The sequence below is a fragment of the Ciona robusta genome, unplaced genomic scaffold, assembly GCF_009617815.1.
Source record: "Ciona robusta unplaced genomic scaffold, ASM961781v2 AP042741.1".
In the NCBI taxonomy this organism is placed as follows: domain Eukaryota; kingdom Metazoa; phylum Chordata; class Ascidiacea; order Phlebobranchia; family Cionidae; genus Ciona; species Ciona robusta.
This window is the reverse complement of record NW_028323120.1, coordinates 114792-168048: the sequence shown is the minus strand read 5'-3', so window position 1 is coordinate 168048 and position 53257 is coordinate 114792. Positions and strand designations below refer to the sequence as shown.

The window sequence follows — 53257 nt, the reverse complement described above, 5'->3', positions numbered from 1 at the left end:
AGAATAAATTTCATTTTATGGTATTTTTGCAGATTCTTTACCTAAATGAGATGTAACTGATTTACACCATCTATTTAAAGAATGTTGCTGAGTATGTGAAAGTGAGGATTATTCATTTAAAAACTACACGTTAAAAAATATTAAAACTCTTCCGCTAACTCACACAATGGAATTATCTTGATCAAAATCGATAGCCCTCAAAATGTGTTTCAACATTATGGGTAAAAACAATTGGGGGTGTGGTAAAAGAAGCAGCAAGAAATAGTCATAACAATGGTTTCATCCGTTCTTGCATTGGCGTACAGATTGCATAAATCTCGCACCTCGCTTAACATAAACCGACTTCAGCAGAAAAGTAATGACACTATAACAAGTCTAGGTTACAGCTCAGTTTATTGGAAATGACATCAACATCACGATACAGATAACAGTAAGGACAGCAAGCATTACCTGGACCGGCTGCCTGCCCATACAGCACACATTACCACCACTGGACATATTAACGTAAAACGTAACTTTTAAAACGAAAATTGTAAATATTAGACATTGGTTTAGTTAGCGTGTCCGGCTTTTTCGTATTCGGACACGTTGTCCTGGCTTTCGTGCAAAACGGGCTTTTAGTGGAATAACAAGCCTTCCGTCGCGCGATCTCACCGTTGTTTCGGATTTGGCAGAGCGACAATTAAAGAACTTGTTAATAATGTGTCTTTTTTCATCATCGTTTTTAATTTGCCATGCATATTTCGTAACTGCGATCCCTTTGACGTGCGGAGCAAGAATAAAGTTTCCATCGCCGTAAATTGCCCGCTTTATGTCTATACTTTGAAGACAGACAATATCTTCTAATTTTTTAACAATTTCTGTTATCTTTAAACATTTCCAGTTTGTTGTCAGCTTTATGGTGTGGTTCATAGATTCTGTGAAATTGTTGGTTCAATCGGGTGTTTTAAATGTCTTGTGTGGCCTCCAAATATAGATTACAAATCTCGCGAGAAGGAGTAAACAGTTTAAAAGTAGGTCATTGCGCACACCAAATAAACAATTGTCTACCTTTAAAGTCGAGGGCTGGCGTTGTTACAAAATGTGCATAAATCTGAATCTGTTATTTTAAATCGGTACAAATCAACATTAGTTACGATCGCGCGAAGATTAAATTTAATCTGAAATGACCGCAGGCGCGTTTCGATCGTTGAAATTAGTGTGTCTTGGTAGATTGCGCGCAATGTTGTTTCGTCTATATGGAGGTTCGCGTAACGTTGCCAAAGCTCTTGAGAATTGATTGGTTTTGAAAATGTGGGTTTTAAAAAGTCAATGTAAAACATTCCTTTGTAGTATTTTTGTTGTCGAACCATTTACTCGTCGCTGTCTCTTGGATCTGCGGTGCATTCAATACTTGCTGAGACCTTTGATTTGGGATTGAAGTGACCAGTTTCACATAACGGTTGTATTCCGAGGGGGTTTTGCGAAGGCCGTACCTTGCTGTTAAAGTGGAAAACGTGTCTAGGCTACCTGTTTCGGATAAAATGTCCCCATATGTCATGATACTTTTTTCTGCCCATTCACCGTACAATATTGCCGTTCTTCTTATTAAAACCTGCTTGTTCAACTACAGGGGTTGTTGTCGTACTGGGCAGCTATTGGTTGTATTCCGAGGGGGTTTTGCGAAGGCCGTACCTTGCTGTTAAAGTGGAAAACGTGTCTAGGCTACCTGTTTCGGATAAAATGTCCCCATATGTCATGATACTTTTTTCTGCCCATTCACCGTACAATATTGCCGTTCTTCTTATTAAAACCTGCTTGTTCAACTACAGGGGTTGTTGTCGTACTGGGCAGCTATTCTTTTTAATCATTTTGAACCATGATAACAGGTTGGTTCGTAGTGATTGCAACGGAAGCAGTGAATTGTACAGTTCGTTTCTTTGTGATAGGCGAGACCCAAGAAGAGCGCATAGGATGTGTTTCCGAACAACAAATAAATCAATGGTTTTCCAGGGCGCTGAATAATTTGGATCGAGTAGATGCTTAATGGTACGACTTCTTATAGCAGTTATGTACGATCGCCCATCAATCATGTTAATGCCACCATTTTCAAAACCGTTGATTAGCACTGTACGTTTTACTCTTTCCCAGCCCGAGCCCCAAAGGAAACAGAAAATCGTTCTGTTTAGTTTACGAATAAATGACTCTGGGACCAGGGCTGGCACCATGCTTAGTTTGTACAGTAATGTTGGAATGAGTAGACTTTTGATGATGGTAATAACTCTACCCAGGAGTGTCAGTCCACGTTGCGATCATATGTTAATAATTCGTTGAATATTTTCCAGTTTGCCGTCGAAGTTTATCTTGAATAGTGATGAGTTGTTGTTGCTTACTGGTATGGTTACTCCCAAGTAAGTGAAGGTGTTTGTGGGCCACGTCAGTTTTGTTCCATTTAGTGGTTTGTCAGTACATTCTCTTTTAGATCCTATGTATAGAGCGATTGATTTGTTATTGTTAAGTTTGCATCCGGATAGATCGCCAAACAATCCCAGAACTTTTATTGTTGCTGTGATGGATTCTGTTGTTTTATCAGTTACAATTAGGGTGTCATCCGCATACATCGAAACTTTGTAGCTAACTTCGTTTATGGTGATGCCTTTAATTTGTTTACTGATTTGAATCGCCTGCCCCAGTGTTTCGATTGCAAACAGGAATAGCGTTGGTGAAAGCGGGTCTCCTTGTCTGACACCTCTTCTAACCTGAAATGATTTTGATATTCTATTGTTGTTGATCACAACACCGGTGGCATTATTATATAGAGTGGAAATCATGTGCTGTGTAAATTTGTTCCGAATCCAAAGCTTGTCAACGTAAGGGAAAGCGGGTCTTTTTGTCTGACACCTCTTCTAACCTGAAATGATTTTGATATTCTATTGTTGTTGATCACAACACCGGTGGCATTATTATATAGAGTGGAGATCATGTGCTGTGTAGATGTGTTCCGAATCCAAAGCTTGTCAACGTAAGGTGTAAGAACTCCCAGGTTATCAAGTCGAATGCTTTCTTTAAATCCAGTGCGAGTAAAGCGCCTGGTACCTTTCTGGAATCGGCATAATCGGTAATATTAAATAATAGCCGGATACTGTCTCCGATGTGTCTTTGTTTTACGAATCCGTTTTGCCAATGTGAAATTACTGAAGGAATACTGGCTTTGAGTCTATTATTTAGAACACTTGAAATTATTTTATAGTCAACATTTAAGAGTGTGATGGGTCGATAGCTATCAGCAAAACACGCATCCTTACCGGGTTTTAAGATCAGTGTGATGAGCCCACTTCGAGAGCTTTCCGGGAGAGTTTTGTGTTGAATTGACCATTTTAAAGATTCCATGAAAAGATCCTTTAAATCCTCCCAAAATGTTTTATAAAATTCTGCCGTGAAGCCGTCGAGTCCAGGAGATTTATTATTTTTCATATATTATTTTTCATATTCTTGAGAGCAGCGTAACATTTATTTTCCGTTATGTTCTTCACATCGGAGCCTTTCCTCTTCACAGATTTTAGGAATAGGAAGGGCGTCGATAGTATCCCAAATTATTGCAGGTGACACTTCGCCGTTTAAATTAAAACGTTTAAAATCCTCTATGATCGTATTAACAAAGTCGTCGTGTTTAAGTAATAAGTTGTTGAACTTCCAAAACCCAGATCCGCGGTTTTTATTTTCCAGCTGAATCTGGGTGAAACAAATTTGGTGGTCGGAATGGACACTTCGTACAATTTTCGCAAGGACTGTCGTTTCGGCCAAACTTGTTGATACCAAGGTGAAGTCTAATCTGCTACCAGTAAGGGGGGATTTTGAAATGCAGGAAATTTGTCTGGGTGCATTAGTCTATATATTTCGTGAAGATCAAATTTTGACATTAAATCGAATACCCGTTCTCTTGCCCTTCGGTTGTGGAGAACTGAGGCTCCACCGAGTTTATCCATGATGTCTGAAAAGATAGTATTGAAATCTCCTGCGACGACAAAATCTGTTGATGAAAATTTCGACATCTGTTCTACCAGGTTATTAGAAGCATTCGTCGTACTGATTAGGGCCGTACACACATACTGCAGTGATTTCTTTATCATTGATCATGAAGTTCGTTAGCAGGTAACGTCCACCAGGTTGGATGACAGTATTGGATACAACGAAGTTGCATTTTCGTTTAATCAGTATTGCAACACCGGCTGACTTATTTCTTCCATTTGCAAATAAAATCTTTCCACCCCACTCTAGCTCCCACTGTTTAGCCAATTCTGGTGTACAGTGTGTTTTTGCAGCATTATAATATCAAAATTTTTGGTCTTCAAAAAATTAAAGATACTTCTCCTTTTCTTTCTGTTTCTAATTCCCCCTACATTGAATGAAGCTATTTGTAGTATTGACATGTTGTGTGTATATGGAGATATATTAGTCATGATGTTCTTCATCGGATTTCGAATCAGTTTTAAAAATCTCTTCATTACAATATAGACAGTGGCCATTGTGGCTGTAGACAGCTCCAGCCATCGATCATCAAACTCGCCGCAACATGGTCTCATAACAAGTTGCGACTGTTTGCAACTTAAACAAAAATAGTTCGTCGTGTCATCTAAAACCAGTGTCCTTCTTTGTTGCACGCTTTACATGAAACGGTGTACTGTTTTTTGCTAAAACTTACTGTTTTAGGTCTCGGTTGGTTGGCAGAGGGACTCGTTCTTCCGCGTTTGGTTTGTTTATTCTTCAGTCTTAGTGGGCCTATGACGAGGGTGGGTGTTTCAGGCACAGTGCGACTGTTTGCAACTTAAACAAAAATAGTTCGTCGTGTCATCTAAAACCAGTGTCCTTCTTTGTTGCACGCTTTACATGAAACGGTGTACTGTTTTTTGCTAAAACTTACTGTTTTAGGTCTCGGTTGGTTGGCAGAGGGACTCGTTCTTCCGCGTTTGGTTTGTTTATTCTTCAGTCTTAGTGGGCCTATGGCGGGGGTGGGTGTTTCAGGCACAGTAGCCATAGGCAATACGGTATCGGTTGCAATAGGGTCTTCTAGTGAGTCCACAAGTTCTTCACTCAAAACCGCTCCAGCGTTATCCTTAAGGGAAGGCACTTGTTTTCTTCTTGAGGCAGGTGTTCGTCACCGACTTCAGATTGGTTTAAAGGCGCTAGAAAGTCTGCGCATCTCTTCGGGCATAAAGCGATTTTGTGCCCTGTTTCATTGCAGTATTTGCAGGTTTCTCTTTGTCCATTATATTTTTACATACAGTTGATAACCATCAACCGTTAATAGCTCGGGATCGGGTTCGCTTTCAGACTGTCCTTTGTCGTAACTGCAACACGCAGTCCAGTGTCCATTCCACGTTTGTCGTTTCTAATTTTAATTGCGTGAATCGTGCCATGGTTTTCTTCTAGATAATGCACTAAACTCTCATTCTGCATTGGTATTGGGGTCCATCCTATTGCCACCTTTATTTTATCGGTAACAAATAAATGTACTGCGTATACATTTTCAAAATTTAGCAATTTTTCTTGCAGCTCTAGTACATCCTCTCTCGTCTTACATGTTGCTTCAAGTAAGTTTCCCTTTCTTTCTGCAATTCCTTGTATCTTTGAGGTTGAAAATTTAATGGCATCTAAAAGTTCCCATATTCCTTCTCGTTTTAACTGAGTAGCAGTTCTAAAAGAAATCCAGTTTGGTCTTTGCAGATAGTTGCCTATCGACTTAGTCGTTGTAGCTTGCTTTGCCGCTGCAGCATAAGAGCGTCCGCCCTCCATGCTGTCAACTCTTGAATGCCACCCTACTAACTTATTATTCAGGCCTCCTGCATCGGCTGTACCGGAGGGGCCTCTAATGGCGGGTCATCCATTGGTGGCTCTTCTGCCAAGGGTACTTCTACCAGCAAGGGCAAGGCCTCATCCGGGACCGCCACAACCTCCTTTAAATTTTCACGTCGTGTTTTTTCCTCAATTGTTGTTGTTGCTTTTTTGTGGAACCATATTCTTTGTAATTGATGGAAAATTTGCTCAGTTTATAATTAACGCTGTAATTGATGGAAAATTTGCTCAGTTTATAATTAACGCTTCTAATTCTTTTTTTAGTTAGACGGTGCAGGCAACGTGTAGAACTCACTGGTTGGGAGGTTGTGGCGGGTGGCTGGGACCTTGCCATTGCTGGCGGCGTGACTTTTTGAGGTAGGGTCCCGCCCTTCTTGTGGCCTTTGTGGTGTGGCGGCTGGGGCCTTGGCCCTTTGCTGCCTCCTGAACTATCAGCTTGGCCACATGTCGGATCTTATATCTGCATTTAAATAACATGAACATTAAAAAAAAAACAGTTACAAATAAAGGAATATTTGTGACTTACATATTGGTCGTGGACATTTTTTTGTTTAATTTAATTTTACTTAAAAACTTATATTCTGAAAAGCAAAAACAGCAATTTAGTTAAAATTGCACAGTCACATTTTTGCGATATTTCAGCGAACAATGATGTTCGAGGTTGATCATCATCCAGTTACGGATACGCATACTGGAGATATTGGTTCACAACCATCCCTGTTACGGATACGATGACAGGGTCCCTGTTACGGATACGCAGACAGGTTATGCCGAAACGAAACATGTGCATTTCATTTCGTGAAAACTTATATCCTGAAAAGCAAACACAGCAATTTAGTTACATTTGCACAGTCTTATTTTTGCGATATTTCAGCGAACAGTGATGTTCGTGGTTGATCATCATCCAGTTACGGATACGCTGACAGGGTCCCTGTTACGGATACGCAGACAGGTTATGCCGAAACGAAACATGTGCATTTCATTTCGTGGGGTTGAGCTGCGAAGCAGAAAGGCGCAATGCGCGCTTTTGTTTTGCTGCATGCAACCACGATTCTCTCGTCATGAAAGACGATTTCTGACAGTACCAACTCCCAAAGTATTGGGTGTGACTGTCTTTATCTCGAACTTCTTTACACTGACCGCAGATGGTTGGCATCGTTCGAGGTTTATTTCTGCGGACTGGTATTCCGCCTATGGTCTGCATCTGCCGTTTCAACCGGTAGCTTAGGGTAGTCCGAGGCGTCGGTGGCATAGATGAAGGAGCTTGCACCTCTTCTTCCACGACTGTCGATTTTAAAGATCAAAACGGCATCGTGTTCATCTTGATTGCGTGCTTACGATGACATAAAGATCATGTGTACACGATCAGTCCTTTTCGGTTCACAGCCGTCCAACAGCAATTTAGTTAAAATTGCACAGTCACATTTTTGCGATATTTCAGCGAACAATGATGTTCGAGGTTGATCATCATCCAGTTACGGATACGCATACTGGAGATATTGGTTCACAACCATCCCTGTTACGGATACGCAGACAGGTTATGCCGAAACGAAACATGTGCATTTCATTTCGTGAAAACTTATATCCTGAAAAGCAAACACAGCAATTTAGTTACATTTGCACAGTCTTATTTTTGCGATATTTCAGCGAACAGTGATGTTCGAGGTTGATCATCATCCAGTTACGGATACGCTGACAGGGTCCCTGTTACGGATACGCAGACAGGTCATGCCGAAACGAAACATGTGCATTTCATTTCGTGGGGTTGAGCTGCGAAGCAGAACGGCGCAATGCGCGCTTTTGTTTTGCTGCATGCAACCACGATTCTCTCGTCATGAAAGACGATTTCTGACAGTACCAACTCCCAAAGTATTGGGTGTGACTGTCTTTATCTCGAACTTCTTTACACTGACCGCAGATGGTTGGCATCGTTCGAGGTTTATTTCTGCGGACTGGTATTCCGCCTATGGTCTGCATCTGCCGTTTCAACCGGTAGCTTAGGGTAGTCCGAGGCGTCGGTGGCATAGATGAAGGAGCTTGCACCTCTTCTTCCACGACTGTCGATTTTAAAGATCAAAACGGCATCGTGTTCATCTTGATTGCCTGCTTACGATGACATAAAGATCATGTGTACACGATCAGTCCTTTTCGGTTCACAGCCGTCCAAAATCAGGCACCTAGACTTTGCTTTTTATTTCGTCAATTTTAAACAGTGTTTAGAAGATTTGATTTTGCCGTTATTTGCATGGCATCGTACGCGTCTTGCAAATACCTTTCCAACGATATATAACTTTACCTGTTAAAGTGCCGTAGTGAGGCTGCAGCACCGAATTTACGGCCATAACGCAGAACGTTTGCTCTCCACATAGGAAAAACCTGATATAATCGTACTGCAAACTTTATGACGTCATCCGTGAAAATGAAAACACCGGCCTATTGGCCGTAAAATCGCTGCTGCAGCCTAACAACGGCTGCTTTATATATAAAATTAAATATCGTTGGAAAGGTATTTTCAAGACGCACACGATGCAGCATAGAGCGTAAAACTCGGATAACCAACGGCTGAGATATTTTAAAAAAAGACTTTCTTGATTGAGTTTTTAAAAAATTACAGCAGTTTATGAAAACTGTGAGGTCATGTTTTGATAATTGGTTGAAATTTCACGTTTACTTTTTTTTCAATTGTTTGACTTTTATAGTTCATTATTTTTCAGTGTTGGTACCTATTTTATACTTCTACCTAAGTTTTTTTTGTATGGTTACTTTTATTTTATACATACACATGTTTTAGTTGCAGTACTTTTATTTTATACGTACACATGTTTTCAGTTTCAGTACTATTATTTTCCGCACACGATGCAGCATAGAGCGTAAAACTCGGATAACCAATGGCTGAGATATTTTAAAAAAAGACTTTCTTGATTGAGTTTTTAAAAAATTACAGCAGTTTATGAAAACTGTGAGGTCATGTTTTGATAATTGGTTGAAATTTCACGTTTACTTTTTTTTCAATTGTTTGACTTTTATAGTTCATTATTTTTCAGTGTTGGTACCTATTTTATACTTCTACCTAAGTTTTTTTTGTATGGTTACTCTTATTTTATACATACACATGTTTTAGTTGCAGTACTTTTATTTTATACGTACACATGTTTTCAGTTTCAGTACTATTATTTTATACCTTCACATCTTCTTCAATTCTGTGTTTTTACACAAAAATAAAACGTAAAACTAAATGTTATGTTGTGACTATTTGCAAGTAGTAGTGTCTGCTTTGACTTAGGGTTGAACATGTATGAAATAGTTAGTTCAAAACAGTTGTTAGATCATTAGATGTCATTGGTCTTGACATGGCCTACTCAATACACTGCCTAGGAATACACCGAAACTGCTCAGAAAATAGGAGGCCTATTGACGCGAATAATGCCCATTATAATACATTGTTACGTCACGGTTTTATGAATAGATTTTGCTGTCTGGCTGTAGTTTTTGCATCAAATACCAGTTTATTTACCAATCCCGGTTAAATTACCTTATTTTTCGGGTTATTTTGTCAACATCTTATATTTTTTATAAATGTTGAAGCATGACTGAACAGATAGGAGTTACTTTTAACCACGTGCGGCATACGCCCATTATAATACATTGTTACGTCACGGTTTTATGAATGGATTTTGCTGTCTGGCTGTAGTTTTTGCATCAAATAACAGTTTATTTACCATTCCCGGTTAAATTACCTTATTTTTCGGGTTATTTTGTCAACATCTTATATTTTTTATAAATGTTTAAGCATGACTGAACAGATAGGAGTTACTTTTAACCACGTGCGGCATACAAGTAAGTTTTACCGACAGTTTAGTTTGGCTCAGTCGCTGAGTGAAAAAAGTATTTAGTTTTTTAAGACAGCCTATGCCTATCTAGCAAAACAACACCGGTAAACTGTACCTTGCAAAAGTGCCGAACTAACACGTAAGAAAAAAAATAAAATAAGTTTTATAAACATAATTGCACTAACAAACACCAAATTAACTGCCTATTGACTATAAATAGTTGCTAATCTAGGTTTAAACGCGTGTTAACGTTATTTGCAGACGCTTTTTACTTGACTGACGACTCGCAGACGACAAGAACTGATTTCTGAATTTCTAAATACTGACGTCATCGATAAAAATCGTGGTCACTTTCTAAAATCTGATTGGTCAAAGGAAATCGACCAAAAACTAATCGTGGTCACTTTAAGCCTTTTGGTTGGCCAAAGTGTGCACGATTCGACCTCGAAAAATCTTAGCCGACCAGCGCAAGAGGGGTGCACCGCGATCTTCACTACGGCTTTCGCTTAGAACGTAAAAATCGGTTAACCAACGGCTGAGATGTTTAAAAAAGATTTCTTGATTAAGTAACGTTTTGTTTTTATAACTCGTTGAAATTTCCATGTTTACTTTTAAATTGAAGGAGAAACGTAATGAAAAACGAACCGACTTGACCCGACCTACTAGCAGCAACTCGATATGCCATTGCCTGTTGTTTACGAGGTACGTCATAATGCCACAGTCAACGAAGCGTAAAAATCAAGTTATGAATGTACGCAGGCAACACAGTTAGTGTACGGGCCATAAATGTGGTGCTGCAGTTTTACTACGGCACTTGAACACGTAAAGTTAAATATCGTTGGAAAGGTATTTTCAAGACGCACACGATGCAGATTAGAGCGAAAAAATCAAATAACCAACGCCCGAGATATTTTGAAATATGTAAACACTGTTCGAAATATTAAGAATTTAAACGAAATCTAGGTGCCTCGCTTTGGACGAGCGTGTACCGAGAATGGCAAAGCGTACATGCACTTTCTTTATCATCAGAAGCGAGCAATCAAGACGAACACGATGCAGTTTTGATCTTTAAAATCGTGACAATATTGGTGGAGTAAAAAAATAAAGTTCAAACACCACGCCGAGTGCCGCTCTATATGCTAATGTATTTTGCATGCATCCACGTCACAAGGTCTGGAGTTACGCAAAAAAATAGAGTTTGAACACCGTCGCATAATGCTTCAAAACTGTACCAATTGTCCAGACGGCGAGAAAAAGGCGGCTACAATAAACAAACGGGTAATGCACCAAAACGGCCATCCTTTTACAAAATAAACGACGAAAATCTTAAAGAGTCCGGCCCACGGTTCTCATGGTTGCGCAGTTTTCTGCATAAGAATAAAGTTTTATGTCTACTGATGCTAAAGCAACAGCTAATTTGTAAAAATTCGTTTTAATTTGAAAGTTATAAACGTTTAAAAAATCAAATTTGAAAGTTGTAAAAAACGTCACTCGCAGGCACTGTGGCGTCACAATGCAATATTTCGTTTAAGGGGAAAACCCGGCCTATCAGCGGTTTATCGTTTATTGGTGCAGTTTTAATAGATAAGCAAATCAAAAGGTTTTTTAAGGTATATTAACAATACTTTAAATGGCTTCAGCAACTTATTGGAAGGTATTTCCTAGGGACCAGTGTATATCCACAAAAAATAGCCTACCAAGCTTAGTGGAGAATTGGTTTTCGTGGCTTTCTAGGGTTCAGATTTTAAACTCTTTTTGTTTTTTTCCCTATATGGCATAGACTATATTTATATCTGTCTTTAAAGTTATCATATAGGAGTTTAACATAAGCCGAGTAATCATGCATGATAGGTGCTGTTAAGATCTTTCGTTCGAGTTGAAGATCTGACATATTTGCACAGCTCCGCTGTATTTTGGGCGCCGCGCGGCTGTTTTTTCAAGCGCCGCGCCGCCGTTTTTTAGTCGCCGCGCCGATTTTTCGCACTCAATTACAAGGCGCTTAACGGGCTATAGCGTTATTTGAATAAGTTAAAAATATGAAGAATATCAGAAGTATATTTAAGCCACATCCAATCTAAAACAAATCGTTCTTTTCAGATTCACATGCTAATATTTAGTAAAAAATGTTGTGTTACCCATAAAGACGATTTGTTATATTTTCCATAAATGTTGCACACCTCTTCCAAGTTGTCTAAAATACAATGGAATACAATAAAATATGAATATTTTTAGCCTATACAAAAAGCATAGTGATCCATACCTGACACATTTAAAATTTGTTGTGCTATCTCAATTAAGGTTTGCAAAATGTTTGATGCAACAAACCACACATTTTTTTCATCTTTGTTCTGGAACTCAATAAAGCTTCAGCGATCTAAAAAAAATAAATAACTGAGCAAATGACGTCAATCCTTGTTTAAGCAGTCACTACTGTTTTGTTGCTACTATATATTTAATCGTACTACAAAGAAATACAATTCCATATAAAACAGCAGTCAATTTTTAAATTGTACATAAGTCGATAAAATGTACATCTAATATAAACAAAATGCTTACCTTAATAACAAAAATGCCACGACTGTGAGAATCAGTTTGTGTGGGATGAACTACAGTAACATTTCTCCTCTGTGTTTCAGTTAGGTTTTTGTCACTCTCACAATTACGCATTTTAAGATAATTCCTATAAAGGAGACAGTTTTTACAGTACATCAATTTGTTGCCAAATTCCACCTACCTGAACTTTGGTGTGACGTCACAACATGAATGTCCAAATGGATCAATGACAGCAATTGTCATTGATTCCAAGTGGATGTACTAAAAAATAAAACGCTGTGAAACTTAAACCATATGTGTTCCTGGAGTATAATTCAGTACATACATTACCAATCAGATTCAACACAATCATTATCAATAAATTTAAGTAATCGATTTGGGATTCACAGATAATAAAATTTAACAAAGTAAATCACCAGTAAATTCCAATGAGATTGGTTCACATTAACCGCTCCCATAAATACGTTAAAGTTCAAAAAAGTCACTTGTTAAAAAAGAACTTTACAAACATACAATTTAGCAAAACTAAAGTGAAATAAATTTACCTACACTTTTTTTCAAATGACGTTTTAACACTCTTACCTTTTCAGTCAAAATACACCTAACCAAAAAAAGAGTCCAGCACAAGTATATTTTTGTTTCGAATCATCAGTATTAAAGAACAATTCATAACCTTTAGGACAAATAGTACAACAGAAAAATAAATTATTAAACAAATATCACTTTATATTCTTATGTAGCTGTAAAAGTTCCCTAAAAGTTATCCTATACCTAATTGAAAAACAGCAATATAAATGAACCTATTTACACTTTAATATATATGATATAAATTTTAGAAACTTACTGAATCATCAAGCCATTTGGTGGACTGCAAAGTGCAAAATGATCAATGTAACAGCCTGACATTCCCATTCAATATCGTGGAAACCAATAAATCATGTGGTGCCATCTTCCACAATTCTTAAACCTGTATTTGTTGTGGTTTTAATTTTTAAAAAATAGTTAAACGCCTTACATACATCAGCTCTGGTCGGAATCTGCTCGTCATCAGACGCACTGGTGAGTTTAGAAGGAAGCAGCTCATATCAGACGCACTGGTGGGTTTAGGAGGCAACTTATCATCAGACGCACTGTTGAATTTAGGAGGCAGCCCACTCACCAGACGCACTGGTGAGTTTAGAAGGAGGCAGCTTATCATCAGACGTACTTGTGAGTTTAGAAGGATGCAGATCGTCATCAGACACACTGGTGAGTTTAGAAGAAGGCAGCTTATCATCAGACGCACGGTTGAGTTTAGAAGGAGACAGCTCATCATCAGACACACTGGTAAGTTTAGAAGAACGCAGCTCATCATCAGAAGTACTGGTGAGTTTAGGAAGCAGCTTTTCCATTCAATATCGACATTTTCCAGTGAGTTTAGGATGCAGCTCATCATCAGACGCACTTGTGAGTTTAGAAGGATGCAGATCGTCATCAGACACACTGGTGAGTTTAGAAGGAGGCAGCTCATCTTCAGATACACTGGTGAGTTTAGAAGGATATCTCTTTAAACGGATATCTCTTTGAACTGGGTTTTGTCTACCGCGTTCAGAACCTCCTGCAGTACCAAATTATGCCTCCCGAGCACCATGCTCATATTGGGAGGACAATGGTTTAGCACATGCGGGAGGGTCTCAACTGCTACCCTACAACGACGGCATGAAACATCCCCGGGTGTTGGTCCCTGCTATAGATAGCTCGTGAAACCCTGGTGGGTAACAGGTTCAAGCGCGCCCTCAATGCAAAGAAGTATGTATGGGGTTCCATAACCGACGGCTGCTTCACCCAGCGGTTCGCATCGGCATAAGCCATATGCGCTGCAGCGGTCTTCCCCTGGTTGGGGTGCTGCATCCACTGCTGATTAGAGCAATCGTGGAAGGATCTGATGAGCTTCCGTCGGTCTCGGGAGGTAATCACAGAATTACGCACCCGGACAGTGATGCCGTTTCCGGGCAAACGCGCCACACAGCACCTAACTGCCTGCTGGCACAGCGGACGCGAGTCCACAGGCCAGAAGGCAGGTTGGCGCCGGGTTTGCGAGTGCTATTCCCGTTGACGTCATCACCAGATAGATAACGCGCCCAGTCCGATGGACCTGCTTCACCGAGGCCGCCAAATTTAGCGGCGTAGAGCTTTCACGCGCGCCGAAGCTGTCGCGGACACTGTGCCGTCGGGTGACGTTAACATCTTGAACCCCTGGGCGACCGTCAGTATGCTGCTCTCACTGCATACCGACGGGACACCCAGACCACCCATGTCAGTCGGTGTGTGAAACACAGCCTGACATGAGGGCTTGGTCAAGCGAAACGCCACCCTAAGGCACTCGCGCACGCGACGGTCGAGCGCGATCAGCTCAGACCGCGCAATCGGACGAACTTTAAATGAAAGCTGAGACTCGGCAGCAGAAACCGTTTCAGAGCGATCAGCTTTTGGTATATAGTATAAATCGCCCAGTCTCGCGACGTTCGAGCCAGGACTCATGGCCGAACCGGACATTATGAGAACTAAGGCTGCAGCGCAGTCTGTAGCCCGGGCTACAGAAACGGCTGCAGTAAAACCAAAGGCAGCCCTGTCGTCCGCGGGGGCTGCCGCAAAAGGGAGTCTACCAAGTAGACCAAAGGTAGACTCCAACAAGGGACTGGTAAGACCTTGCTGCATCAAGGCAACCCTTGTAGGAAAGGCTCCCTATTATTAGACCTGCTCCAGAGGAAAAAACGGGGTACATGCCATGCTGTACCACACGGCACAAACCTGGGTGAAGGTCGGTAGAATACCTTCATCGCTGGAGAACCAGGATATCATGGAGGTTGGAGAACCAGGATATCATGGAGGTTCTCCAGCAATTCGCCAAACCTCATTCTACGAAGGTCGAATACCAACGGTATAAAAATGGAGTAAAAACCGGTGTCCGAGCCTACCAGCTCAACACCACCGACCTACAGAGCCACCAGATCCCGAGCTACATCCGGGTGAAGGGCTGCCTGCTCTGGGTGAGCTGCCCAGGGCAGCCGAAGACCTGCAGAGGATGCGGGGAAGTGGGGCACCTCTTTGGCGAGTGCCCCAAAAGGTCGAGAGCCCCGGAAGGAGCTCTGCCGACGGTTGTCTCGGCAACAAAGAAGACCGTAGGGGAGGCGCAGGACAACGGTCACGCCACCCCCACCGGGAAAATGGCGCCGGCACGAGTCGCGCGGACGACCACCAAGCCATCGACCCCAAAACAACACCGGTCGATGAAGAGATGGAGGCTGCGACAACCAGCGACCAGCAGTCTCTAACTGAAGTGGCAGAGGACCACCACATCCAGGCAGACGCCACTAGGTCCACGACCGGAGAGTCCGAATCCGACGATCCAGCGTCGGAGGCGTTCTCCGGAAACCGACACAGCATGTACAGAGTGTGGTAGGGAATACTTCCTCGCCCGCATGTGCTGCAAGAAAGGACTCCACCTCTACCAAGGATGCTCAGCCAACGTCGGAATGGCAGGAGCCTGGATACGTTGCGGGGCATGCAACAGAAGGAAGCACTTGATGCCGTGCTGCAAGACGATCGTGGAGCAGCTGAAATTCGACTCGTCGGATTTCTGCATCTGCTCTGCCTGCGGCGCGTCTTCCAAGAGGTGCAAGGACTGGTGCGCGGCGGTCAATGTGATTCCTAGCGAACCCAACCGACCTAAGAGATGCGTGGGCACACACTGTAACCGCGTCATCGTGAGATGTGCGTGCGGCGGATTCCATCGTCCAATAGCCATTTTTCGACGTATTGTTTACGTGGAGGTTTGCAGCCTGAGGGCACAAATGCGGCTGCGTTCTGACTTAAACGAGGACGTGCATGTAACCTAGGCGCTGTACTGAGTGACTTTACAATTGTGGGATTATTAACTGTTGAGTAATTAGGCTCGTTTCACTCCCCATTAATCATCCAAATATTTACAGAAGAAATGTGAGGGATTACAGTCTGGTAAGCGTTCCAATCCTTTGCGGGCGTAATTGGGACGTATTCTTTTTGTTTTTTTCCCTATATGGCATAGACTATATTTATATCTGTCTTTAAAGTTATCATATAGGAGTTTAACATAAGCCGAGTAATCATGCTTGATAGGTGCTGTTAAGATCTTTCGTTCGAGTTGAAGATCTGACATATTTGCACAGCTCCGCTGTATTTTGGGCGCCGCGCGGCTGTTTTTTCAAGCGCCGCGCCGCCGTTTTTTAGTCGCCGCGCCGATTTTTCGCACTCAATTACAAGGCGCTTAACGGGCTATAGCGTTATTTGAATAAGTTAAAAATATGAAGAATATCAGAAGTATATTTAAGCCACATCCAATCTAAAACAAATCGTTCTTTTCAGATTCACATGCTAATATTTAGTAAAAAATGTTGTGTTACCCATAAAGACGATTTGTTATATTTTCCATAAATGTTGCACACCTCTTCCAAGTTGTCTAAAATACAATGGAATACAATAAAATATGAATATTTTTAGCCTATACAAAAAGCATAGTGATCCATACCTGACACATTTAAAATTTGTTGTGCTATCTCAATTAAGGTTTGCAAAATGTTTGATGCAACAAACCACACATTTTTTTCATCTTTGTTCTGGAACTCAATAAAGCTTCAGCGATCTAAAAAAAATAAATAACTGAGCAAATGACGTCAATCCTTGTTTAAGCAGTCACTACTGTTTTGTTGCTACTATATATTTAATCGTACTACAAAGAAATACAATTCCATATAAAACAGCAGTCAATTTTTAAATTGTACATAAGTCGATAAAATGTACATCTAATATAAACAAAATGCTTACCTTAATAACAAAAATGCCACGACTGTGAGAATCAGTTTGTGTGGGATGAACTACAGTAACATTTCTCCTCTGTGTTTCAGTTAGGTTTTTGTCACTCTCACAATTACGCATTTTAAGATAATTCCTATAAAGGAGACAGTTTTTACAGTACATCAATTTGTTGCCAAATTCCACCTACCTGAACTTTGGTGTGACGTCACAACATGAATGTCCAAATGGATCAATGACAGCAATTGTCATTGATTCCAAGTGGATGTACTAAAAAATAAAACGCTGTGAAACTTAAACCATATGTGTTCCTGGAGTATAATTCAGTACATACATTACCAATCAGATTCAACACAATCATTATCAATAAATTTAAGTAATCGATTTGGGATTCACAGATAATAAAATTTAACAAAGTAAATCACCAGTAAATTCCAATGAGATTGGTTCACATTAACCGCTCCCATAAATACGTTAAAGTTCAAAAAAGTCACTTGTTAAAAAAGAACTTTACAAACATACAATTTAGCAAAACTAAAGTGAAATAAATTTACCTACACTTTTTTTCAAATGACGTTTTAACACTCTTACCTTTTCAGTCAAAATACACCTAACCAAAAAAAGAGTCCAGCACAAGTATATTTTTGTTTCGAATCATCAGTATTAAAGAACAATTCATAACCTTTAGGACAAATAGTACAACAGAAAAATAAATTATTAAACAAATATCACTTTATATTCTTATGTAGCTGTAAAAGTTCCCTAAAAGTTATCCTATACCTAATTGAAAAACAGCAATATAAATGAACCTATTTACACTTTAATATATATGATATAAATTTTAGAAACTTACTGAATCATCAAGCCATTTGGTGGACTGCAAAGTGCAAAATGATCAATGTAACAGCCTGACATTCCCATTCAATATCGTGGAAACCAATAAATCATGTGGTGCCATCTTCCACAATTCTTAAACCTGTATTTGTTGTGGTTTTAATTTTTAAAAAATAGTTAAACGCCTTACATACATCAGCTCTGGTCGGAATCTGCTCGTCATCAGACGCACTGGTGAGTTTAGAAGGAAGCAGCTCATATCAGACGCACTGGTGGGTTTAGGAGGCAACTTATCATCAGACGCACTGTTGAATTTAGGAGGCAGCCCACTCACCAGACGCACTGGTGAGTTTAGAAGGAGGCAGCTTATCATCAGACGTACTTGTGAGTTTAGAAGGATGCAGATCGTCATCAGACACACTGGTGAGTTTAGAAGAAGGCAGCTTATCATCAGACGCACGGTTGAGTTTAGAAGGAGACAGCTCATCATCAGACACACTGGTAAGTTTAGAAGAACGCAGCTCATCATCAGAAGTACTGGTGAGTTTAGGAAGCAGCTTTTCCATTCAATATCGACATTTTCCAGTACTGGTGAGTTTAGGATGCAGCTCATCATCAGACGCACTTGTGAGTTTAGAAGGATGCAGATCGTCATCAGACACACTGGTGAGTTTAGAAGGAGGCAGCTCATCTTCAGATACACTGGTGAGTTTAGAAGGATATCTCTTTAAACGGATATCTCTTTGAACTGGGTTTTGTCTACCGCGTTCAGAACCTCCTGCAGTACCAAATTATGCCTCCCGAGCACCATGCTCATATTGGGAGGACAATGGTTTAGCACATGCGGGAGGGTCTCAACTGCTACCCTACAACGACGGCATGAAACATCCCCGGGTGTTGGTCCCTGCTATAGATAGCTCGTGAAACCCTGGTGGGTAACAGGTTCAAGCGCGCCCTCAATGCAAAGAAGTATGTATGGGGTTCCATAACCGACGGCTGCTTCACCCAGCGGTTCGCATCGGCATAAGCCATATGCGCTGCAGCGGTCTTCCCCTGGTTGGGGTGCTGCATCCACTGCTGATTAGAGCAATCGTGGAAGGATCTGATGAGCTTCCGTCGGTCTCGGGAGGTAATCACAGAATTACGCACCCGGACATTGATGCCGTTTCCGGGCAAACGCGCCACACAGCACCTAACTGCCTGCTGGCACAGCGGACGCGAGTCCACAGGCCAGAAGGCAGGTTGGCGCCGGGTTTGCGAGTGCTATTCCCGTTGACGTCATCACCAGATAGATAACGCGCCCAGTCCGATGGACCTGCTTCACCGAGGCCGCCAAATTTAGCGGCGTAGAGCTTTCACGCGCGCCGAAGCTGTCGCGGACACTGTGCCGTCGGGTGACGTTAACATCTTGAACCCCTGGGCGACCGTCAGTATGCTGCTCTCACTGCATACCGACGGGACACCCAGACCACCCATGTCAGTCGGTGTGTGAAACACAGCCTGACATGAGGGCTTGGTCAAGCGAAACGCCACCCTAAGGCACTCGCGCACGCGACGGTCGAGCGCGATCAGCTCAGACCGCGCAATCGGACGAACTTTAAATGAAAGCTGAGACTCGGCAGCAGAAACCGTTTCAGAGCGATCAGCTTTTGGTATATAGTATAAATCGCCCAGTCTCGCGACGTTCGAGCCAGGACTCATGGCCGAACCGGACATTATGAGAACTAAGGCTGCAGCGCAGTCTGTAGCCCGGGCTACAGAAACGGCTGCAGTAAAACCAAAGGCAGCCCTGTCGTCCGCGGGGGCTGCCGCAAAAGGGAGTCTACCAAGTAGACCAAAGGTAGACTCCAACAAGGGACTGGTAAGACCTTGCTGCATCAAGGCAACCCTTGTAGGAAAGGCTCCCTATTATTAGACCTGCTCCAGAGGAAAAAACGGGGTACATGCCATGCTGTACCACACGGCACAAACCTGGGTGAAGGTCGGTAGAATACCTTCACCGCTGGAGAACCAGGATATCATGGAGGTTGGAGAACCAGGATATCATGGAGGTTCTCCAGCAATTCGCCAAACCTCATTCTACGAAGGTCGAATACCAACGGTATAAAAATGGAGTAAAAACCGGTGTCCGAGCCTACCAGCTCAACACCACCGACCTACAGAGCCACCAGATCCCGAGCTACATCCGGGTGAAGGGCTGCCTGCTCTGGGTGAGCTGCCCAGGGCAGCCGAAGACCTGCAGAGGATGCGGGGAAGTGGGGCACCTCTTTGGCGAGTGCCCCAAAAGGTCGAGAGCCCCGGAAGGAGCTCTGCCGACGGTTGTCTCGGCAACAAAGAAGACCGTAGGGGAGGCGCAGGACAACGGTCACGCCACCCCCACCGGGAAAATGGCGCCGGCACGAGTCGCGCGGACGACCACCAAGCCATCGACCCCAAAACAACACCGGTCGATGAAGAGATGGAGGCTGCGACAACCAGCGACCAGCAGTCTCTAACTGAAGTGGCAGAGGACCACCACATCCAGGCAGACGCCACTAGGTCCACGACCGGAGAGTCCGAATCCGACGATACAGCGTCGGAGGCGTCCGAGGACGAAAACCGATCGTGTGACCTGACGAGCAGCGAGGAGACAGGAGAGGAACCCGAGGAAGAGATCGCCGGGGTTCCTTCTCCTGTTAACGAGACTGCCGCTCAGGGCCAAGAAGACCCCAACGAAGAGGCCCAAACCGCAAGCTAGAAGATGGAACGCGCCCCTTGCAATGAACCGGGGCAGACGCCGGCCCGAAAGGACTGTTTGGAGAAGTCCGACTCGTGCAAGAAGAGATCGAGAAGCACGACCCCAACAGCGCTCCAGCAACCTCTTAAAGCCACCAGAGAGGACGGCTACGAGTGCCCCTTTTGTAAGACCAAGTCGGTCTTCCCGGACTCTCAAACTCCGGAAACCGACACAGCATGTACAGAGTGTGGTAGGGAATACTTCCTCGCCCGCATGTGCTGCAAGAAAGGACTCCACCTCTACCAAGGATGCTCAGCCAACGTCGGAATGGCAGGAGCCTGGATACGTTGCGGGGCATGCAACAGAAGGAAGCACTTGATGCCGTGCTGCAAGACGATCGTGGAGCAGCTGAAATTCGACTCGTCGGATTTCTGCATCTGCTCTGCCTGCGGCGCGTCTTCCAAGAGGTGCAAGGACTGGTGCGCGGCGGTCAATGTGATTCCTAGCGAACCCAACCGACCTAAGAGATGCGTGGGCACACACTGTAACCGCGTCATCGTGAGATGTGCGTGCGGCGGATTCCATCGTCCAATAGCCATTTTTCGACGTATTGTTTACGTGGAGGTTTGCAGCCTGAGGGCACAAATGCGGCTGCGTTCTGACTTAAACGAGGACGTGCATGTAACCTAGGCGCTGTACTGAGTGACTTTACAATTGTGGGATTATTAACTGTTGAGTAATTAGGCTCGTTTCACTCCCCATTAATCATCCAAATATTTACAGAAGAAATGTGAGGGATTACAGTCTGGTAAGCGTTCCAATCCTTTGCGGGCGTAATTGGGACGTATTCTGGCTCCTTAAGACTAACCTTTTTTCCTGTATCAGATTCCCTTTTTTGTTTGCGTTCGCCACCAAGAATTTAAGTGCCATTGTTGTTGCCACGATGTCCGTGTCCGGATTGTTTCCTCCGCTTGTTTCTTTTATGTTCCGTTTCTTTTATGTTCCACCACTCCTTGGAATCTAAATTTTTCGAAGGAGATGGATTTCAAAATTGGCTTAGCTTTTGTTGCGGTAAGGAAATCTAATCCTAAAATTGGTGGACAATCATCAGATAAATAAAAATCCCACTTAGTCAAGACATAATCAATACATATCTCAAGTGTTATTTTCTCTTTAACAGGAACTGTGGTGCCGCCAAATAATGTTACGTCAAATGACTTAATTTTACTTCGGATCGGTTTGGTGTTATTGGATATTGTATGTAACAAGTTAGTGGAAGCTTCCACTATCAACAAGGAACAAATTTTTGGAAATCTTGTCAGTTACATAAATGCCCCTTTTTCTTATTGTGTGTCCTGTCACGTCAGTTAATTGGGCAGGCCACGCCTCAAGTTTTTTGAAGCGTTGCTACTCTCGAAATCGCAAGGTTGTACACATCTCAGAGCCTTATTTCCAAATGACCGGTAATAAAAACACATATTGCGACTGTTATTTGGGCTTGGGGCAGAGGAACGGTTAAATCCTCTGTCGTTATTTACTGTATGACGTTAATTGCCATAACCAGTACCTTTTCGAGTATCATACCTCTGTGATTCCATTCCACGCCTGTCCGACACACCTACTTGATTGTTTGAGAAGTTTGAAGCCTCCTTGGTAGTTTCCACGGTTGTTGCTTTGTTGTCCAACATTGAATTGCATCCGTTTCATGAAACTGTACGTGTTCGTTAACATATGGCTGTGCTAGGTCTAGTTTGTTACGATTAGCAGATAAATTAACGTCCCTACGGTCAGAATCCAAATTTAAACGTTCACGAGATAAAATACTATCAGCCTTTCTCGCAAGAGAATCTAGGATCAAAGGAACATCTGATGCGACGATAATCCGACGCACCTGGGCTGGAATACGTTTGAGGAACGTTTCCTTTATAAAGGAGTTCTAGGCTAGGGTCAATAATATCACTATTAATACCCAAAAGTGACCTCATTTCACTTAGCATGTCAGAAGGTCTACGATCACCTAAAGGAGAGCCTTCAAAGTAAAGTGCCATGCCTGAGCTTTCGTCCTCATGAAAAACGTTAATCATATTCCGCTTCAAAAGGTCATATAAGCATTAGGATGGTTAATAAACGATCGGAAATTTTTCAGTCTTAAACTCTCATCCTTGGACAAAACTCTCATCCTTGGACAAAGTCTCTATGACATTACGAAATTTACCCCTTTGTGACTTAATTCCCTTATCATGAAAAATGCTCTCGATGTACAAAAACCATTCTACCGGGGAGTTAAGTCCAAAACTTAGATAAATTGGCGGATGTGCTATCATCCTCCTCCCCTTCATTATCAAAATCATCATACCCCTGTGGAAACCTTTCTTCCAGTTTATACTTATATTCAGACTTTACGCTTTGTTCAGGCTCGTTTTCAATCCCATTATCGGCCACAGGGGCGCGGAAGCACCGCTCGTCTCGTACTTGGTTCGTTAGCATACGCCATGGGTGTGTTCTTGTGTGTGAAATGTTGTGTTTTTTACGTATAAATGGTAGAACGTGTTTCATAAACTGTTGTGAGTGTTGCGTCGTTTATAGTGTAAAATTAAGAATTACTTAATAGTACTACTGTCACATAAATTTTTACTTTGAAAAAAATTATTTACAAAATGGATTGTTTGTGTAACCTTTTAAGTTTTCTTCTTGTCGTTGATCTTTAGTGTTTCGTTCTTGTTACTTTGAAAAAAATTATTTACAAAATGGATTGTTTGTGTAACCTTTTAAGTTTTCTTCTTGTCGTTGATCTTCAGTGTTTCGTTCTTCTACCTGAAAAGAAAGATGCTGCTTGTCGTTGAGTCTTTAGGAATTTTTTTCGTAGTTGATTTTGACGAATGTAGGTTATCCGTTCAGAAATGTACGTTCGGAAATGTTCGATAATTCCGCAGGGAATTGTCGAGTAGTTGAACTTGACAGATGAAGATAGCTCGTTGGCTGACCTAGGAATTGTTCTGAAGTAGATCGCTGCGTATTTCGTTCGTACACCGCAAAGCGTTTCTTCTTGTATATTGCAAAAAAATTTTCGTGCGTCGCTCGTTGGCTGACCTAGGAATTGTTCTGAAGTAGATCGCTGCGTATTTCGTTCGTACACCGCAAAGCGTTTCTTCTTGTATATTGCAAAAAAATTTTCGTGCGTCGCAAGGCGTTCTTCTTCAATAATTTTGCAATACACGTTTGAAATACACGTCGATCGGGGTCACCAATATGCGGCGGAGGCGCGGTCCTTTGTTGTGACTGTGACGTCAGAAAGGTCCTTTAAGCCACAGCTGTTAATTGCTGGCGTTTAGCGACTAGCGATGTGAGATCGGCTAGCGTGGCTGCGTGTTCTGAGACTTGCCGCTAAGTCTACTTTTGCTCCTTGATTAAGGTTAACTAACCAAGCAATAACTGGTTTGTTGATTATTTATTACCACGGTTATTAACACAAGGGCGATACTGATGCAATACAATCACGCTAAGAAACTCGAACGCCTGACCACTTGTATAGACAGTGATTAGGATCTAAGTTCTCCTTTTGGCTGATGAACTCTGGTTGGTCTTAATTGAGTCTGCAAGAAAATCAAGGTTCGGACGTCGAACCTGTTATAGTTTTTTGTAGCTGACGTCACATGCTTTCGTCATCTGCGCTCGCGAGTCTTTTGGGCGTTGCCTGATCATTAAATGTCCAATGAACGCGTAGCTGACCGTATCCTGGCTCGGAGCGCTCGACCGTTCCGGGAACCTCATTACCGTTCGTTGCCGTTAAGATGCAGTTGAAGTATTTTCTTGAATTCTTTTTGAGATTGCGTTCGTTTCTCTTTGGCATAATAGCTCTGGTTGTTCATGTTCGTCCAAGGGAGTGTCCGATAAGTGTCCCCTGGCCGTGGGCGTTTTATCGTTCCAAGAACTTCGCCGGTGATCGTTATCATTTTAGAAGGTGATTTGCTGGGCTATTCTTTGCTCCTGTGTCACCATCGCGTGCACATAAGCTCGTTCATCAATTTCTGATAAAATAGTTTCGGCGCAGCTAATCGCTTTAAACGCTGGCCTTGTTAAAATGCGAAATAATGGTGCAGCATTAAGAAATAACATGCAATGTTCCTACATCAGTTGTTTTTTATGTAAATGTTATTGTAGATTTCTGCCAGGTCATATACAAATAATTTGTCCATTGTTTATACGTTTTCAGTGTTAGACCATCACTGCCGGGAGAGCTATCTTTATTTAACGATTCTATGGAATATTTTATTTCGTCTACTGTTATTGTTACTGTTACAGCGTTTTAGTTTCTTCCGAGTCGAAAGAGATGAGTTTTATATCTTTTATATATTGGCCTTGGTTTGTGTGATAAGCGATTTTTTTCCCCAACGGTCATGATAAACTGATATATGTTTGACATTGTTTGTTCTTTGGTTTCGGAAGTTTTGCCGTCGTTATTTTTAATTTTATTGATTCTATCATTTTTCCTTTGAGTAATTTCATCTTGAAAACATTCCCATCCCGGATTCTCTTCATTTTCTATCTGGTGTATTCTCGATCTAATAAGTGCATCTTGATTTATTTTAATGTTATTTTTCAGTCGTTCAATTTCTTTGAATATTTCACGGCCATTTCCTTGGTGTTGAAGGGTCTGCAGTTCTCCGACGGACCTTCTGTAGCGTATTTTTCTTGGTGGTTAATACATAAGGAGTATTGTTTCGTTTTTAATTAATGTTTTCCCGAGTTCCCACCATTTGATGCTATCCCCAACGTAAGTTTTTTGTTGTCTCCAATGTTCCCAGACAATTAAGATATTTTCAATGTAATCAACCGAATCTAGAATTGAATCGTTAATTTTATAGAACGATTCGCCCCATTTTTTGTTTGAATTTATTTTAACTGTTATGTTTGGGCAGTTGTTGTGGTCCGGGAAAAATTCCTAATATGCTCGCATGCCGATATTATTTAAGGTATTTTTGTTTCCGTATATTCTATCGATTGTGTTTCCAGAGTATGCCAGTTCGTTTTTTTTTAGTATTCGAAATATGTATTTTAATTCATGCGTTTATTCAATGTTGAGCCATTTTTTTCTACCTATATTTGCCAAGTTTTTACCCGTTGTGTCCAACCTGTTCATAACCATATTAAAATATCCCATTACGATTATGTTGGTGTCCGTGTTGCTGCTTGGTTTGGATTCCAATGTTTCCCCGTATTAGTGTTTGGAGCCAGATTGCAAATAAAGATTGTATATCTATGTCAATGCTATTTTTATGTACTTTGATTTTTTGGATCCAATTCGTCAGTATTATTTCATGTGTTATTTCATATATGCTATGGATATTCCTCTATTATCTTTATGTTTTCTTCAGCTGTGAAGGGCACATCACCAAAAACACCCAGGTCGGTTGTGACTGTCGCCCATTTCGGTTAATGCTTTAACGCTCAGGCTGGAAGCTTTCCGAAAATCCCCTTAGTATGACGTAGTTAGATATTTCTATGAGGTCGACGAGCGTGTCAATGTTATTGCGCAATTTTAAAGCAGCATGTGGTTTAGCAATATTTAGTTTTTTGAGCATATTTGTTGTTTAGTGTTGTTTTAAGTGAAATTCAACATAGCCCTGGAGCATATATTTTTAAAATTTGACACAGCCCTGGAGCATATTTGTTGTTTAGTGTTATTTTAAGTAAAATTCGACATAGCCCTGGAGCATATATTTTTAAAATTTGACACAGCCCTGGAGCATATTTGTTGTTTGGTGTTATTTTGAGTAAAACTTGACTTAGCCCTGGAGCATATTTGTTGTTTAGTGTTATTTTGAGTAAAATTTGACTTAGCCCTGGAGCATATATTTTTAAAATTTGACATAGCCCTGGAGCATATTTGTTGTTTAGTGTTATGTTAAGTAAAATTCGACATAGCCCTGGAGCATATATTTTTAAAATTTGACTCAGCCCTGGAGCATATTTGTTGTTTAGTGTTATTTTAAGTAAGATTCGACATAGCCCTGGAGCATATTTGTTGTTTAGTGTTATTTTAAGTAAAATTCGACATAGCCCTGGAGCATATATTTTTAAAATTTGACACAGCCCTGGAGCATATTTGTTGTTTAGTATTATTTTAAGTAAAATTCGACATAGCCCTGGAGCATATATTTTTAAAATTTGACTTAGCCCTGGAGCATATTTGTTGTTTAGTGTTATTTTGAGTAAAATTTGACTTAGCCCTGGAGCATATTTGTTGTTTAGTATTATTTTAAGTAAGATTCGACATAGCCCTGGAGCATATATTTTTAAAATTCGAAATAGCCCTGGAGCATATTTGTTGTTTAGTATTATTTTAAGTAAAATTTGACTTAGCCCTGGAGCATATTTGTTGTTTAGTGTTATTTTAAGTAAGATTCGACATAGCGATGGAGCATATATTTTTAAAATTTGACTTAGCCCTGAAGAATATTTGTTGTTTAGTGTTATTTTAAGTAAGATTCTACATAGCCCTGGAGCATATTTGTTGTTTAGTGTTATTTTGAGTAAAATTTGACTTAGCCCTGGAGCATATATTTTTAAAATTTGACACAGCCCTGGAGCATATTTGTTCTTTAGTATTATTTTAAGTAAGATTCGACATAGCCCTGGAGCATATATTTTTAAAATTTGACACAGCCCTGGAGCATATTTGTTGTTTAGTGTTTTTTTGAGTAAAATTTGACTTAGCCCTGGAGCATATTTGTTGTTTAGTGTTATTTTGAGTAAAATTTGACATAGCCCTGGAGCATATTTGTTGTTTAGTGTTATTTTAAGTAAAATTTGACATAGCCCTGGAGCATATTTGTTGTTTAGTATTATTTTAAGTAAGATTCGCCATAGCCCTGGAGCATATATTTTTAACATTTGACATAGCCCTGGAGCATATTTGTTGTTTAGTATTATTTTAAGTAAAATTCGACATAACCCTGTAGCATATTTGTTGTTTAATGTTATTTTAATAGAACTAAAGTTTTGGTTGTCTGCTTTTATATTGTTTTGTGTAATAGGCTAACTGATTAAGATGAATAAAGATACATGAAATTTTTAAAAACAATTAATATTTTAAAAGCTGGTAATGTTACTGCTAATTTCAAATATTTATATATATATATTACTTAATTATTTCACAATCAAAATTGTTGTCCTTTGTTGACACAGCAAGTACGGTTAACTGGTATAAGTTTACAATTCATCACTCATTGCTGGAGTTATATACAAAGCGTGTTATTCTTTAACAATCATTCAACCCTCACATTTTAAATCCTTTACCTCTAACATTAAATCCTAATTTTTATTTATGGTATATAGGGAAAAAACTAACAATAAATGGGTAAAATTAACATAAGCCTGCACAACGGTGCAACTATGTATGTTGTCAGGCAAGTACCAAGTTTATTATTAGATTGGAATAATTTTTATTCACATATTTCTTTATAATCACAGTGAAGAGATGACCCAGCGGGGCGTTGGCAGAGGGGGTAGAGGAAGAGGGGGTAGAGGAAGAGGGGGTAGAGGAAGAGGGGGTAGAGGAAGAGGGGGTAGAGGAAGAGGGGGTAGAGGAAGAGGGGGTAGAGGAAGAGGGGGTGGCAGATGGAGGGGCGGTGAAGGAGCAAGTGGCGGAAGAGGGGGTGATGGGGAAAGTATGTTTTCACTAGATTATAGTTTTAAAGCTATGAAAGATTTAGAAAAGATATTTATTATGTATTTGTCCCATAAACATGAAGCTAGGGATAAAAGATTAGTGACTAATTTTGCAAATGGAATGTTTTATCCAAGGCACATTTTTTGTGTATAAGCAGATGCATGTATATACATAAAAAGGTACTAATAATGATCATTTTGTTTTTAGATGAAGAAACAGGCGGTGAAAGGGGGTAAGCTTGACTCTTGACTTTTATTGTTAGTTCAATAAATAAAAACCATAAAAAAAATATTTTTTTTACAGATTTATCCCCTTTCACCGGTTTAAATTTTTGCAAAGGTGAGAGATAATTTATTATAACCAGTTCAATTTAAAAACTAAAGCAAGAATGTAAAAGTAAATTCTAATCGAAGTAAGTGTTTTAGGTTTGTTACAATACCTTTATGTTTTACAGAAAAAAGAGGATAGGTGTGTTGTGATAGGCTATATTTTATTTACCATGACTTATTATCACTTTACTTTGCAGATGGCTGCCATTTGAAGATGTAGGTTCCATACATTCATTATCCAGATTCATTTTTTATTTGTACATTTTTTTCAGTTTATAAAGCGCAGGAGGGCAGCAGAGGTATGTATTTATTGGTATTTATATATTGTTCCAGTTTTACTCCTTTTTCACACATTTAGGGAAGAGGAGAGGAGGCGATCGTACCGGCGGCCGAGGTCGTCGCGGTGGCCGAGGTTGTTCCGGCGGCCGAGGTTGTTCCGGCGGCCGAGGTCGTCGCGGTGGCCGAGGTTGTTCCGGCGGCCGCGGTTGTCGCGGCGGCCGAGGTTGTTCCGGCGGCCGAGGTTGTCGCGGCGGCCGAGGTTGTCGCGGCGGCCGAAGTTGTTCCGGTGGCCGAATAATAAATTTTATATAACATTTTTGCATTCATTTTTATGTTGTAGAAAACTAGAACAGTATATTTAAATGTTAGTTTAAAAATCAAATTGTCAGCTGTTCCACCACGCACCCATGAGGTCGCTTTGTATGCGTGATCGTTAGGTTTTCACCGGAGAACCTTCGCAATGCCATGGTGTGAAAACAATGGAGATGTTAACCAACCTCGGCAATGCCATATTGTACCGATATGTAATATATTGAGAATTGGCACGGTCTTACAAGACACACAGTGTATGTTGCTGTTATAGCATATGCTTGAATAATAAGCATTGGCCGGGTCATACACGAAACAGTGTATGTTGCTGTTATAGCATATGCTTGAATAATAAGCATTGGCCGGGTCATACACGAAACAGTGTATGTTGCTGTTATAGCATATGCTTGAATAATAGGCATTGGCCGGGTCATACACGAAACAGTGTATGTTGCTGTTATAGCATATGCTTGAATAATAAGCATTGGCCGGGTCATACACGAAACAGTGTATGTTGCTGTTATAGCATATGCTTGAATAATAAGCATTGGCCGGGTCATACACGAAACAGTGTATGTTGCTGTTATAGCATATGCTTGAATAATAAGCATTGGCCGGGTCATACACGAAACATAGTGTATGTTGCTGTTATAGCATATGCTTGAATAATAAGCATTGGCCGGGTCATACACGAAACATAGTGTAAGTTGCTGTAAGCATTGTATCAAATAAGGTTTCTCTAACAGAAGTAATGTTAAGGTGATTTTGATACCACATTTTCAGGTATAGATACTTTATTTATGGGCAACAGAATGTTGTATCCATTTTTGCTTGCATCATGTTCATTCCAACACATTTGGTATGAAACCACTGTGGGCATTTCGTACATTGAACCCAACTATTGGTTCTGTCATTGTCTCTTCTGCATGAACCACATATATTAATACAAAGTGGTGTGTTTTTGGTAATTATACGAAGAATGAGTTCTCTGGATCCCTTTGATCCAGTAATTGGCTTCAGCAATGATTTTCCTTCGCAAAGCCACTTTGCATACATGCAGATCAGTGGTCCACAGCTCATGTAGTCACTCTGATACTTCCGCTTTGTTGTCATTGTGTCGACTGATGTGATTTGGATACCAAATTTATCATTCAGTACGTTATTTAGAAACAGCTTTGCTTTGTCGATATTTACTGTCAGTTGTGATGAATCTTTTTCCAGTGGATCTAAGTACAACAATTGTCTGTTTTTGATGTCTACTGCCAGCAACACCCAATGACACCCACTTGGGTTCCACGGAATAAAGATAAATTTCTTCTTGCTTAGATTTACATTTGTCCACAAACGTCTTAATGACGAGTTCCCACGTTCCATCATTTGTGCCACCGCAGAGTCAGCATACATGACATGCTCATTATCTCTGCACAAGCAACTGAGAAAACTGTTGATTATTTCATCATACAGCCAACCAACCCGAAATTGTTTGTCATAGACATGTATTTTTTGTATTTGTTCAGGCATTAATTCCAATTCTAGGGATAACAGTTGAAGATATGTTACAGAATACGGGCCATGTTGTAATGCTTTGTCTGTGATGGATTTTTGAACAACTTTGCATGGCAGAATTTTTTCGTTTGTGATGGATTTTTTAATAACTTTGCATGGAAGACTTTTTTCGTTTGTGATGGATTTTTTAATAACTTTGCATGGCAGACTTTTTTCAGCATGACTATTTCCTGCTGCAACCCGCTTTGTTTTTTTACGAAATACACCAACGTCACTTGGAGGTTCCAACTGGGTAACTGCATGCAAAGCTGACATGACCTCAGCCACAGTACCATGCCTGGATTTAAACTTGTTCGTTTTTGGAAATTTTCTTGGCAGTTCATCATACACAAATGTTGAAGGCATATTTCTCTTTTTTTTTAACTTAATAGGAATTTGAGGTTTTAGTACTCTTACACCTTCTTCATGTTTACAAAACTTGTCCAAATTTTGATGAACAGCATTAAGGGCTTCTTTTGCATGAACCAATGCTTCATGGGAGTGCACGTCGTACAGTTTATCTTTTAGAGTATTTATGCTGTCCAATATTTCAATAATAATTTTTTTGGAAGGTTCGTCACATTTGGATTGTTCTTTTTCCGCATTACTTTTAACTTCAGTAACCGCTGTGATAGGTTCATTTGGTATCCTCTCTTGGTTATCTTGATAATCAATATCCGATTGTTTCAGTGAGTTATAATCACTCGTTTTTATAACATAATTGTCAAGAGTGATATAAACAGAGTCTGAATACCATTTTGGAAGTGAATTCCAAGAAACATCGTCATATTTATTGAATACAGCAAACATATGTTTGCATGGTAAAAACCACTTCTTAAAGTCAGGGCAAGAACATTTTGGAAATTCAGTTTCAGATCCAAAATAAACCTCATATTCTAGCGAACTCTCACTGCTGCGCACTTTGAACACAGTACAACCAACTCGAGTGACATCATCAGTGGGAATTGAGGAAGCATTATTTAATCTTTTCATACAATGCTTTACAACTTTAGGTGGGCGATTGTGTAGATATGGTGGAACATAATTGAGATAAGATCTGTAAGAGTCCGATGCGAGTGCGTTTTCATCAATGTATCTGTAAAGATATGGGAATAGCGTAAATAATACATACGTTTTTCAACGACGACAAGGTGTAAGTTCACAAGTCAACACATGGTGCAGGAGTTGTACAAAGTCCATTTACACATATTCTCGCTGTACTACAAACCATATTCTTTAAAAATGATTCTAATTTTCAAAACAAGTTTAATTTAAAAAAAATAATCACATGGTATTTACTTTTTATAACCCGCAGGTAAAAAGTCTTTGTATAAAACTTTGATGAGCCCGGACAAGGATTTGTCGACCTGAAACTTTATGTGACATTCTTTCAACATGCGGTTCTGTCGCTCAACCCCATTATTTGTCCCAACCGGCACACGCATTTTTCCCACTCGATACATCGAAACCCATCTCTGTAAAATAAATATTTAGTTATTAAGACATTTATGTGAGCATAATGTCCAGGACCAAGGCTTAGGCGCCTGCATCGTAACCAAAATGTCCCCGGTACGATGCTCAACGGCGATGCTTGGGCAAGACACCTAACGAACATTGTTCCAACCCAGTGGTCACTAATGGGTTGTCCAAATCATAAGCCGTATTAAAGCAAAAATCACACATAAAGTTAAAAAGTGTGGTAACTCGTAAGCAAACAAGGATAAGAAATGGTGCCAAAAATACGTGTCTGACTGAGATGTCGCGGCACCGGTCGCATGAAAGACTTAATGGGCTTTCCGGGTGTTTGGGTAACGGGCCAAATCTGGCCTTGACCAGGACCTCACCCACAAAGAATAAAAACAAATATGTGTGCATAATCATTGACCTCTTTTTCTTTCAACCAGACATTTTTAAAGTACTTCTGAAGCTTTGGATTTTCCATGTATGCTTCACTCTGCTCAAGTGTGTCTACTGCACTTGACATTTCTTCATTGGTTTCAGCTTTTGCCACTGACCGTAAATTATACAAAACTGCATCTTTTTTCTGTCCAACACCATTGTCTGACTTTCTGAGCCAACGTAGCCATGCCTGCTCCCGGTGAAAATCACAAAGGAGCACTTTACATCCTGTGAAAAAGTTAAAACTAAGCAAACATTATGCCTAAATAAAAATAAAGAATAAATCAAATTGAAACTAAAGATAAAACTCATTATAAAACAAGTTTGTTTTTTTCCCCAAATCAGCATACACGATTAATTTCCTTTTTACTTTTAATTCAATAATTTATATCTCATGGGTTATTTAAATATAAGATACTGATATAATACCAAGATAATATATGAAAAATATATTCGAAATTTAGTCATTTGTGCTTGGAGATAATTTATGAGAAGGGGCTTGTTTTTCTGGCTGCGCCACTGTCCCCGACACTACTATACCTTTAAAGGTGGCTTCAATGCTGAGAATTTCGGCTTCACAGTTGTCAGTCATAAAAAATGTGGGATTCCATCCGGGTGTCCAAGTCTTTATCATTTCAAGAGCTTCTGTGATGTCAGATTGACGCTCATTTTGTGTCACAAAACATGCAACAACTTGATAATTGACATTGGTCTTTATGCACAGGAAGAACAATGGCAATGCGTACTTTGATGTCTTATAAGTTGCATCCAGAAGACAGATATCTTGGCCATACCGTACTAAGAGTCTTCGTTGCCAAGCTGTTTGATATACAAATAGCATTGTTTGTTTTGAATAAATGACAGGAATGCTATCATCATTATCATCACAGATAATTTTTTTCTCAACGTTTGCAACATATGAACGAAAGAACATATTGTCTTCCAGAGAATTGTTACTCCATTCATTAATCAGTAAATGTACGTTTTCTTGATCAATATGTGATAACTTTCGTTTTGCAAATGCCGCATTGTAGTGATTTCTTAGGTCCTTTTTAGTAGGAAAGAATCTTCTGTTTGTCAGTGATGGAGGTGTTTCATTCTTAAATAGCTCGAGCATGACATACAATTTTAAATGGCGTTTTATTTCCATGATAGAGCTTACACCTTCATCCAGTAGCTGTCCGGTTTTAGTTATCAGACGTTTGTCAACTCGCTGCAGTATACCTGCAGCCTAAGCATAGAAATATTTTTATGTATGATGGAACATAAGTAAGGGTCAGGTACAACTTAGGCATACTGCTTTTGATTAATCAGTAAAGTAATCAGAAATTACCTGTTAATTAGGCTGTTTTAAATGTGACCATTTATTTTTAAAATAATGGATATAATGATTTGGTTTTAGTCTAGATATACAACTTACTTCACCAATAGGATGTCCAGAGTGATCAGTGTCCAACGGAAATTGCACAGTGAAACGCCTATTTTTTTCACATATTACATTAGACAAACCAGCTGATCGCAACTTCCTTGATATTTTGTCTTTTTCACTTTTTTTTCCAGTGGTCAACTTTAAAATCGATATAAGACGTTATCAACCTTATATATATATATATATAAATAACAAACAGAAGCATTCATTATACCAAATTCATGTTTCTTAATTTTTGTTTAGTATTCTACAAAGAGTCAAAGTTGAGTGAGACTTTTTCTTATGGAAAATCCTATGCATTGTTACATGAGTCATGACCGTTAAATTTTCTGTTTCGACACACATTTGTTTCAGAATTTGTTTCTTTGTTTGAAACCTTTTGTGGTACGCTAGAACCTTTTTTAGATAACACTTTAATATTTCCATCAATAACAACATTTTTTCTTTGGTATGATTATTTTACTTACTTAATTTTTTTAAGTTATTGCATACACAATACACATAAGTACATAACACAGTAGGCCTTATCATTACTAAATCACACAGATTACCTTATGCTTTGGAAATTCAATGATTTCTCGAAGGCCTATGTGAGCTGGGCAATTTCTTTTTTTGGAACCCTGGACACACATATAACTTTTTTCTTCATACATATGATCGCCAATCTAATGAAAAACAGGTAATAGTTACTATAATAGACACTCAAAAGTCAAAATGATTTTGAAGAACACTAAATATTATATATCATTTAGATTATTTATGCAGCCCTGGAGACTCGTATAAAACTACAGTTGCCGACGGTTTTCAAAATACGTCGGCAATATGCCATTTGCACGTCTCGAATTACAGTCGGTATCGTATAACACGAGCGCCCAATATTTGCACGTCTCGAATTACAGTCGGTATCGTATAACACGAGCGCCCAATGTTTCGTATCTGATTAGACTGATTTTTAATAAAAAAACATAAATTCCTAAACTTTTTTATATTGAAATAACTGCAAATTTTTTTTTTTGAGTTTTTTCTACATCGTTGGCAATAAACTGCAGACGGTTTGTCCAAATGCGTCGGCAAAACCGTCGGCAATTGCCGATTGCCGACATGAGTCTCCAGGGCTGTTCATGTAAGGATCTTCTTTTTTACTATAGTCTGAAATATTATTTTCTGTTACTTTTCCTGCCAAACGGTTCAGTCTTTTCTTTTCGTTTCTAACTTTATTTCTGTCCCTCCCATGCTGACACTCTAGCCTGGTATACGCAGCCACAAGATAAGGTGTGTTGTCTTGTGCATTAAAATGTACACAGCTTTTACTAGGATCTGTAAAACAGATTATTCCTGTATTGTTTATTAATATATTCTATAAAAAGGTAAAATAAAATAACAGTACATATCTGCTTATACTACTGGGTACTAACACTCCAACCTGGCATAGGGGGCCACAACGTAAGCTGCGTAAGGTGTGCATTAAAATGTATAAAGCCTGTGATACAGAATAATTTTGTCTTTTTATAACTTTATTTTACAAATTACAATTAAAACCCAATCAGCCTTATGATTACCATGTTTTTTCTTGTTAAAATGAATAAACTTTGTCAGCGTTTTGCACTCAAATGCCTGTATGGCTTGTTGAGCATTTTCTAAAGTTTCAAACTTTATCTGTTCTCCAGTTGCATTTGACTCTGTTTTTTTTTTCAGGTGGTTGAAGCTTGGAGAAGTTATCACAACTGTTTAAAACTGGAACTTCTGGTTTTAACTGGGCTGAACTGGCAGAATTTGAAAATACTTTGACTTCTTGCCTGCAATAAAGAGACCCAGACATTTTCATTTTTAACTCATTATGTTATGAAGTAGTAGAAACACCATTAGTGAAAGTAAAGATTTATGTGTTCGTATATCACAGTAAGTAAATAAACACTTCTTGATAATTATCTTGAATCATAAAAACTTTTTACCAATCCCATTTAATACAGAAAGCATACACTATGAGTCTAGTCTAGATTTTAAACGTAAGGAGTTTAAAATAAAACACCATGGCCAGTATGCAGAAAGTATATCTAAGTTTCTGCTTGATCATTGATTCCCAAGCAGGAAAGAGAATTTCTCTCATAAATTATTTCCAAAAAGGAAAGGTAAAATAGCATAAAATGTTGAGTACAAAGCCAAATCCGTATTGTTTAGGCAAGTTGGTGTTTTTATACGTTCACAGTTCAATAGAATAATAATCAATATGAACAGTATAAATGGTAAGGAAAGTGTAGCCCAATTTGCAGAAATCGATATCGCCTTACCAACTATGAAAAATACCAATTTGCCACGCCGCCAGACACTTAAACAGCCGCTATCGCTGTTTAAGTTTTTGACGATAATCAAAAATCGATAATCAACTTTGATTATACTTTCTGCATACCGTTTAAATCGTTGCTATGCAGACAAAAAAAAATCATCAACATCAACGCTGATTATACTTTATGCAAACCACCCTATAAATACTAAACAAATATCAAGTGAAACTTTTTACTTACATTGTCTTGAACTTGATCAACAATTTCAGATTCGATTGTGAAACAAGTAAAATATATTTATTTAAATTAGCAGTAACATTAACAGCTTTTAAAATATTAATTGTTAATGCTCCAGGGCTATGTCGAATTTTACTTAAAATAACACTAAACAACAAATATTCTTCAGGGCTAAGTCAAATTTTAAAAATATATGCTCCAGGGCTATGTCGAATCTTACTTAAAATAACACTAAACAACAAATATGCTCCAGGGCTAAGTCAAATTTTACTTAAAATAATACTAAACAACAAATATGCTCCAGGGCTATTTCGAATTTTAAAATATATGCTCCAGGGCTATGTCGAATCTTACTTAAAATAATACTAAACAACAAATATGCTCCAGGGCTAAGTCAAATTTTACTCAAAATAACACTAAACAACAAATATGCTCCAGGGCTAAGTCAAATTTTAAAAATATATGCTCCAGGGCTATGTCGAATTTTACTTAAAATAATACTAAACAACAAATATGCTCCAGGGCTGTGTCAAATTTTAAAAATATATGCTCCAGGGCTATGTCGAATTTTACTTAAAATAACACTAAACAACAAATATGCTCCAGGGCTATGTCGAATCTTACTTAAAATAACACTAAACAACAAATATGCTCCAGGGCTAAGTCAAATTTTAAAAATATATGCTCCAGGGCTATGTCGAATTTTACTTAAAATAATACTAAACAACAAATATGCTCCAGGGCTGTGTCAAATTTTAAATATATATGCTCCAGGGCTATGTTGAATTTTACTTAAAATAACACTAAACAACAAATATGCTCCAGGGCTATGTCAAATTTTAAAAATATATGCTCCAGGGCTAAGTCAAATTTTACTCAAAATAACACTAAACAACAAATATGCTCCAGGGCTAAGTCAAATTTTACTCAAAATAACACTAAACAACAAATATGCTCCAGGGCTATGTCACTTTTTAAAAATATATGCTCCAGGGCTAAGTCAAATTTTACTTAAAATAACACTAAACAACAAATATGCTCCAGGGCTAAGTCAAATTTTACTCAAAATAACATAACAAATATGCTCCAGGGCTGTGTCAAATTTTAAAAATATATGCTCCAGGGCTATGTCGAATTTTACTTAAAATAACACTAAACAACAAATATGCTCCAGGGCTATGTCGAATCTTACTTAAAATAACACTAAACAACAAATATGCTCCAGGGCTAAGTCAAATTTTAAAAATATATGCTCCAGGGCTATGTCGAATTTTGCTTAAAATAATACTAAACAACAAATATGCTCCAGGGCTGTGTCAAATTTTAAAAATATATGCTCCAGGGCTATGTCGAATTTTCCTTAAAATAACACTAAACAACAAATATGCTCCAGGGCTAAGTCAAGTTTTACTCAAAATAACACCAAACAACAAATATGCTCCAGGGCTGTGTCAAATTTTAAAAATATATGCTCCAGGGCTATGTCGAATTTTACTTAAAATAACACTAAACAACAAATATGCTCCAGGGCTATGTCAAATTTTAAAAATATATGCTCCAGGGCTAAGTCAAATTTTACTCAAAATAACACTAAACAACAAATATGCTCCAGGGCTAAGTCAAGTTTTACTCAAAATAACACCAAACAACAAATATGCTCCAGGGCTGTGTCAAATTTTAAAAATATATGCTCCAGGGCTATGTCGAATTTTACTTAAAATAACACTAAACAACAAATATGCTCCAGGGCTGTGTCAAATTTTAAAAATATATGCTCCAGGGCTATGTCGAATTTCACTTAAAACAACACTAAACAACAAATATGCTCAAAAAACTAAATATTGCTAAACCACATGCTGCTTTAAAATTGCGCAATAACATTGACACGCTCGTCGACCTCATAGAAATATCTAACTACGTCATACTAAGGGGATTTTCGGAAAGCTTCCAGCCTGAGCGTTAAAGCATTAACCGCCCATTTCCCACAGATTTTTATTATTTTTGGTAGGTTATTAATATTTAGCTTTTCAAAGGATATGTTTAGCCATCCATTCTTAATATGTTTAAAATTGCGATGATTTCCAAACTCCATATTATTTACTTTCTCCCCATCGATATTTTTCCAAAAGGTTTGTTATTTTTCTGGCATCAATGTAGCACGGGATTGGGTGGACGGTGACTATTCCGGAGGCGGCTTCGGCAGGTGAGCCGTCACAAACATTTCATTACCAGAAGCACTGACAAATTTTACTTGCGTGTTGGTATAATGTTGCAAAATTTTATGTGCGCTTTCCGCTTTTAGTGTTAGTAAGAAAGCGACATCTTTAAACGATTCAGTGATGACCCTCTCAACGTCGTTCGAGACGGCTTCCAAGGGGCCACCTTCCCCAAACAAATCCATGTATTCCGTGCGATTTTTTTTAAAAACACGATATGGTTTAAGTGGAGAGATAAGGTCCGAATTGTAAGTGCAGGAATACAATTTCGCGAAAAGCCAACCGTAGTTGGAATTAACAGTTAACATTTTATCAAAAAAATCATTTATCAGAATGATGTTCAAATATGGGGAGAAAAAGGAGAGCACGAGGCTCGGTTAGTTGTTGGTTATGGTATTTTTGGGGTGACAAAAAACGTGGATCACTGTGGGTCCGGTTCCCCGGCCTAGAGCTGAGGTTCCGGTTTCTAAGAAGGAGGCTGACCCTCCTCCTTAAAGGATCTTGGAGCGCAGTGATACGCCCTTCAGATCCTACTGTGTTAACCTTCGCTGTTACTCTGTGGAAGAGAGCGCACGAGCGAAAAGGTGAGAGAACAAAGAAGGTACACTGCATAGGGGTACATATGACATGTGAATAATTATTTGGCCGCTAGATGCTCCCTTCATCTCGGCCGCCATCCCAATCTACCACACCTTGTAGAACACGTGTTACCTCTCCTCCGATGACTGATGTATTGATGTCATTTGACTTGTGAATGGCAGTACCCCTATAAAAGACTAAGACAGAAGATAAAAGTACAACAGCTTATAAAATATTTGTGTTTCTTGCCACAATCACATGCACCAACAATATGGTTTATATACTTTAAATCAACAAAACAGTCATAGTTTACCTTGTAAAATGGTAAACAGCTTGTGATCCTTGAAGCTTTTTTTGTTGGTTTTCGCCCAGTGCCCAATCCTGACCAGGAATATTGTAGATCGAGCGATTTCTTCATAAAAAGTCTGATGAATGCTCGGACGGTTCCTCTTAGTGAATTTCGGTTTACTTGGCGAGCTACTTGTTGAAAACTGTACAAATCGACAAGCTTAATATAATACTAACTTAACAATTTCAAAAATGGTCATTGTAAACCAACCTTAAAGTTCTTCGTCATTTCGTTGAGTTCAGTGTCAGTTTCCACCGGTGCAAATTGTGCAGGAACTTTCACTGCCGCCCTGGATTCCTCTACATGCTGGACCAACAATCGTCTTATATGGCCAATGTTAATCGTGAGCTGGGCTACAGAAGCCTTGAGCTGGTCCTGACCAGTCCTGAGTTGTGCCACATCAGCTCTCATCTTGACAAGATCAGTGGTATTTCTGACCACATCCCTCTGAATATTTTGAGATATAGTTAAGTTTCTTCTCGAAAGATTATCTGTTGTGGTATTGCTTGGTGATCCAGGAGAAGAAGATAGTAGGCTGGTTGCTCTTTTTCTCTTTAATGGTATGATCAGTGGAGCAGCAAATTCATTTTGTGATTCAATAGATCTGCAAACAAAATTGATGGATTTATTATATTATTTTTAATTAAAGCGTTAATACAAACCCTATATAGGCATACCTTTCCGGAAACCAGGGCGATCTTTTTACCATATTCCATTTTATAATTACTTTTAGTTGGTCCAATATCACCAACTGACTTGTTAATATGTGTACCAAGATTAGTAAAAAAGGGTATATCATAACCTATTTCAGGGCATGCAAGCCTACCCTGCATACCCATGTTAAATGCCTATGTTACAAATCTTATACTTTTATCGGATTCTGGGGATAACAAACATACAGCATCTTCTCGTTGCAGCCGTGGCAAAGGTTCAATTTCCGATTCGGAAGTTGTTACATCTTTCGATGTGTATGCCCTCTTGACACAGCGCTTATAAGTGCCTGAAAATGAGTCATATTTTAACAATCAATAATTCTGTTTTGTTTTTGTTCTAGCCCTAAAAAACAATATTTACCTGCTTCGCATAATATTTTACATTTGTAAGTGGGCCATTCTGATGAAGAAACTTGCTGCTTTTTCACCATTTCCTGCACATTGCTTGCACCAATTGGCCATCTGCAGGTTGTTTCATCCACCATCCAGTTCTTACAAACGATGTCACTCGTTCCCCCTTCTTTAGCATACACTTAGTAACATCACTATTAAAAGGAACAACGCGAAAATGTTTGTCTAGCATGTCAATTTGATAAATTCCAATTTTTTTTGACAACAAAGGGTGCTTGAAGTAGTTTTTAATACAAGTATATAGTTTAACAAGAAAATATTTCTTATTGTCTGAACAATAACACTATACACCATTGCTATGTTATCACCAAATTTAATAGTAGAATCAGAATTTAAAGAAGCTTAGATTATACAGTTATTAAACAATACTGCTCGCTTGTAATATAAAGAATTTGCTTAAATCAAGATTAACAAACTCAGATGAACGAATACCAAGGAATTCTACAGTTACATTATACACAGAACCAGCTGGATAGTGTTGGTTTCTGTTACATTGAATCATTTCTTGGTTTTCATAATACACTTTATAAGCAACTTGATTTAAGGGTTTGTATCCAGAACGTACAGAAGCTTTTAACTGACCAAGGAAACTTTCAAATGGAAAACAGTTAACCAAATCCAGGGAACCAAAATTTGTGTAATCTTGTGGCAAGTGAACTAACGAGTGTACATTGTAGGAAACAATCTTTTACAAAAGAAGTTAAAAGTTCCGATGCAACAGTAGCAACATCTACAGAACCTTTATTTGAAGTCAACAACCGAATGGCGCAGCTGAATTTTAAAAAGTGTTTGTAATTTTGTTTTGGCATGATATTTATATCATTTAACAAAATGACTCCAGCATACAACAAAAACAAATGATATTTAGCTGCCTTCCAATAAGATAACTCAGAGAGGGGGGGTCTCATTTTTCTGTTAAATTCCACTGGAATGTACATCTGACATTCAGAGATCTTTAAACTGATGGTTGTTGATATGGATCTTGACGGCAGTTTACCGGAGTGAAGCCTGAACAAAGTTTAAAAGCTACAATAAATTTTAATTACCTGCCAACACCTTTCCACCATGACAGCTACCGTTTCATTACTCCGCCTAAACAGCAAAGATGCATGTAATCTAAAACAAAGTGCGACACTAATTGAACTCCTATTCCTGCTAGTGGAGAAACACCTAAGTGGTGAGCAGTATCAATTGGTTCCGAAACACAAAAATCCACATCTCTACGGCGTCCACATGCATTTCCAATCAAGCAAACATGCCTTGAAAGGGAATCATAGATATTTTCTAAATGTAAAGAAGTTCCACCACCACCTTCATTCATTAAGTTGCCACCATCTGCTTCACCATTTAAGGGTACAGTTTAGTGTCCAGCATCTAAATTTGAAGTTTTTTGTTCCAATTTTCGTCTCCTCCATTGTTGACTTCGAGATAGTTGGTTATGGTTTATAATAAGTTCTGGGGGACTTGTTAGATACTTGTTAGATACGCGTGGCATAACGAAGAAGTAAAATATTAAACTAAAACACTCTCTCCTGCATTTAAAACAAAAACTGATGTACAAATTATAGATTTAAGTTACTGACTTCTAAATGATCTCATCTGAAGCAATAAAACAGGATACACATTAATAAAAATTTAACCAAAGACAGCGCATTCAATTTCGCGCGCATTTTTGATTAACGCATGACTGATTTTTTTGTCTAGTCTTAGATGCAGTCAACAAATCTACATTTTGGGCAGAAAGAAATTAAAAAATCTTAATTAAATCAAAATATCTTTAACTATTTATATCTATATTCCTTGCATTAAAAAATATATTTTAATTTAAGTAAAAATTACGGCTAAAAACATACAACATATTTCTCAATACGTACAGAAACTGACATCATTAACATTTAATCGCTCATCAAACCTGCTTTCTTAATTACGGACAAGAATATTAAAGTTTAATTCAACTTTAATATAAACAAAAACTGACTCTTAAACCTTAAAGCTAAATTCCTAAAACAAAACTATGACTGTTACTTGCGAAAAGTTTGACCTAATTTTACGACCGGCCGCTCATTTATGAAACCGCAACTGATAGCGACATCCGCGCTATAAGTTTTCGTATCCTTTTCAATAGCTCCCGAGGTTAGGGAACGGCAAATGACGTAATGAATGGGAGTAAACAGAGTAGAACAATCCTCGCTTTTTTAACTATGTAGGGCTGTAGGCCAGGAGTGTGCAACCTGCGGCCCGCGGGCCAAGTGCGGCCCGTAAAGAAAAATTGTGCGGCCCGCGACGCAATATCAATTTTGAATGCTGTGCGGCCCGCGAAACGAGTAATAATTTAATTGAATTAAGGATGTGCGGACCAATATCTTTTGTGTTGCAAAACCAACCGTCTCTACCAACTTTGCCAAAACCTACACCTGAGTCTAATGTATTGTATATGACGTAACAATTCTCCAACGGTTAGCCTCCTATGACATAACAATCCCCGAATTACTAGCTTGTACAAAATGAACAACACACTTCACAAAGCTGTCGATTGCTGAGTAGTGAGCATTCTAAATATCGTCGTGTAGAATAAAACTAAGTCTATAACAGTCCTAACCAACGCATTGCAGTCTAATACTGTTTTATTGTAAACTTGTTTTCAGTTTACTTATTACTTGCAATGGCTAATTATGTAGCTAACGTGCAGAAAACTAAAAAGAGGAAGGTTGAGGAAGAAAAGCGAATGTTTCAGACAAAATGGACTTTTGAGTACTTCTTTATTGAAAATGCAGATAAAAGGCCTTTGTGTCTGATTTGCAAACAAACTGTTAATGTTACTAAAGAGTACAACGTTAAACGACACTACGAGTCAAAGCATTCTGAGGGTGTTTATGGTAGGCTAGATGGACAGAACAGAAAGCTGAAAGTGAGGCAACTACAGGAAGAATTAAAGGCCCAGCGGTCGATGTTTCAAAAAATCCACAGTGATAGCGAAAAAGCAGTCCGATGTAGTTACCTAATCGCACAGAGAATAGCTCAAACTATGAAACCTTATTCTGACGGAAACTTTGTGAAGCAGTGTCTTATTGATGTCGCAGAAGAAATGTGCCCTAAAATGAGCATTCTGAGGGTGTTTATGGTAGGCTAGATGGACAGAACAGAAAGCTGAAAGTGAGGCAACTACAGGAAGAATTAAAGGCCCAGCGGTCGATGTTTCAAAAAATCCACAGTGATAGCGAAAAAGCAGTCCGATGTAGTTACCTAATCGCACAGAGAATAGCTCAAACTATGAAACCTTATTCTGACGGAAACTTTGTGAAGCAGTGTCTTATTGATGTCGCAGAAGAAATGTGCCCTAAAATGAGGATTGAGTTCGAGAAAATAAGTCTGTCACGGTGGACGATAGCGAGGCGCATCGATGATCTTGCTTGTGACATTAGTGACACTCTCAGGGATACATAAGGTGAAGAGTTTTGTTTCATGGAGTTTTGCGATCGATGAAAGTACGGACCAGAGGGACACAGCACAGTTGGCCATATTTGTAAAAGGAGTGGACAAAGAGCTAAACGAAACTGAAGAACTTCTGGCACTACAGCCAATGAAGGGTACGACAACTGGTGCTGATATCTTCACCAAAGTAGTTGATGCCTTTAACAATTTTGGACTAGACTTGTCCAGCTTATGTGGAATCGCAACTGATGGTGCTCGATCTATGTCTGGAACTGGCATTGGATTTGTAGGTCTCATGAAGTCTGCATTGAGAGAGAAAAAAATCAATGACGATATAGCAATTTTTCATTGCATTATTCACCAGCAAAACCTGTGCGCAAAATCCTTAAAATTCAAACACGTTTTAAGTCCGGTTATTAAGGCAGTAAATTTCATTCGAGCACGAGGGCTCAACCATCGCCAGTTTCAACAGTTTCTGGATGATCTCAATACTACACATCGAGATCTAGTGTACTTTTCCGAGGTACGTTGGTTAAGCAAGGGCTGCATGTTGCGGCGATTTTACGAACTGCGGACAGAAGTCGTAAACTTTTTGAAACTAAAAGGGCACCCAATAGCGGAAATGGAGGACGAAAATTGGTTATGTGACCTAGCTTTCTTGGTTGATATAACTACTCATCTGAATGAACTTAATACAAGACTGCAGCGAAAAAGCCAGTATGCTAATGAAATGTATGGTCACATAAAAGGTTTTATGAACAAATTACGACTTTGGAAAGCTCACATACAAACAGGAAATCTTTTCCACTTTTCAACTCTGAAGGAGTGTGGAATGCATCATGAGAAGAAAATTGAATTTGCAGACCAACTTGAAAAATTGTTAAATGATTTTTTGGCTCGTTTTAAGGACTTTAAATCTCATGAACATTTGTTTGATATTTTTTCTTCGCCATTTAGTGCAGACGTTGACAAAGCACCAGTTGATATCCAACTTGAACTTTTGGATCTCCAAGAGAACACTGATTTAAAAGCTAAGTATTTGGAAATGAGTCTTGGCGACTTTTATCGAAAACATCTCAACCAAAATAACTATCCACATTTGAAAATATACATGGCTTCAAAAATGGCTCTTTTCGGCTCAACATACTTGTGTGAACAATTTTTTTCTAAAATGGGCGTTATGAAATCCCCCTAATTTTTTTCTAAAATGGGCGTTATGAAATCCCCCTATCGATCGGTTCTGACAGACGAACACTTGGAAAACGGTCTTCGAATTGCGAGTACTTCGATTAAAGCAAATTTGGAAAAAGTCATCGGGAAAAGTAGCCAGCTGCAAATTTCTCACTAAAATGTTTTAAATTCTATGTGACAATAAATTTGAATACCAGTTTTCTTTAGGAATTTATGCGTCATAATATTTTGTTGCAAGGAGATATACCTATTAAACAGTCAACAAGAAAAATAAACTATTTTTTTGTCCGTGCGACTACTAGATAGCCAATGTTACATAAACGTGTGGCCCGCGGTTTCACCCAGTTACTTATATCTGGCCCTTCTGTATCAAAGGTTGCACACCCCTGCTGTAGGCCATTACAAAGATGGACAAAAAAATAACGAATTAAAAGATGACCTATTTTATAAGACATTTTAATTTAAACAAAAAAAGGATGACCTATTATATAAGACATTTTAATTTAAACAAAAAAAGTTACTGACGAAAAATTATGTTAATAAATATTACATGTATCTTTGAATTGTGTTGGCCAATTTAAAACAAATCAGCAGAAACTGTAACAACTGTATAAATCAAAGAAAACTTAATAATAGTGTTGGTGCGGTAAAATATTTTTGTACTTGGTAATGTTAGTTTTTTCCAAAGAAATATTATAAACGCCGGATAAGATGCAAAATTCAGATTTATAACCGACACTCTGGAATATCCCGATGATTATGACGCTTCTACTGGGGAATCCCAGATAACTATGACATACACAATCGATTCTAATTAGGTTATCTGAGAAACGCCGATCTTGAAACATTTCGGTGAAGGCCCGGGGATAAATCGGGTATATTTTCCGACTGGGCTAAGTTGCGGTTGATCTGGTACTCTTGTGGACATGGTTTTCGTACATGGCGTTTGTCCACGATAGGAATTTTGGTCCGAATCCTAATTTTTTAAGCGTTTTGCGGAGCATTCCGTGGTCTATACTGTCGAACGCTTTTTTAAAGTCTAGCGATATCATAAACGTGTCGTGTTGCTCTTTACCGTGTTCGTTCAGGTCTCGTAAAAGAATGTTGAAGTCGTGTATGGACTTACCGCGTATGGTGAATTGTTCCCGTTGCACTAGTTTGGATATCAGCGGTCCGAGGCGGTTCGCCAGTATCTTGGTGATTAGCTTGTAATCTACGTTTTTTGGAGCGTGATCGGCCGGTAGTTGGCGATGTTGTCACTCGGCCCCTTTTTATGTATGAGTGTTATGATGCCTGTTGTAAATTGTGCTGGCATGTATGTGGTGTGCATAGTGTCGGTGACGAGTTCTATAATATCGTTCGCTATGATGTCCCAATTTCGAGCGTAGAATTCCTTGCTAGGGCCGTCTGGCCGGGGCGACCTATCGTTTATCATTTCATTAATTGCGTTTTTCACCTCGTCCGCGGTTACTTCGCTGTCGATTGAATTCGCTTCATCGTCTGTAAGGCGAGTTTCGAGTTTTTCTAAAAAATCATTTTGCACCGTTTCATTTGTTGTTTCAGCGGTGAACAGCTTGCGTTTTTCACCTCGTCCGCGGTTACTTCGCTGTCGATTGAATTCGCTTCATCGTCTGTAAGGCGAGTTTCGAGTTTTTCTAAAAAATTATTTTGCACCGTTTCATTTGTTGTTTCAGCGGTGAACAGCTGTTGATAGAAGCGTGTCGCGAGGTTAAGATTGCCTTGGGGCTTCGTACTAAAGGCGTTTTGGGTTGTGTCCATTAGAGAGACTATGTTGCACTGTCTCCGCTTCAGACAGGTGCTTGGCGGCAAGTGATTCTTTCGCTTCCAACAGACGGGGAGTGAGGTGGGAGTAGTATGATCCCCGTCGTTCGACCTTGGTCGTCACTAACGGCATCCTTGGCAGGTGTACTGCTTGTTAGCTATTGGACGATGGAATCCGCCGCACGCACATCTCACGATGACGCGGTTACAGTGGCCACGCATCTCTTAGGTCGGTTGGGGTCGCTAGAAATCAACTCTTGGAAGACGCGCCTTTTTTCGTCGAATTTCAGCTGCTCCACGATCGTCTTGCAGCACCCACGGCATCAAGTGCTTCCTTCCGTTGCATGCCCCGCAACATATCCAGGCACCTGCCATTCGACATTGGCTGAGCATCCTTGGTAGAGGTGGAGTCCTTTCTTGCAGCACATGCGGGCGAGGAAGTATTCCCTACCACACTCTGTACATGCTGTGTCGACTTGGTCTTACAGTAGGGGCACTCGTAGCCGTCCTTTCTGGTGGCTTTAAGAGGTTGCTGGAGCGCTGTTGGGGTCGTGCTTCTCGGTCTCTTCTTGCACGCGTCGGACTTCTCCAAACAGTCCTTTCGGGCCGGCATCTGCCCCGGCTCATCATTGCAAGGGGCGCGTTCCATCTTCATGCTTTCCGTTTGGGCTTCTTCGTTGGGATCTTCTTGGCCCTGAGCGGCGGTCTCGTTCACAGGAGATGGAACCCGGCGATCTCTTCCTCCGGTTCCTCTCCTGTCTCTTCGCTGATCGTCAGGTCACGCGATCGGTTTTCGAACTCCTCGTCCTCGGACGCCTCCGACGCTGGATCGTCGGATTCGGACTCTCCGGTCGTGGACCTAGTGGCATCTGCCTGGAGGTGGTGGTCCTCTGCCACTTCAGTTGAAGACTGCTGGTCGCTGGTTGTCGCAGCCTCCATCTCCTCATCGACCCGTTGTTTTTGGGTCGATGGCTTGGTGGTCGTCGGCGCGGCTCGTGCCGGCGCCATTTTCCCGGTGGGGGTGGCGTGACCGTTGTCCTGCGCCTCCCCTACGGTCTTCTTTTTTGCCGAGACAACCGTCGGCGGAGCTCCTTCCGGGGCTCTCGACCTTTTGGGGCACTCGCCAAAAAGGGGTGCCCCACTACCCGCATCCTCTGCAGGTCTTCGGTTGCCCTGGGTAGCTCACCCAGAGCAGGCAGCCCTTTACCCGGATGTAGCTCGGGATCTTGTGGCTCTGTAGGTCGGTGGTGTTGAGCTGGTAGAAGCTCGGACACCGGTTTTTACCCCATTTTTATATCGTTGGTATTCCACCTTCGTAGAATGGGGTTTGGCGAATTGCTGTAGAACCTCCAAGATATCTTGGTTCTCCAGCGGTGAAGTTATTCTACCGACCTTCACCCAGGTTTGTGCCGTGTGGTACAGCATGGCATGTACCCCGTTTTTCCTCTGGAGCAGGTCTAATAAATCCGGGGCGGTTATCCTGCTCGTGCAGGTGATATCTACAGTCGCCTGTCCAATCCTGGTGACAGTGTCCAATTTTCTTGTTGGGAATTTCAGGTCTTTTAATAAATCCCATACCTTCTCCATTGAGAAGGGAGCCTTTCCTACAAGGGTTGCCTTGATGCAGCAAGGTCTTCTTACCAGTCTTGTTGGAGCCTACCTTTGGTCTACTTGGTAGAAAGAGACTCCCTCTTGCGGCAGCCCCCGCGTACGACAGGGCTGCCTTTGGTTTCACTGCAGCCGTTTCTGTAACCCGGGCTACAGACTGCGCTGCAGTCTTAGTTCTCTCAAAGTGTCCGGTTCGGCCATGAGTCCTGGCTCGAACGTCGCGAGACTGGGCGATTTACGATTTATAGGCCTAGTTTTTACTTTAATTAAGTACTTAAGTTTAACAAAATTAAAAAAGGTTAAGAATAGCTACACAAAAACACTTAGAAAGCCCTGGTACAGAGTAAACAGCTTCCTAAAACTTAGACTGAGAACAAGCGGCCACACCCTGACCACCTGACAGAGACTAGCCGTTTGATTGGCTCTCTAGTCAGGTACCCGGATGGACCGCGAGCTTCCCGCCTAGGACGCGCCCACCTTTGTGGATCTTTTTGTCCTTGATCCAAAGGTAGCTGTTCTAACTTCGTAACTTGTTAACTAGAGTAAACTTTTGACTTCTCAAAGTGCTGTCTGCTTGGTTCGGTGCCATATCTGCCAAACAACTCCATGGAAGTGGAGACACTTATGTGCTCCACATTCTCTTTTAATTGGATTGCAACAGATCGTCGCACCTCTTCGACCATCTCAATGACGTTGGTGGTCGCCATTGAATTTTATTATTCTTTATTATTCGACGTAGACATCGAAAATATCGAAGACAAGCAGCTTTTGGAAGCTGTGGCATTGTTTGAAAGTCTTAATGAGCAGCCGTGCAGTTCTTCGAAGACCTCCTCGTTCGAAAAGCCGTGCAACGAGCCTAGCGTGTGTTTGCCTCGTGGGTGGGAGGCGACTCTTCCGGCGTCGTACCACGCTTGGATCAGTCACACCTTGTGTCAGAAAACAAAGGAGGGAAACGTCGTGTTTGAAAACCGCGGCCTTAAATCAGGTTTGGTGGTCGCCACCGCAGCCTCTGTGATATGCACCCAGCCACCGAAAGTGGGTCGATACTTTGCATCACGGATGTTTCTTTTTTTGCCCAAGAAGATCTGGAAATGCGAGTTGCACTGTCCTCGCTGCAACTGTTCGTCCATGAATTCTTGTGGAATTTACAAGGTTATTCGAACTGTCCTTGACATCGACGGGTTTTACAACATGGCTGCCGAGTATCTCGAGTGTCGAAAAGAGAGAGCGATTGCAAGAAACGAGAGATCCGTTGGTCCAATAGTATGCTCTCGCAGTTGAATCCTGGAAAGCGGCTGCAATTCCCGTGTATACTTATATGCGTAAGTTCGCGTGTGACATGAATGTTGGTTGTCACGCTCATGCGTCAACGCGGGCTGGGCAACAGCTCCACCCAGGTGCACAAAGTTCTTGTGGAGAGGCACTCGGAAGTCTGGCTGCAAAAAAAGATTCGGTACCAGAGCGAAATGCAGCTTTACAAGAGTGCTTATGCCCAAGGAATGACCGAGAGCTTTGACTACGTTGAGCCGCCGAGGCAAAGGCCGGTGCCGCAGCCCGAATTGTTGCCAGAGCGAAATGCAGCTTTACAAGAGTGCTTATGCCCAAGGAATGACCGAGAGCTTTGACTACGTTGAGCCGCCGAGGCAAAGGCCGGTGCCGCAGCCCGAATTGTTGCGCATAGACATGGTCTATGCAAATGACGTGCTGAGTCGAAGGGAAGAAATCAAAGCGTCCATCACGAGCGTGTTTGGCCGCGTTTTGAAAATCGACGCGACAAGGAAGATCGCCAAAAAGCTTGCTGGATATGCACATAGAACGGCGAAGTGGCTGGCAAATGTTGGAAACGAGCATGGGCAGATTTTAAACAGTGTTCTGACAGATTCCGAAGGTGCAAGAGGTCTCTCACAGCTGGGGAAAGGCATTGTGAAACGGTACGCGGATGTACTACGCGGTATACCGCCAGGGATTGCTGCGGAAACTCCATGTTACAAATCGCCGAGATTTTTCCTTGATGGCAGGAGAGCGGGCTTCAGGTTCGTAGAAATGAAAGCAGCCGGTTTACCCGAATGCACCTACGAGGAAGCGCGCCGAAAGCTCACCAAACGGGAACGGGCTCGCCATTGCCGTCGGCGTACGCGTGGTGCGGAAAGAACGAAAGCAATGATTGGGCAACTAACTGCTAGAGGCTTTCCAAAGACCGTCTACCCGCGATCTTTCCGGTGTTGACTTGATCAAATCAGACCTCGTGGAAGAAGTTTGGAAGGTGCAGATGCCACACGTTTGCTGCCTTCAAGATCCGCCAAACATCCAGCTGTACACGATAACTGGAATGCAGGTGATCGGTGGGATATCGCTGCCAGTTTATCGGTGCGCACGAGGTTCTAACTCGTTGGAATCGTTCCACGACCACGTACGGAGGTTTGTCCCTGGCACCACAGCCAGGAATGCAGGTGATCGGTGGGATATCGCTGCCAGTTTATCGGTGCGCACGAGGTTCTAACTCGTTGGAATCGTTCCACGACCACGTACGGAGGTTTGTCCCTGGCACCACAGCCAGCGATGTCTTCTTTCAGGATCTCTTGGACGGCTTGTCCAGGTGGAACGCGGACCGCGCCAGATCAGCCCACTCCAGTGATTCGGTCGGTTCCGGTTCCTTCTCCTATTCCGAGAGCTTAAAGAGAACAGCTAACTTGCTCCACAAGCGCTTAAAGGATGCCGATTGCAGCTTGGTATACTGCAGGTCATCAAGAAAGTACACACGGGATGGCTGATCGGCGTCGAGTACCTGTACAAACAAACAGGCACCTGTTTTGAGGAGCAAATGGCTCAACTCGACGAAACCGACATCGATTGGTCAGTGGACGGTGATGACGAAGGTTTTAGCGAACCAGATGACCCCACCTTACCCGAAACCGACTTCGACATGCTCGACGATTAAACGCAAGGAGAGCCGGTTGCTGCGCCGTCTATGCAAACCAAAGAAGACACGACAGGGACTGGTGATTCTGTTGGCCAGTACGAAAATGTAGAGCAACTTGCGCCGAGCAATCCCAAGCAATCAGCACTTGTCATGCAGAGCACATTGTTTCTTTGTGGAACAACCTGTCCGATTACGACAGGAAACCCACTCAGTTCGCGCCGCGACATCGACCCAAGCTGAGCCGGGGGACTTTCAAGAGTCAGAAAGGTAACCCCAGCACAACGTCCGGCGTCGCAGGACTCGACAGCCTGCGCAGGGGATTTTTGAGCGGTGGGGAACCAGCTCAGTGGCACAAGCTGAGCCGGGGGACTTTCAAGAGTCAGAAAGGTAACCCCAGCACAACGTCCGGCGTCGCAGGACTCGACAGCCTGCGCAGGGGATTTTTGAGCGGTGGGGAACCAGCTCAGTGGCACGATTGCAACCGCTACTTTGTGAACGTTATCCCAGCTCAAAGACGGAGAACGGAAAACGCGTGGATCGTTGGATGCTTGTTTCACGGGCTTGAGTGGTGGGGAACCAGCTCAGTGGCCCGATTGCAACCGCTACTTTGTTAACGTTATCCCAGCTCAAAGACGGAGAACGGAAAACGCGTGGATCGTTGAATGCTTGTTTCACGAGCATACCTCACAATCCGTACTGCTGTTATCTCTTGTCAGCTGGTGATGGACAACACCAAAATGCAATTGGGTTCTGTCAACCAAACTACACTGAAAGAAGCGCAGTGGTGGAACCGCATAGAAAAAGAGCAGGAGGTGGCAACTGTGGCAGCAGAAGAGCAGCTCCCGGCGGCGAGGTTGCAACCAGCCCCGCTACCGGTGTTCCAAACAGAAGAGCTGCTTCCCATGCCTTTAGTATTGCCGGAATCATCTCAGGCGCACACAACAGTCGTGGAAGAAGAGGTGCAAGCTCCTTCATCTATGCCACCGACGCCTCGGAGTACCCTAAGCTACCGGTTGAAACGGCAGATGCAGACCATAGGCGGAATACCAGTCCGCAGAAATAAACCTCGAACGATGCCAACCATCTGCGGTCAGTGTAAAGAAGTTCGAGATAAAGACAGTCACACAAAATACTATGGGAGTTGGTACTGCCAGAAATCGTCGTCCATGACGAGAGAATCGTGGCTGCATGCAGCAAAACAAAACCGCGCATTGCGCGTTTTTGCTTCGCAGCTCAACCCCACGAAATGAAATGCACATGTTTCGTTTCGGCATAACCTGTCTGCGTATCCGTAGCAAAACAAAACCGCGCATTGCGCGTTTTTGCTTCGCAGCTCAACCCCACGAAATGAAATGCACATGTTTCGTTTCGGCATAACCTGTCTGCGTATCCGTAACGGGGAAGGTTGTGAACCAATATCTCCAGTATGCGTATCCGTAACTGGATGATGATCAACCTCGAACATCATTGTTCGCTGAAA

The 53257-nt window shown here is 40.7% G+C and overlaps 2 protein-coding genes, 1 long non-coding RNA gene and 5 pseudogenes across 4 annotated transcripts; 3 read left to right on the top strand and 5 right to left on the bottom strand.

The window, feature by feature from the left end:
- Window positions 1-3674: 3674 nt before the first annotated feature.
- Window positions 3675-5996, bottom strand: LOC149724102 (uncharacterized; annotated as a pseudogene).
- Window positions 5997-14646: 8650 nt separating this feature from the next.
- Window positions 14647-15657, top strand: LOC149724101 (uncharacterized; annotated as a pseudogene).
- Window positions 15658-21665: 6008 nt separating this feature from the next.
- On the bottom strand, window positions 21666-23193 carry LOC149724100 (uncharacterized; annotated as a pseudogene).
- Window positions 23194-29606: 6413 nt separating this feature from the next.
- Window positions 29607-34920, bottom strand: LOC149724099 (uncharacterized). Its single transcript, XM_089893383.1, has 6 exons — window positions 34609-34920; window positions 34049-34195; window positions 33169-33859; window positions 32615-32856; window positions 32029-32204; window positions 29607-31825 (listed from the first exon to the last, which is right to left on the bottom strand). Exons 1-6 carry the CDS (start codon window positions 34708-34710, stop codon window positions 29983-29985), a joined length of 3201 nt encoding a protein of 1066 aa, XP_089749509.1. The 5' UTR covers window positions 34711-34920; the 3' UTR covers window positions 29607-29982.
- On the top strand, window positions 34162-35985 carry LOC149724098 (uncharacterized). The gene is made up of 2 exons (XR_016386778.1): window positions 34162-34736; window positions 35753-35985. It is a non-coding gene; the product is annotated as an uncharacterized LOC149724098 (long non-coding RNA).
- Window positions 35986-39689: 3704 nt separating this feature from the next.
- Window positions 39690-42575, bottom strand: LOC149724097 (uncharacterized; annotated as a pseudogene). The gene is made up of 5 exons (XR_016386775.1): window positions 41891-42575; window positions 41209-41852; window positions 40795-41127; window positions 40620-40720; window positions 39690-40324 (listed from the first exon to the last, which is right to left on the bottom strand). The product of XR_016386775.1 is annotated as an uncharacterized LOC149724097 (transcript).
- Window positions 42576-44244: 1669 nt separating this feature from the next.
- On the top strand, window positions 44245-45471 carry LOC149724096 (general transcription factor II-I repeat domain-containing protein 2-like). Its single transcript, XM_089893339.1, has one exon. The coding sequence runs from the start codon at window positions 44245-44247 to the stop codon at window positions 45469-45471; it is 1227 nt and encodes a 408-aa protein (XP_089749465.1).
- A 1693-nt stretch (window positions 45472-47164) lies between these two features.
- Window positions 47165-48889, bottom strand: LOC149724095 (uncharacterized; annotated as a pseudogene).
- Window positions 48890-53257: the final 4368 nt, after the last annotated feature.

Excerpts from the sequence above, each read along its gene's own strand:
- LOC149724099 (XM_089893383.1), bottom strand. The coding sequence starts at position 34,710 with ATGTATGAAGAAAAAAGTTATATGTGTGTCCAGGGTTCCAAAAAAAGA. Across the intron at positions 34,196-34,608 it reads TTGAATTTCCAAAGCATAAG|TTGACCACTGGAAAAAAAAG; the intron begins GTAATCTGTGTG and ends TCGATTTTAAAG. Across the intron at positions 32,205-32,614 it reads TCTGGTTGAAAGAAAAAGAG|AGATGGGTTTCGATGTATCG; the intron begins GTCAATGATTAT and ends TTTATTTTACAG.
- LOC149724096 (XM_089893339.1), top strand. The coding sequence starts at position 44,245 with ATGATCTTGCTTGTGACATTAGTGACACTCTCAGGGATACATAAGGTG.